The sequence below is a fragment of the Adiantum capillus-veneris genome, chromosome 9 (genome assembly GCF_014529385.1).
Source record: "Adiantum capillus-veneris isolate H3 chromosome 9, ASM1452938v2, whole genome shotgun sequence".
Lineage (NCBI taxonomy): Eukaryota > Viridiplantae > Streptophyta > Polypodiopsida > Polypodiales > Pteridaceae > Adiantum > Adiantum capillus-veneris.
Window position 1 is genome coordinate 100,955,091 of NC_140939.1, and position 72,089 is coordinate 101,027,179.

General features: G+C 42.5%; 2 protein-coding genes across 11 annotated transcripts in view; both read right to left on the bottom strand.

Annotated features, from left to right (window-relative positions):
• Positions 1-1,883, bottom strand: part of LOC147450897 (uncharacterized) — an 11,854-nt gene extending 9,971 nt beyond the window's left edge. Inside the window, exon 1 of the mRNA XM_086520829.1 lies at positions 1,265-1,883. Within this exon, the coding sequence (XP_086376955.1) occupies positions 1,265-1,458 (194 nt within the window). The 5' untranslated portion in view covers positions 1,459-1,883. The remainder of the gene's footprint in view (positions 1-1,264) is intronic.
• An 18,441-nt stretch (positions 1,884-20,324) lies between these two features.
• Positions 20,325-34,804, bottom strand: LOC147450898 (putative boron transporter 2). 10 transcript variants are annotated; one of them, XM_086519884.1, is made up of 15 exons: positions 33,581-34,804; positions 33,176-33,258; positions 32,585-32,777; positions 32,346-32,484; positions 32,096-32,261; positions 31,796-31,962; positions 31,516-31,689; positions 31,164-31,259; positions 30,910-31,047; positions 30,077-30,396; positions 29,564-29,834; positions 29,310-29,439; positions 20,692-20,775; positions 20,444-20,560; positions 20,325-20,356 (listed from the first exon to the last, which is right to left on the bottom strand). In XM_086519884.1, the coding sequence occupies exons 1-15, from the start codon at positions 33,682-33,684 to the stop codon at positions 20,340-20,342; spliced, it is 2,199 nt and encodes a 732-aa protein (XP_086376010.1). In that variant the 5' UTR covers positions 33,685-34,804; the 3' UTR covers positions 20,325-20,339. The 10 variants fall into 10 exon arrangements, with proteins under 10 accessions (XP_086376010.1, XP_086376011.1, XP_086376009.1 ...); XM_086519885.1 differs by having other exon boundaries at positions 20,325-20,347; positions 33,581-34,803; XM_086519883.1 differs by lacking the exon at positions 20,325-20,356 and having other exon boundaries at positions 20,379-20,560.
• Between the last annotated feature and the right edge of the window lie 37,285 nt (positions 34,805-72,089).

The window sequence follows — 72,089 nt, forward strand, 5'->3', positions numbered from 1 at the left end:
TTTCAAAAATAATAAGAAAGTGGTAAAATTGCTAGGTTGAATTAAACTAGTATCAATGTTTGGGAAAGGATTGTCTCAGCTTAGTCGTGAGCCGATTGAAAATCGAGACTAGCTAGCTGCAAACCATGGTAAACAGAAGAAAAATCGATGAAATATGTGAGAAAGTCGTCCAAAAATTTTGCAAATCTCAAACATTTTGCTAGCTTTCCGATTTTCTTCTTAGTGATGAGAAGGAAACTCAGCTAGCAAACCGCTTAATAAAAGAGACTTTCTCAAACATTAACACTAATTGGAATCAAGCTATAGAATGTAAAAAATATAAAGTCATGTGAAGTTGTGAAATGAAAGGTGAAATAAAAAAAACTAATTAATATATGTGAATCCGTCTATAGAATTGATTAGAATTATGCAAGGTCAAGCTTTACTTTAGCATTCTAAAACAATAGAATGCAAAAAAGAAAAACACATGTGTGTATGTGTGTGTGTGTAAAATTTACTAAAATTATGCAAGGTGAAGCTTCACTATAGCATTCTAAAACAATAGAATGCAAAAAAAGTAAAGGTGAAGCTTCACTATAGGATTCTAAAACAATAGAATGCAAGAAAAGTAAAGACATGTTACGATGTGAAATGAAAGGTAAGTTTAGGTAAGTTGCATCATGCACTCAAAACAATGGAAGTCTCCATAACCCAACTCAACACAGCACAACACTAAGGGTTTCTTTTAGAAAGCCAAAAAAATTAAGAAGATGGTTTTTTTGGTAAGCATAAAATGATTTTATGGAGCCCGCTTTGGATTCCTTTCACTCCTTTTATGAGCAAGTAAAAACCATGTTTGAGAAGGAAAATTCTACATAATTTTAAACTTTTCAACTAAAAATCTTGATTTGAGCCAATCTCAAATCCTAAATCCTTCTTGTAAAAATTTGAGATGGCCATTTTTTTTTACGTGAACAGGCTTTGGATAAAGCAAACCTTTTTTCGACAATGGATTACTCTCTTCCAAAACTAAAAATAGATAATTAATTTTGGTAGACGACTTCTTCTTTTTTTTTTCAGAACTCAGAGTATGTGAGTGAGTATTGAATTAAAAATTAAAAAAACACATCATCACAGGCCATGCTCAGCCGAGCCATGGCACCCACCATAACCAAGAGATACATCCAACCGATACATCCAAAAACAAAACCATATCATCACGAGACTAGCCCAAACAAGGGGGTCCAACCCCAACCACAGAAGACCAACATCGAGAGACACATACCATAGCATGCCAAACGGGCGGGGCCCATTGTCCCCATCACCAGAAGATGTCTTGCTGGGAGCCACCATGACGGCGCCGTTGTCATCGAACACCGCATGTCCACCAAGAATCTCCATATATAGCCAAGAAGAGTGAGCCGACACACCAAGCAAACAGAGACATCGCTGTAGAGATCCAAGGCCCCAAGGGCACATCACAAGAGAAACAGCCGATCACCATTCCGAGCACGCTTTAAAAGGGGAGCCATGCTCCATCTATGGCGTTCGCTCACTGTCACAGTCTCTCCTTCACTTGCCACGATCTAGAGAAACTCGAGAGGCGAACACCAAAGCATTATGACCGCCCATTCTCTTCCCCGAGAGGAGGGGTAGGGGCAGTCACTCCCAAGATCTTAAAAAACCATAGGGTGCAGGCGGGAGAGAAGCAGCGCCGCAGGTGGAGCTGCCCGACCCCTCACCCCAAAGAAAGCCATGCTCCTTGGCCTCTCCACTGCAACTCACCCCCTTCTAGCAAGACTCGAATGCCCCCCCGCCCTGCTATAGAACCACCCTCGCCCTACACACCGTATGGCCTTGCAGGTTGCAAGGAGCAAGGCGAGCCTCGCTCTGGAAACCCTAGGGTAGATGACTTCTAGATTGATATCACAAGCATAGAGCCTTTTGCATGTACTTAAAAGTGTGGTCCTTTCCATTCGACCTTTTGCAAGCTCCGAGAGTTGTACCATACTCAAGTGAGACACTTACTTTTGAGGTTTAGGGGTTTTCAACTTTGACAGTCACGTTTTATAGAAAAGGTGGCCTTTTTAAATGATCCTTCAATTAAAGTAGCCAACTATTGATAGTAGTTGAAAGGTCTCATAGAGCCCCTACTTATCGTATAAAGTAGCCAACTACTCCTAGCAGTGATCACCATTGCCACAGTAGTTGAAAGGTCTCAATTTAAAGACTCCCATGTCGCTTTTCTTTCTTTTCTTTTTTTTTCAAAACTCACAATGGTGTGTAAATTACAAAGTCTTGCCATGCTCGTGCCGAGCCATAACATCTCTAAGAGATCATTGATACATCGGCTAATAGGGGGGCCACCCTCGGCCAACATAGGGTCCCAATCTATGAGAGTCAGTTATTGCGGTGCCAATTAGCATGTTTCATTCATTAAAGTCCTTATGTTTCTCGAAGGCTAGGATTGCCCTGCTGCTTTCTTGTATTATCTCCGTGAACTTGGCTATTTCCATGGTGTAGTCGAATATTTGACCGTTCCTAGCCTTCCAGATATGTAGCCATTTCCAAAATTACTTACCCTTTTATTTATAGCTTAATTTTTTTAAGCTTACTTGCATCCACAACCTTTGGTTGCCGAACCTAACTTAAAAAGCATGGTGGATGCGACTAAGCTCCCATCGCACATTGTAAAATCGACTCGAGGTATTCACTAGTGCCATAGAGGAGCATGACCAAGACTTAGTTATGACTTAAAGTGATCGACAACTAAGCTGCATGTGAGCATGCTCTTTTGACATTGCTATAGCATTTAAATACGACTACTTTCTACTCCTAAAAAAGACAAAGTAGGATCAACATCCACCATGTCACTAAATTATTTAGCCTTTTATAAGAGGTACGTTGCCAAAGTAGGGCATGGCAGGGTACTAGATCTTCACACACCTCTAGGCCTACAAGGTATCTGCAAAGGGGAATCGCATCCACTACAGCTGTAAAAGGAGAATGAAGAGATAAAGTAGGTGTATTATTAGAAAACAGGACAATAAAAGGAGCAAAGGAGATGAACAACCCCCCCCCCCCCCCGGCGGGGGGCCTTGGGGGGGGGGCTGAAGAGCACTTGGAACATAAAAGGGCATGTTGGGGGGATAAAGGGATCATCCTACAAAGAGAAGGCAGTTTCCCGCTAATGCATGATGGGTCACAAATGTCCCAAAACATGAAATGGTGCGCTACATAGATTCTTACTTTTAGCTAGATGATCACTTTAAAAGAGTGTCCCTCTAAAGAAGCACAAGTCTACTTTTCTCTTACGGGCACTTTTAGATAAAGAGGGACAGTATCCTTTTTAGTGTCCCCATAAAGTTGCTATGTTCAATGAGTTAGGATTTCTTTATATGCATAAAATCTATCGACGTACATGATTTGGAAACAAAATTAGAGCATCCTTGATTAGGAAACTAATGAAGAGCCTCAAATTCAAGAGAATTCGAGGCCTTGTCCACTCCTCATCGATGGGGAAGGAAATGATGTTAAGGACCTAAGAAAATGGCTCAATTGATGCTTGATCACTTACGATAGATCATAGGCCAGTCTGAGGCCCGATCCTTGGAGGTGGATGAGGCCAGAGCTATTGTGCTTGGGAGTTTTAAAAAAAACGGTTTTCCAATCAGATGCCAACCACTTGGAGAAGGCGTTCACCAAGGAGGAATGGTCTTGCGAGTTGCAAGATTTAGTAGAGAGAAGCCCTTTGATTGGGACGGTTTGACTACTGAGTGTTTCAAAGAATTCGGGATGATCTTAAGTCCTTGATCACGCGAACGGCTAACCAAGCCGTGGCTAATGAACTTCTTGACTTAAGCAGTAAAAGGGGCCTCATCAGACCTATCCCCAAACAAATTTTTTGCTCCCAGCTTAAACCTTGGCGTCCCATTACTATGATGTAGAATTATTGCCAAATCCATATCTCTCAAGCTATCTCCTTTCGTGGATAAGGTCATTACTCTCCACCAGCATGGACTTATCAAGGGAGGGTCAATTTATGATAACATTGTGGTAGCAATAGTCGGCATAGAGTATACAACATTCTCTAAGCAAGAGTGTATTTTGTTGCTACTCGATTTGGATAAAGCTTATGATAGGATCTGTAATAGGACTAATCTTTGAAATTCTTAAAGTCGAAAAGAATGTAGTAGGGCATATCTTCCATTTAGCACGATTTGAAAGATTGTTGAATAATCTATTAAATAGAGCTTATATGAATGAGTTTGAGATATTAAGAGAGAATATATATATATATATATATTTTTAAATAATACACTAAATATATATTTCATAAAGATTAATGAATAACAGATAGTCTGTCTATGAAGAGTATAATAAAAATGTAGTTAAAATTAGAATTTTTATTAATATCAATGTTTTATATTTATGTGTTTTAGCTTAAAATGCATGGGTAGGCTTAAAATAAGTTGAAAAAGTAGTGGAGATCCAAAAATAGAGCTTTTATGAGTCGCGATCTAAAAGTTCCGTTTTTAGCCAAACAGAGACGTTTTTCTCAATTCTGTCCGCTTACTTTGGTAGACCAGACCTATTCCCGTCGTTTTGAGTACCTAGATTGCTCTATTCTGAGTTTGTTTGTAGAAGTTATGATGAAAACAAACAGAAGACAGCAGCAATGTAGTATACACAGGGACATGCAGACATACAACATCATACAGCTCTCCCTGCTATCAACCAAGAAGTGGATTGTTTCTTCATGGTAGAGTATTGTAATTGAAATTATGAAGGTATATAATTATGTTTTTTTACTTTGATTATCATGTTGAATTGGTTGCACGAGTATGTTCTTTTGGCTATTTTGTAGGCGATGCAGAAATCAATGTGTGAAACAGGATCTGTGCAAAGTGTCATGATAGAAATCTAACCTTTACGGATCGCTTAGCGATCACGTTCTTATATTATTCTCGCAGGTATACTTGGTGCGAAAATCGTGCAGGCTTTTCAAGGAAAAGAAGGATAAAAGCACGACGGGTGGTGCGTTTGGGGATCATTCACAGATCTCCTCTTCTCCGAGTGCGAGTGCGAGTGCGAGTGAGACGCTGCATGCAAGCTGACTGAAGCTCGGGGGTGGTCGGGAGGTTCGAGCTCCGTACAACGGAGTGCACCCATATTCAATTGCTCCTCTGTTGTATCAAAAGTCTGCAAAGATTCATCAATACAAAGATCTCTTTCTCTACCTTTTGCTGCCTATCTCTACTATTCCATTCCTGTGACAGGATCACATGGTCATTCATTGAAGATGTCAAAAATCATTGGGATGTAGCGCAAGACGAAGCGGTTAATGATCAGGAAGATGTTTGTCAGTGCACTCGTCAACCTCGGTAGTGCATGTTGTGGAGCATGGTGTGGCTATGCCAAGGCTGCCACCCACGGATAAAGAATGTCTAGGGCTCCTAGCATACGTGTAGTGGCAGCTACCATTGGGGAGGTTCGATCATCTTGGCATGTTTTTATATGAGATTACATGTTTTTCATTCCACCACATGGCTATGGAGCTCAATAACATAGTTGAAGGGCATAGGCATGTAGGGGGATGTATGCCATCTTTGCATGGGTGGAATGGTTTTCTAACATAGGTTGTAGAGCTAATCCACGTAGCTATGGAGGGCATGATAAATGTTGCAGAGGGTAGGAAGGTTCCTCAATGTGCATGGTAAGAATTATGACTTGACCCGAATGAGTACTTTTGGTCAAAACGTTGCTTCACAGAGCTATTGTGGCCATTGAACCTCTCCTCTGGTTATCTTTTAACTCCAAAAGAGAGAAAGAGCGGGCGGAGAGGGAGGGGGGGATGGAGATCAAGTTTGTATTGTGACTTACATAGAATGGGAAAGACGGGTTTTGTCACCCAACGCTCCTTTCGAAAACACCAAAAGTTTTTCTTCTACCTTCCTCATGGTTATCTTTTAACTCGGAAAGAAGAGAGGGGGGCAGGGCGGGGCGGGGGGGGTGTTAGGAGATCAGGTTCGCATGTAGTGGGAAGGTGGGTTTTGTCAAACAATGCTCCTTTGAGAAACACCAAAGTTTTTTCATGTACCTTCCTCATGGTTAGCTTCATATCATCTCGCACTAAAGCCACTACCATGGCTACCTGTTTTGGATGTACATCCTGGAAAAAAATTCTCAAAAAGTTTTTTTTTTTTTGCATACGTGGGAAGTATATAGGTATGTTATAAAAGTTGAAAACTAAAGCTAATCAGGTGTCAACGACTAGTCTTTCTCGGTGGGCATTGCTAAACATATATGTATTTGATATACATATATGATGATCTCCATTGAGCATGCACTAGTGAGAGTACGTCCCCAAAACGAGTTTTTTAGAAACCATTAATTACATTAATTAGTTTAGGAGGGGGGGAAAGAGAGAAGGGTTTGGTTGGGGGGGGGGGGGGGGGGGGGGGGGGGGGGGGGGGGGGTGTGTTTAGTGCTCAAGGGATCCCCTAAGGGCAGCGAAGGCGAATAGCCTAGTGGTTAAGCTTCTCTTTATAGTCTCTACGTGCTGAGGTCAAATCCTAGGCATTAGGAATGCTTTTGAAGCTAATTGGAAATGATGAAGCATCTTGGAAAGATTCTGTGTATTGAAAAGTGAAAGTAGAGCCATTAAGAAAAACATGTAGAGCTAAACTAAACTTAAGGAAGCATTGACAAACTCAAAAAATATAAAAAGCATAAACATGCTATAAAGATTAATAGGCACTACCTACCTGATAATTGTGCACGGGTGTCGTCCAATTGTTCAAGTTGGAGGACAATGTTTGTGTCAAGTTAGATAAAACCAATGTGAATAGTTAAACATTTCATCTTACAATCAGCCGCCACAGATTGAAAATGCTAAATATATAGTGCACATCATGCAGAAATGCCATACAAAATTATGGTGAAGAGTTGGCACTGTGATCTTTCCAAAAATTATAAGAAACAGAAGCCATGCCCTGTCTCGTAGCATTTTTGTGTTGCGCCAAGCAAACGTATAGACATATGGAAATGGGTATAGATAACGGGCCTTGCATTGTTTTTGAGTTGGTGTCGTACTTGTGTAGTTGAAAGGTCCACTGTTGTGAATATATGTTCTTTCTATGACCTCGTATGTGAACAAATTGAACAAGGCCTTAATCCGCTTCTAGGATTCAATGGTACCAAACTCGAGCCTCTTTTGTTTGCTACTTTTCTTTTCTCCAGAATATAGATCGAGGACATCTTTTGCAATTTCTTTCAAACTACTGATGTAAGCTATGATAATCTATCTTGATGACTTAGCACATTAGGCTTACCAAGTAATTATAACAAAAAGCCAATGTTTTTCCTTGTCTGCAGTCTTTAGTCTGCAGTCTTACTTTTACAGGGAAGAACAACATGAATGTTGGTGACCAAATTTTGGCAAAGTACATAGGCCAAAGCTCAACACCAATAGAGAAAGAGGAGGAGAAGGAGGAGAGAGAAAGAGAGATCAAGCCATCATGAACCCTTGATGACAGCCTCCCCTGCTTGTGCACAATGTTTCCCTCGTAATTTGCACCAACCCATAGTCTTTTGCAGTTCCACCATAACTTTGCCTTTGGTAGTCATTGCTTCCACCGTGGTCCATTAAGACTAATTACCGATGTTGCATCGCCACCATCCATCGTCGTTTGATACATTGAAAACACGAATAGCAACAAAGCCCACATGGGTCTTTAGAGATGATCATGAGTCCTTGTTGACCAGATATAAGCAGCCGTTGGTCGCAAACATGCCTTCGTCCCTACCTTTGCATCTAGGTGTTGTTGCCAACTCATTCACGCTCAGTAGTCTTACTAGACGTAGATGCGCCCTCCATCTTATGCCGGTGTGTTCAACTGCAATATCTTCATGTACAACCAATTACTGCAATGAAGACAGAGATAGTGAGAGTTGGAGCAATATTGTCGATCCCAAGGTTGTAGGAGCTAGTATGTTGGCCGCTAGCCTTGCCCGAGCCTTGCACCTGCCATGGGCAATGCCATTGTTAGCTAGCTCAAGGTCTCGAACTCCGCGTGTAAGCCCACTACCCATCATCTGATCAAGGTCTCGTGCTCCCAATCACTGTTGTGAAGACTTGCGTTTCTAATTAAGGTGACACGAGGGAAGGATTGTGTCCGTCGATTTCAAATGTTGCTAATGTCGTTTGGGAGTATGATAATCGATCGAATGGTGCACAAGTGCCCCCACAGCTTTGTAGCTGCCCACAAAACAAGTCATCAACGTCCTGTAATTGCTTCCCTGCGGCTTGATGCTCCTTGCCGTCCTCCTTGCATAGTCTCAGCTTCTCTTACTCTACAAAAGTTATCCCCTTCGTCCTCCTCTACACGTTGCTCGTCGACGGCCCTGTTCTTCTGTTTACTACTGCAGACCTTCTCGGCACATCAGTGGCTCCTCGTCGTCTTGCCTCGTTTGATGATAACTTTCTCCAACTTGTCGGCACAAAATAAGTCGTTGGCATCCTGTAATTTCTCCCCGATGGCCCGATGCTTTTCTTCACCTCTTTTTACATTGCATCGCAACCTTCTCCAATGCCACTGCTTGTCCTCCCTCTCTTTGGTGACCAACTCGGCCTACTCCTTCTATCAGCATCCATCCTTTGGGGCTTTAATTTCTATATGCCAAATTGCTTCTTAGAGATCTTCCCTCATGCACACACCCATCACACCATGTCATGGCAGCCCTCCTTCTCCTTGCTCTCACCCGTTGGCAACCTTTCGACACGATATGCACACCACCTACGATATTGGCCACCTTGCATATCCTCCTTGTGGCGTCCCCTTATCCAGCACGTTTTCCTGCTTTAGGCCAATTGGTGGCTCTCCTCTCCTTCTTCTAGCCCTTTTCTTGATGGCAGCTCAACTGAAACACACTGCGTTGCCTTGGCTTCCCCGCCACTGTGGAACAGCCCAGCTCAGCCAAAAGATGCTTTTTCCTCTGCCTATTGACGTTGCCTGTAGCTTTTCTTTACTTGTCAAGTAGTTACCTATTCGTGTTGGGGTTTTTTTTTTATATATGTTGCATCTCGCATCTCCACGTGGTTGTTTGTGGGCTCAAAGAATCAAAAAACGACCTTTGGCTCACCAAGTAAATAAGCAAATAAGGTCTCTCCACAAGGATTTTTCCTTTGGAGTTAGAAAGGTAAAGCACACGGGAAAAAAATTGCTTTCCTTTTTGTCTCTCTCTCTCTCTCTCTCTCTCTCTCTCTCTCTCTCTCTGTGTGTGTGTGTGTGTGCGCGCGCGCGTGCGCACGTTGCATGTGCTCACTACGTAGGGAGGAGACGTGGCAAATAATTGTCTTGATGTTGATCTCCATATCACAATAGATGTTTTTGGTAGTCACCCGATTTTCTAGAGGAATAGGGCTCAACATTTTTCTAATGCATTCAGTCGTGTGGATATCATTCATCGGGTTGAATGCCCTGGCAATGGGCCTAATGTGAGTAAAGGTTGTGACAATTGCCGACGTGCGTCTTTGTCGGTGTCAACTTTTTGGGTAGTCTGCCATGTTGTCACATGCAAGCAGAGGTGGTTGCGCCTCCGAGGAATGGGGGCAACCCTATGCTTGCTACTCTTGCCTTTGTTATGTGGAAGGTAATCAGTCCGTGCAATGCTGCCCAAGCTATAGCCTACAATGCCATTACAAGCAGTGCCATGGTGGGACGCCTCCGAGGAATGGGGACAACCCTATGCTTGCCACTCTTGCCTTTGTTATGTGGAGGTAATCAGACTATGCAATGCTGCCCAAGCTATAGCCTACAATGCCATTACAAGCAGTGCCATGGCGGGAGAGAAGTGTCAATTTCGGGGCTAGTGGTAGGAGAAGCTCATCATCATGACTTGTTCTATGACAACTATTCATCGGTTTCCCATCGCAGATGGATGGGGGCTCGCTATGGGTAGGTGGGGAAAGGCTCCTTGAGGTGGAGCATGTTTGGATTGCGTCATGTAGCAAAGGGGCCCACTACACTTGCAGCGGTGAGAACTTGGCAGTTCCGATGGCTGTGAACAATTGAAGCCGTAGCCAAAGGTGCGGGTAGAACATGGAGCAACAAAGAGTCACCTTGCTGGGTCGAGGGGGGAACAGGATTTTGGTCGAGGGGGAGCAAAAGCCACAGCCAAAGATGCAGGCAAGACAATCACCACCAAATCAGCTTCATGGTGTGGAACGGCCGTTGTAGTGGCAATCCTCTCTCTCTCTCTCTCTCTCTCTCTCTCTCTCTCTCTATCTCTCTCTCTCTCTCTCTCTCTCTCTCGCTCTCTCTCTCTCTCTCTCTCTCTCTCTCTCTCCCGCATGTGTATGGAGGCACAAGAGACAAATGTTGCTAATCCCATGACAGTTGAGACTCTTGAGTCCGCATCACTCTCTCTCTTTTTTCTTTTGAAGAAAATACCAAGATAATTGTGATAAATTCTTTGAAAAGGTTTACAGATTAAAGTATGTAATATGTAAGCTAAAAACATGTAGCTTCAATAAGCATCAAAATTGTCCTGAAACCGCATCTCTCTCTCTCCCTCTCTCTCTCTCTCTCTCTCTCTCTCTCTCTCAACGGCATGCAAGTGGACTCATTGGTATGTCAAATGTGAATATAATGCATCATTGTACGTCTTATTAGAGCCGGGCCACACCTAGTGCTAGTGGGGGCAAGGTGGAAATTTCATCCCACAAGGTCGCACCAAAATTGGAAATGAGGAACACCTAGTTTTAAGGGAAACATGGGAGGGATTTGAATGGAGAGGAGAGGCCTACAAAACAGGAGAACATCTCCCTTCCTAAAAGATAGCCTAAACTCTTCCATTTTGAAAGTGCTAGTGGGGTTAAACTAAAGCTTAGATATTTAAGGAGAAAAACATGCACTTGGTGTTATTTAGTAAGTGTTAACCCTGCTAGCCCATGGTGTGACTCAGAGCTCTCTCTCTCTCTCTCTCTCTCTCTCTCTCTCTCTCTCTCTCAACGGCATGCACGTGGACTCATTCATATGTCAAATGTGAATATAAGGCATCATTGTACTTCTTGTTAGAGCCAGGTCGCACCTTGTGCTAGTGGGGGCAAGGTGGAAATTTCATCCCACAAGGTTGCACCCAAATTTGAAATGGGAAAAAAAAGGGAACACCTAGTTTTAAGGAAACATAGGAGGGATTTGAATGGAGAGGAGAGGCCTACAAAAGAGGAGAACGTCTCCCTTCCTAAAAGATAACTTAAACCCTTCCATTTTGAAAGTGCTAGTGGGGTTAAACTAAAGCTTAGATAAGGAGAAAAACATGCACTTGGTGTTACTTAGTAAGTACTAACCCTGCTAGCCCATGGTGCGACTCAGCTCTTATGGCACATCTGCACGCCATAGTGCTACCCCTACCAAGATGATGTCATAAACGTTGCCCTCGCACCTCCACTATGCCATTTTTGGCAGAGATAACACTCTATCCCAGCCTTTAGCTTCTTCAAATGAAAAGCCGACAAAAGGATAGCTCTCTTTTTTTTTAAGTCCAAATTTGCTTACGGGCACTTTACCCCGCCAAGCCAACATGCAAAATTGCCCTTATTCTCAAGCAAAAGAAAACAAAACAGCCTTGAAATCTTTAAACCATTTTCAAAAAAAATTCAATATAGCACAACCTTTCAGTTTTAAAAAAATGGTCCACTCAAACTAGTGGATCCCATAAGCTGGGGTCCGCAAGAGCAGGGTTGCTTGCCTTCTTCTAACTTGCGAGACCCCAGAGCAGGGAGGCACATAGGGGGTTTTGAGACAAGGCAAGAGGGAGACGATATGTTGCTATTAGGTGTGTGCCATGGTGATATTGGGTAGCGGGTGATTTGGGATGAGAGGCCAAGCAATGGGGCCCTCTTCGCTTTCACCTCCATTTTTGGCCTCGATCGAGGACGCCCCTTCGATTTTCTTAATTAAGCAACAAGCTCGCATGGTCTAGTGTACAAGCAAGGGTTGTAGCAAGTGGTAGTTGTAGGCCCTCCTCATGGCACGTTGTTTTTCTCAAGTTCTTGGATCATGTTCTCAGTGGTGCTCTTCTTCGATTCTCTGCAAGGGCATATTTTTGTGCCTTTGTTTGTTTAGTTACATTTTTGCTCCTCCATTTGCATTGTGAACATGCAAGAGTTCCCTTGGTCATACCGAAGTGTTCATCCAACTGGGAAATCTCTCTACCCATTTGGAGTATTCTCTTTCGTTAATTTTAGATTGGCACCCTTGTCTGCCAAAATTTAGGGAATTTATAGATTTTTAAGCATGGCCCACATGTTAACTCTTAAAAATGAAAACAACAAAATATCCAAGAATTGGTAAAAGGTCCATTAACCAGGAAATCTCTCTACCCATTTGGGGTGTTAATGTGAGGGTTAGTCCTTGTAGGCATTTAATCCATTTTTGAAAAACTTTAGCTTTCCTTAAAAAAATACACTAATGCCAAAAAATAATATCTTGAAAATTTGACAAGTGCGTGAGCTCAACGGTAAAATCTTTCTTTCTCTCTCTCCCCCTCATAAATGTATATGTGTATGCACACATGCAATGTGATGGTCTCTCTCTCTCTCTCTCTCTCTCTCTCTCTCTCTCTCTCTCTCTCTGTGTCAATAATATGGATAACGACCCCTGTATTTGCATGTCATGCATGTCCTCAAAGCGAGAGAACCCCAAGTCGGCGTTAGACCACTTTTTTCTTTTTCTCAAGCTCTGTAAAGAAATACATACTTCCAAAATTTTCTAAAACATATCAATATTGATCTTGAAAAAAACCTCTTTAAAAGATAAAACCAAATATATCTTCAAAAATTACATTTCTATTAAACAAAAAAATCACTTTTTTTTTTCTATATCTTCAAAAAGTAAATTCGCATTAAGTAACAAAACTTCCACTAAAGTTATCCCCTTTTTTGTTATGTGCAATCAAACTTCAACATTTATTTTATGTGGAATAGAAAGTCTATTTACTTTACATTTGAAAAGCCTCGTTACTTCTTACGTTTTTAAAAGGCTCTCATTTCTTACAATCTTACCCTTTACTTTTGCATTTTAGATTAGATGTTTTGTAAGGTGTTGTTTGAATTGAACCAAGAACTTACACGTGGACGCCCTCTCCTTCCTTGAAAATTTTAAGCTGCATTATAAAAAGTATAGATGGGCAAGAATACAAGCGACTTGTTATGCTTCAACATAGAATGCCATGGCTCATGGAGATTGCCTCCTTATATAGTGTTACAGGTGGATGGTAGATAGATATGTGTGTGTGGCATGTGCGGCATTGACTATGCCAACCCATCACCCATGGCTACCAACCACCAACCATAGTATTAATGGCATGCACAATAAGAGGAAAACTCCAAAACCGCAAGTATTGTTGCCGATATTTAACAAAGAAAAATAGAGAGAGATTTTTTTTTTGCATGCGGTAATAGCGATAGGATCAAACGGAGTAATGGTTTTACGGTAATATGCACGGTAATAACCGCGGCAATATTTCGATGACTATTATCGCACCTATTACCACTATACTACTTTTCCAAAATAAAGAAACTGGGTGGCCAAAGGAGCATTTTCATTTATGACTTGCATAAAACACATGAAATATCAATTAATTTTTGAAATTTTAAAAAAATAAAATAAGCTTTCAAATTACAATTCATACCTTACCTTTATAAATTGAGGCAAAAAAGAATAAATACTTGAATAAATAACAAATAAAGCCAAAATTTTAAATGAGTTTTATATATAAAATATGAGGGTTTTTAGTGCCACGTCCAATTGTGTATATATGCCTAAAGTAAGACCCGTTCGCTAGCTTTAGCTTACTTAGCTTGAGGCTTTAGAATAGAGAATAACTTCCATGAATTGTTTTGTAGTTTGATCAAGAGCCAACTTCCTCAACAAAGTCAGTCCAAAATATTCATCTTGGATCCACAAATGTATGTCCTGCTCAGTATGACTAATACCCCTCAGGGCACATTAGAGAGGTGTTTTGTCCACTGCACTATGTTGCAAGTCACAACAATAATTTTTCCATACAAGAGTAACAATCGTTGAAGCCTCATATGCAGGAACAATGGTCTAGACTCTCAACTCAATTCCAGGAACCCATCTAGAATTAAAATTGTGAGTATTCAAATTTTGAATTTAGTTTTATGTGGGATAAGGTCTACATGCAGTTGTTTTTAAGGTTGAATAAAAAATTTAATTGGTTGCAGCTGCATAAAAATACTATTGCATTCATATGGCAGGTTGTGTGGCAGTTACGAATTGTACAAGGGGGCCATAAAAGAAGTCACTGAGCCAAACCAAAGGGATGCAAATTCATGTGGAGAAGATGTCTCTTACATGCTGAGTACATATTGTAGAGCAGTTCATGTCAAAGGTAGCCATTTTGCGAAGCATTTCAATAACATGGTGGTTGTATATCAATAATGATTGATCTCAATTCCTTTTTTTTTCTTTTTTTTTGTAGAGTACATTTGAGAAGTACACCCTATAGGTATCGATATCGTCCACTCTTATCCAGCATCCGCTTTCTATTTCAAATCCTGTAAGTTTGGATGCAGAAGACACCCTGTTGGATGACCATGCAGTAGAGATGACAATGACATGTGAGGGACACAAGCCAACGGACCTCCACAAGTCCTCAAATTTTGTTATACCGGTTGAGAAGGGACAGGAGGAAGAGGATGTACAAGACTAGTCATAGAGAAGGATTGAGGAGAAGAGTGATCATGCAGAGGGAGAGGTTGACACGGAAGAGATGCATGATAAGGAGAAAAGTGATCATGCAAAGGAAGAGGCTGACAGGAAAGAGATGCATGATGAGGAAGAAGGGCAATCATGGAGAGTGAGAGGTTGATAGGGAAAGGGTTCATGATGAGGAGAAGCACAATGCAAACGTCGAGGAGCCAAAGATGCATCATGACGAGGGAAGGGTTGAGAAGGAAGACGATCATGTTGAGGGAGGAGTTGGGGAAGAAATTCATATCAAAACTCCCACCCCTTAAGAAGATCCCTCCATCATTCCATCGATAGAGCGTAAACATCATCAACAATCAACAATGCATGAGCCTCAAGCAGACCATACCATAGTAGAACCCAATTCATCTGCTATGGATCACTCTACAATGGAGACACAAGAGTCTCAGATTGCAAAAGACTAAGGAGGAAAAGCTCGAGGAGAGCGACACTTGATAGGACAACCTCCACACTAGTCAGACTCAATATGGAACTTTGCTAGACGTTGATATGGTTATTCCGATAATAGCCAATGTAAAAGAATATGAAAGTCATCCTACTATCTAACTACTTATTTGTTTTACAAATCTTTGCAGAGATTGATTATTTTGGACCTCAACAGTAGAGTCATACAATCTAAATGCAGAATACATCAATCTGCGCAATTTTTTAATAGGAAATTGTAGGGTCAATGTACGGCTAGCAGGCACCAAGGAATTTTTGTAGTTTCTTCTTCCAAGGTTCCATGTTGCAATATGATCTTCTATGCATCAAAGAAACATTGACCCCCTCATAGCCATAGTTTGCATTGTATCTGAAATCCAACGTTCAAAATTTAATTTTTTGTAATGCCAAAGGCAGTGTGTTGCCATTGATGGACACTACCACCCTACAAAATCAAATGTATACCTTTATTACAAATCTTTTTCTCAAATCCATGTGCCATTTGATGCTAACAACACTTTGTTGATAGATAACACACCACACAAGGGTTTGCAAAATCCACTGGCACGACTCTCTCCCCTCCCTCAGTTCAAGGACATGAGCATGACTTCTACCCTCCAGGTGTGAAAAAGCTCAACAAATAAACTAATATGACAAAAATTAGAAATGTTCACCAATTTGCTAAGTACAGAGTTTGAAGGGACCTCTACACATCCATATACATCTCCAAAGAGCTTCAGCCACTGTTGTGTATGGGACTGGCCAGTAGTCCACGGAGTTCCAATTGGTAGGTAGAGGGACCTTAACCAACATACCTTTTTTTCTATGGTTGAGCTGGTAGAAGTGGCTGTAGAAGAAAATATCATCATCTGCAAGGCTCTTGCTAGATCTTTCTGAATATTGTAAAACACCATATGATCATGGATTACAGATATGAGTCCTACAATACACTCCGATGGCTCCCATTCCCCTTGTACGAATAAGGATAGACATCTATAAGTTCAATAGCCAAAAGTGAGAGACCATAAAGATCTAAAAATAAAAACAAAAAAAGGAAGGCTAAGAAACCACTCTTACAGTTGCATTGTAGGTGATGCACCATTGAGACATTGCAGCCATTTGTAATCACATCGGAGTGAGTGAAGACGTGCCGAACAAAAACCTCCTTCACAGTCTTCTTACTAACCTCCACTTTGAAACCTAGCACTCCTGCAAAACAAAATAGATTTGTTGTGGAAGATCTTTTCCTCCTTCTTGGGTGCATGAGAACCGAAGAACCTTTGCATATCGTCTGTTCTAACCATTGACTATCTGTAGTGATGGAGTTTGAGATGGAAATAGAGAAAATGTTGTTGCTTGGCCTCATTGGTAGACTCATGGTGAGACTAGCTAGGGAGAGAGTACAGCAACTCCTAGAGCTTTGAAGGTGGTAAGAAGAAGAAGAAGAAGAAGCCACGGTTCTATCTGAGTTGAAGAAGAAACAGAACTTGCTTGTAATGGAGGGAGGATGAGTTTTGAAAAATTTCTTAATGGAGGAATAGCTTCTAGTAGCGAAAGTATGATAGCTTTTAGTAACTATCTTTCAGTACCATTATCAGATTCCGTTTGCATGGGTCCACATATGGATATCGCCAACCCCGTAAAAACAAGATGTTACCTCACAAAGAATTATTTTGGAATGCTTTTTCCTATTTCTTGATTTATTTCAGCTATTTTCTATGTTATGATGTCTTGTTGCTCATTGGACGCGCTTTCTTTTCTCTGCCTTCAATATGGCCCTCTAAAATAGCTCCAAAATATCCTAATGTTTTCCCTCTATCTCTTTCTACCTCTCTCTTTTCCTCTATCTCTCCTCTCTTTCTCTACCTCTCTTTCCCTCTCTCTCTCTCTCTCTCTCTCTCTCTCTCTCCCTCCCTCCCTCCCTCTTTTTCCCTCTTTCTCTCCCTCTCTCTACTCTATCTCTCCTTCTCTTTTCCTCTCTCCCTCTATCTCTCCCTCCCTCTCTATCCCTCTATCTATGTCCCTCTTTCTCCCTCTCTCTATCTCTATCTCTCCCTTGATTTCCCTCTATCTCTCCCTCTCTCTATCTCTTTCCCTTTTTCCCTCTCTTTTCCTCTATCTATCCCTCTCTCCCTTTATCTCTTTCCATCTCTCTCCCCCTCTCTTTCCTTATCTACCTCTCTTTCCCTCTATCTCTTTCCCTCTCCTCTCTTTCCTCTATCTCTCCCTATTTCTCTCTCTCTCTCTCTCTCTCTCTCTCTCTCTCTCTCTCTCTCTTTCTATCTCTATCTCAACCTCTCTCAATCTTTCCCTATTTCTCCCTCTTTCCTCTATATCTCCCTCTTTCTCTCTCTTTTCTGTATCTCCCTATTTCTCTCTCTCTACCCCTCTCTATCTCTACCTCCCACTATCTCCCTCTCTCTCTCTCTCTCTCTCTCTCTCTCTCTCTCTCTCTCTCTCTTTTAAGGTCTTTTGTTTAATGTCTAACTTTTTTTGCCATTTTTATTTTTATTTTTTCTAATTATGCATACTTCAAATACAACGTTTTTTACTCTAATTTAACACTAAGTTAACGTTAAACATACAAAAGAAAGACCCTGTCATTTATTTTCTCTATCTATTTCAACACTAACTTAACATAAACTATGAAATTTGCACTAGCACTACTCTGTCTTTTCCTCTTTCTTCTTTTACTCTTTCCTTAATCACACACCCAAAAAAAAAAGTGAAACAACACCTACAAGCTAAATACACCCTCACATTAGGAGAACTTTGGACTCACTTTCAGGCCTTTTAGTTCTAGAAAGAGAGCGGCACTCGACCAATGAGGAAGAGGCTAATGTTACGTTGAAAATTGGCATTTAGAGAGAAACTGGTTGAGAAAATAAGGAAAAAGAAAAATTTTGTTATTCAAATTACACAATGTCACACTTTCAGAGTGTAAATGCCGTAAACCGTACTAAGTTTGTATCGAAGAAGTTCAAAACTTGCATTGAAGGCTCCATCATGTATCTACATTCCCACCCAAATGTTACTTTGAATAACTCTACTTCCCTCTCAAAAATGTCTTCCCTTTTGCATATTTTTGTTAACTATACTATCTATTCTAGTGCACACCATGACTACCTCTCGAAGGCCTAGCACTACAATTGACTCTGTTACCATTTTTAATAGTTATACTGCAAATGATTAGTCTCGTGGATATCATCTAGAATAACTATCGAGTTGCATACTATTGCAGACGAGGAGGAGAAAGAGAAAGCAACGTAATGATTTTGTGGAGGCTTTCAAGGGTCAAGTTAAAGAGTTTAAAGTGTGTCCACAAAGCAAGCACGTGAAAGAGGTCCTCATACAACATGCAGACTTAAGGTTGCAAACATCTCCTCCTAGTTTTCCATGGCATCGACCCAGTTGTATGGTATTTTGAGCATATATCTCATTCAGTGCATGTTATTTTCGAAGGCTTATGGTTGATATCATGCTTAATATGATGTAGATATTTATCCATCGAACAGGATGAACTGGCAACCCGTTGAGAGCACAGTTGGGATTTTTTATGCTTTCCATACATTTACTGGTGAGCAAATGTATCAAGGAAGATCGCACAAGGAACTTGCAAATAATGGAATATTCTTTCACGATATGTCATATTTGGAAGCCCGAATATCATATGCATGGGGTCGTGTGACTCATTTACCACTTCCATCATTTGACAGTAAGGATTGGTCTTTGCCAGCATCCCAAACTAGTGTGGAAGCTTCAAGAATAGGTTGTTTCAGGATATACAGAAGTCCCTCAACTATTTGATTGCTACAAAGATTGTTAGGCTCACTCTATTTATGCATATTGAAGTGTTTGTAGATTTCTTCTTTGATGAGCAAATAAGAACTACCACAACTATGTTCATTTGCAAATCTGAGAGCTGTTTGAACTTTTTAGATGATAATTGGGATAGAAACAATCTAAGGGTAAAATCTGTATTTTGCAAAAGAAGTCCATAATTTGCAAGTACATTATAAGCTCTCAAAATTTCATAGTGTCATTTTACTATTTTAGATATCTCTTCTTAATGGGCAGCTTATTCCACTCAATGAAGATATAGAGTGAGAATAAACCTTTAGCAATGGAGATCTGCTTTCAAGAGAGCCTACTTACTCTGATGGACACAATGTCAAGTACAATTCTTGCAGCTTAGGGTAGATCTTACATATGAAGACCTGCCAACTACTGCAGAAGTGTATGCATTTAGTCTCAACAATAGAAAGGTACTAGCTAAATGGATAAATTTCACTTTTATTTAATGCCTTAAAGATATAGATACTAACACTTTCTATTTCTCAAATTCCAAGACGCAAGGAGACAACAACATTGTGCAAGGAGTCAATCTCAAATACACTTCACTTGATTGCTTCAACCGGAAGCTAACTCACAAATCATGTGCACACAATGAGTTATAATGCCATGCCATCCAAGATGTACACCCCAAAATGATTAATACAAAGACATTTTGTGCCGTTCAAACATTGTCTCAAAATCACAAACTTTCTATTGTCTCAAGGCTCTATACATTGTAATTTTTCATTCAAAATTTATACAAAGAGGGGATGATTACTGCCCCTCGCCAATGTTGGTACCATTGTTCCCTTGCCCCCTGTGTCGGTTGCTACCACTGCTCCCATGTCCCCTGCCTCGGTAGCTATAACTGCTTGCCTGCCCCTTGCCCCTGTTGTTGCTACCACTGCTCCCTTGCCCTCTCCCTCGATTGCTGCTCCTTCTCCCTCAAGGTACGCTGGTCTTGGGTGCCCTTTCGTGTTGCTCAAATGCATGGGCTTCGTCCATTGCTTCCCGTGCATCTTGAACCTATGAAGATTCACTCTGTTCTCTCTCTTGACGTTGACATGTAACCCAATCCTCTACTTTTGCGGAGTCCGCATAATATTGATTAATTTCTTCTTGCATGTTTCAAACCTCCTCTTGAGTCTGTTAGTACCTCTATGTGATTTCATCAATGCAGGCTTATTCAAACTCCTCAGTCGTGCACTTTTCTCTCTTGATCGACTATGCACCAAAATTATAATATGTTGAATGGCCATTACAAAAATTTTGCGCACATCATAGGGATTGTAGTCATGTAATTCAAGGTCCTATAGATGCTGATAAAAGAAAAGTAAGTAAAGAAGTAACTTCTTTTCATAAATGCATTGCAGCGATACAAGCACTAAAACAACATGCGTACTTACGTTTGGTACATCCAAAATTTGGCTTAGAAGGAGCATAGCATTCATACATGTCCTCAGCCACAGCTGAAATGGGCACGTTGACCCGTCGATGCTCAGTGGAAGCACCTAGATCATGTTCTAACAAAATGTGCTCCACACAACAACAAAAAATTATCGCGGAACTACATACATAAGCACTTGCTCAATAGGGCATTAGAAACAAGCACTACATTCAAAAGCATAAAGATAAGCCTTACGGCTCTACACACCCATGGAATCCCTTGCTTTGCTTGGAGTTTCCGTAGTAGACAACCTTTGCTTCAATGTCGAATAACACCAGAAGCCAATGTTCACTACACAAAAAGAAAACATCAAAACTATCAACGAGTGAGAAATAATAAGACCCTAAATCCAACATAGCTTTGCATACTGACACAAAACTCACCTTTGATTGTATGCAGTGACCAAAAAGCACACTAGATCCCATTTTACTCTATTGAACCATCCCAACAACGTCAAAAATGACATTCCATTGTTCTGAAGCATAGGCGATATAAGCGGATCTATTACATAGATTTTGTACTGCACATTCGTAGGCAAAAGCAAGATAGCGTGCCTGACATGAAAAAGAACTAGCCTTAGAATGGTTATTAGCTATATAGAGATATGTCAGAACAAAGCAAATACAGATCTTTAAATGGTCATATAAGTCCCTAATCGCTTAGTTCTGACCCGGGTCAATACCAAGTGATTAGTGGCCTTAAAAATTTCCAAGCATCTCTATTCGCTTGCTATTGGCCCCAAACTAAGGTCAATACTGAGCGAATAGCAACCTTGTAAATATTTAAGGGTCCCTATTTGCTTATTACTGACCCCAACAACATCACATAACGAACCTTATCCTTACCACATAGCAGCGTGGACGATTGCATCCGTTGTGTTGGCATTGGAAAATTTGCGCATGCAGAGAAAATCTTTTCAATTGAGGTTGATAACGGAGGTCGTCTCTGATCGTCCAGGCAGAGGAATATGTACTCGAAGAGGTGTTGAATTGACAATCATTTGTAGTTCCTCTTTGTTTTCTTTGTTGATCTGCTCTACAATATGCCAGTCTTGCTCTTTGCTAGCTTATTGTTGCTCTACGTTGGCTGGCCCTTGCAAAGAGGTACCTGTCTCTTGCTTTACTTGAGCAGTCTGAATTGGCAGGCTTCTCCCTGGTGGACTCTGGTTGTAGGGTTATGGGATCCTCCCTAGTGGGCTTGGATTCTACCTTTGTGGGTTCCTCTCTCATTGGCTCAAGCTCTAAACCAAGTTTCTCCTCCCTGGTGGGCTCTATCTCTACCTGTGTGCGCTCCTCCATGGCGTGTTATGGCTCCTCCCTCTCGACCCGTGATCGTGTGCGTCTGTTGCTCTCAACCCTTGAAGGCTCTGCCTGTTGTGCACAAGGATGGAGAGGGGGGGGGGGGGGGGGGGGGGGGGGGGGGGGGTGTTTAAGAATATCCAGTGTAATGTTGTCTTGGTTTGTCACTGGCTGAAAAATCCCATTGTAGAGAAAACACTGTCTGTAGAGGGTGTCAGAATCCCTGGGCATAATTGTGACACGATGCGCATGGGCCACAAGGATGTAGCCATCACTAAAAAATCCAATGCAATCTCTTGCAAGTAGAGAAGATCACTGTTGGCCCATCGCATGCCCACTCTCCAATTCTTGCATATTTATCGCACCATTCTTTGAAAGGGAAGCCTTGGAATGTCCGATTGCATGTGCCTTTTGATCCTACGCAGCTCTTGTAGGACGCATCTGTGCACCTTGTATCAGCGTCTTCTTGCTTGAGCATGCAAGGACTCACATGTCGCCCTTCTAGGTGTGGACTTTCCACGAGCCATCTCTACAAATAGCATAACAAAGAAACAACCACATTATGTAATGCTAATGTCATTAACTGGACATTTTCTCTCTCTCTTAAAACTTATGTACATTTGAAATAGAATTTTGATGTTTTATCATCTAAGAAATAAAAATGAAGTAGCAGTAGAAGAAGTATCCTTGCCAAAAATTGTTGGAACAACACTTGAATTTAACGATAAAAGAAGTCGGAATCCTTACCTACAATCATCATGCAAACAAAAAAATCATTAACATTTTTGTTTAATCATGGAATGCAGGTATAGGACGGACCTGACAGTTGTCATCCATGTCCCGCAAGAATGATTGCCATGATAACGATGTGATGAGATTGAAGATGGCTAGTTAGAACATGATGAAGCCACCACATCCACAAATAAACAATTCAATTTCTCTCTTTATTGATTTAAGAACCATGGGTTTAGATTTAGATCAATGTCCTTGTAAAGATCTTTCGGAAGATGGTTTAGAAATATTTTGTATATTTTACTCTATGAAAATTTTTTGTCGTGTTGCCCATTCATCTCTCTCTCTCTCTCTCTCTCTCTCTCTCTCTCTCTCTCTCTCTCTCTCTAATTTTATCAAGCATGATAATTTATGTTAATCAAGTGGGTGTGATTATTTTAATGATAACATATGTATCATTTTTTGGTACAATTCTTCATGAAAAATAACAAATGCATGCTTTGTAATTATTTTTTTACAAAAAAAGAACACAATGCTCAAAATTGCTAGAGGCAATAACGGCGGTTATAACCTCTCTCCCTTCCTAACATCCACCTTCACACATTTTCTTCTGTTGTTCTGAAGAGTTATCGGTGCAAGTAGCGTTATGTGTTGTGCGCAGTGCGAGAGTGCTTTCGCTATTGAAAAATGCTTTGAAGAAGAGCTCTTTTCTTGTGCTCTTTGTTTAGCATCTCTTCACAGTAAGAGAGCTCGTCGCCGCCACTTTGTAAAGTCTTTCAGAATATTAGTCACTCACGTGAAAGCATGTGTAGTATGCGAGGGAAGAGTGAGAGCTTCTTCTATTTCGTACACGATCTTTTCTTCCTTGCGATCCAATATTTGTGACAAAGCAATCACATGCCTTGCGCAACCTAATTTATCCAAATAGCCGTCATTTATGTTTTAATATCATTTTTTGTCAATTTTTTTGAAATGTAAATCATATGTTCAAAAAACATTTCACAAGCAAAACAGAGGGAAATAGCCAAATTTGAATGATTAAGCGCTAAATCTATGGTCGATGATAACTACGATAATATTTGCGAGAATAACCGCAAAAATTTGAATAGTAATATATGTAGTATTTAAACTACAAAAAAAGCTCCTCCCGCCCTCTCTTCTTTGGCCAATCCATTTTGGACTCTCTCTCTCTCTCTCTCTCTCTCTCTCTCTCTCTCTCCAAATCGCGATAAAAGCCACGTTAAACGTTTTCAAATTTTCATAGTGATGTATGTATTGCCTAATATCACAAGGAGTATTCTAAAAGTATTCCTCCAAAATTTGCATCAAGAATGCTCCCCCCAAACAGTTACCTAAGGGACTCCTACCCGAGCTTGTTCACAAAAGACTATGCTTTCTATAATTAAAAATCATGACAAGTGGATATGTATAATGTTTTGTATTTTTTTAATTCCCAATAAAGTGTTATAAGCAACTGGACATATACTATATCAATATATAAGCATACAAGAGCATATGTATCTGTGGGTGTGTGGGTGTGTGTGTTAAGGGGTTGTGGTGGGGGGATGTTGTACATGCATAAATATGTGCAAATAATATATATATATATATATATATATATATATATATATGAAAATAATGTGTGTTTACTTATTTATTTATACTTATATGTATATATACATGTTCTTATGCATACAAGTATGCTTGTTCGTGCTTTTTGATGTAGAAGAATATGAATATAGAACTAGTATATTTAATTTTCCTTAAATACTAATTGGTCTGATTTTAAACTTTTGCAAGGCCCACCATTTGAGTAAAGCCAAATTCTCAAAGGGATTTAAGTCAATCTCTGGGATAACGTAATTACTTGGTATGGTTTAATTTTCAAGTAGTAACTCCCAAAAGCTATGGTTTGGTTTTTTCTTTTAATAGTAGACACTGTTTACAAAGAAGGGGCTTTGCCAAGAGGGCAATAGCCTAGCAATAAAGTGTTTGTATTGGTGCATGAACAATCAATCTTGGTTACAAACATTGTGGAAGTTATTCCCGACACAAAAGGGAAAAGAGTAAAAGAACTTTAGAAATCCTTCCAAAGTGACAACCATCCCTTTCATGTGTGCACAATGCACACATGTACTTTTCGAGCTATGCACCTCCTTCCTTTCGACATCCTCTTTCACATCATAGAGATCATGCTTGTGTTTAAAGAAGGAGATTAATAAACCTCACATTATTTTTCCTACAAGTATCATATAGGATAAATGTGACACTACTTAGTAAGGCCACACGCCTTTTTATTTAAAAGAGGATCTCCATTGTGCAGTCCATGCTATGATCGTTTAAGGCAATAAGACATGAATAGTATCTACTAACATAATATGGCGGAAGGGCTCCCCTTTACACATGTCGCAATCTGCGATCTGAAGGCTAAAGTCCAAAACAAGAAAAAACCCACTTGCACACGATAAAGAGGGAGAGAGGGGGAGAGAACATTCATGGTTCTCGGAGCACTGAATTCTTATAAAGTGGTAGAGCCCTGTTGGTTGACATCATAGATTAATACACCTTGACTCGAGGAGGAATCTTCCACCTAATGAGCTAATTTAGGAGAGATTTTAAGACACTTGGGTTGAACGAGTGACTCTTCCAAAGACAAAGCATCCACACTCCACATGTTTTATACATACATGACAAAATTCCATGCAAGCATACATGTCTTCCTAACAAGACCATCTAAAATTTTGTTTATTTTCCGTCCATCGTCACTTGCATCATGATATACTCAAATATCATAACCCACCAAGCTTGGCCCCCTCATTATGGTACAACACGCTCTGATTATCCTTGTAGATTTTAGCTTCTCACAAGCTTGACTGCATCAAGGCCCAAATGCAATCAAGTGGCAAGCACGTAGAGAGGTGGCCGCATGAATGTGCCTACAAAGACAATCAAGTAGCATATGCTTTGTTGTTGCCAAGAAGTGGCAAGACACATAAGCAAGAGAAAGAGAATCCATTTTGAATTAAGCAATGAAGTCCATGTTTATGTTGATCGCATTCACAAATTAAGATTCTCATGTTTGACTACCCATGCTTCCTTTGCTCTATAAAGCTAGCACTAACATGGACCAACAACCATCGTGACAACAAGGCCATCACCCACAACTTTGCTACCTCGACAACAATCAATGGCAAGCAAGAGCAGTCATATACCATGACTCGGAGGGCTGCAAAACTTGGTACATGGATGTCGTTATGTACACACTACTATCTAGCTCTTATTTGAGGCTGCAAGAAATACGCTTTCATTGTTACCGATTTCAAATACATTATGCTTAAGATATCATGGAATATTCGTCTCAAGTTCAATTGAATCATTCATTTGAATAAAAAGGAGAAAGATTGATATTCTCATAGTCACAATTATATCCTCCTCGCTACCGTGATTGCAATACAACAGCACCCCACAATAACTTTGTCCATCACATATATTTAGACTCTTGTACAGGGCACTGAGGGCCAGCCATACAAGGTCGTCGGTGCAATGTTTACTACATTCCTGATTTGAGGAGACTTGTTCCATTTTTCCACTTAAACTCACGTTGAACATATCTAGCACAAGGATTTTTTGTCCCTGAGAGCCAAAATTTTTAAGGGTTGAAAACTCAAAATTCATCTACTTAAATGAAGGAAGACATGTCTCTCAATGTGTCTGCATGCAAGTGCGCATGCAAGCACCCGCGCAAACCACTCAACTCAGTGAAATCCGTTGATAGAACTGATACACAGGTTTAACTCCACAACCCAAAAAATTGCCATATTTCATACCATTAAGAGAAAATAAGCACATTAGCAAACCCAAGCACATTTTAACTCGACTTCCATCAATTATTAATCAAGGAGAAAAAAAATACAAAATTGAAAGTTCTACAAGTAATCATTGCCCGTGTGTAGTCATGGTATGGGGGAGCCTGAAAAAGACACAAAAACTAGTGAGCTAAGGACTTCCAAATCTGTCCATTTTGGCAATCATCAAACTGCTACACACAAGCAAGCACACCCTAGACACAAATCATGTGTGTGCTGTATACGTGTCTTTTTGAATGTACACATGTCTCTATATGTATGTATGTAGCAAACTAGTGAGGCGATGAGCACCTGCAAGCATCATTCCAAACACACACACAAATACTTGTGCATGCGTGCACAAACACGTGTGGTGTGCATGAGAGTGTGCATGTGTATGAGCACACATGGGTGTACGCGGGCACACAAATACAAGTGTGTGCACACATATGCATGTGTATGTACAACATCCCTAGTTCAGCCGTAATTGTGCTTGTGCATACCCCTAATATGATGCCTGGGTAGGGAAGGGGCACCACAAGGATACACACAATAGAGAAAGTCACAAGTGTTTGCAACCCTACTGTCGGCCTCCTTGGCCTTTGATCTTTGAAGTGTCTTGGGATTGTTCCTACTTCTCTTCTTCTTCTTCTTGAAGATTTTCTCCCTCATCCTAGGAAACTATTGTGCAATAATGTATCCCTTGGTATGAGTCCGTTGGAGCTGGTGACTAGTATTTCATTAGTTGGCCAGCTTCCACCATTGATGGTAGTCTTGTTTTTTATCATGCTTCGAGGCCCCTCCTTCCCAAAAGCTGTAATGAAGTGCTGACTTCTTTGTGTGCAAGGTTGCTAGGGGACTCTTTGCCCTATTTGGGAAAGGTTTCTTCTTCAGTTTTATCCAGTTTGACAATTTAGTCGACATTGGACCTTGTTTGCTTGGTGTTCACACACACACACACAGACCACTTGTTGCTCAGCAGGGGATTCTAGTCTTTAGCATTGCTGAGACTGGCCATCATAGACATCACATCAGACTGGAGTTTCAAGGTGAGGATCCACCTGATTAGCAGGGTGACTGCCCATCGGCAGCCTGTGGTAAGCTCATTCCAAACAAGATCATGTGTTGACTCTCTCTCTTCACTTCTGAGGAGGCAGTACTTTGGAGACTTCAGGGCTTGCCAACAGATCCGGTCTTCCTGCTTACTCCCTTGGGATATAGACCAAGCACTCTACAAATGATCCCAACTGCAGGTCACAGTTGGATTTTTGTCGACGACACGGGAGAGAAGATGAAGAGTATTTTAAAATTGTAGGAAACTATCACGAGAGAGAAGAAGAAGAGAGTTTTAACGTCGTAGGAAACTATCCCAAGAGACCTTAAAGATCTAGCCAACGAGGAGTTGAACTCAAGACCTGTTATTCATGAGAGAGAGAGAGAGAGAGAGAGAGAGAGAGAGAGAGAGAGCTTAACTGTACGATGGCATGCTGCATCCGAATGCTTTGGACCCTATGCTGTGGCTGCCGCTGCTCCTCGCTCTCGCACCTGACGCAACCCCATCCAGCTCCCTGTTGGTGCTGCCACTACTCACCCGCCGACCCCTTGCCGTTGGCGGCTGCGTTTTTCTACCACCCAAGCCAGATTCCATAACCATAGCCTTTGCAGGAAGCTTGCCAATAGGCAAACTCCCAGGTTGATGACTCGTAGCCTATCCAAAAGTAAGCTTGTTCTCTGCAATGGGTTGTCTTGCTAGGAGGATGGAAATGGATAGCTTAGAGACTATTTTAAGGCTTCTTTGGCCTAGAAGGCTCGTATCAGGGTTGTGGATAAATCTCTAATGGGAAAGGTTGAACTCAGGGCTCAATTATAGACATCATACGCCCAGATGAATTCCTAGCACACGGCCCTCTGGATTGGACCCAAGCTGTCTGCCATGTCTAATGTAGAGACACAAAATGGATCTATCTGGTCTGAGCAAGGCTCGCAGTCACAGAGTTTTGGCCACATCTTTCAGAGACTGGGAGCAGTCTTGGTGCTCTTGTAAGTGAGGATAAGGCCCCGTTCAATGAAGGTCAAACCCCCGTCCAAGTTATCCTTCACCCCTCTCTCGTGAAGGATCTCTCTCTCTCTCTCTCTCTCTCTCTCATATCCATGGAGAGACTTAAAAGGGCTTTCTGTATTGTGCTTCCTAGATACCGTTTTGCCTGTGGAAGACCAAATTATATGGTGGCAGCAGGCACACGCACGGTGGTGCATGAGCATAGACCAGAAAGAGGCGCAAGAGAGACAGCAAGCTCCACAAGAGTCTTTGGCAAGAGAAGAGAGGCAAGGAAAATAAGCTTTAGGCGACAGAGACACAGTCAGAAATGCTTCAGTCTACTATGGGTTGGTGCAGGAAACCAAAGTTGGAATTTCACCTTCTTCGCATGTCCTCTCTTCCTCAGCAGTAGTATCTCCCTTTCTCCTACAGGACCTGATGGCATACCCCCTGTTTGTGATATTATGGATAGTTTTGATAGACAAAGAGACCTCAAAAATTTATCCAACGGGTCTTCAACTTAAGACGTTTTCTTTTGACAGAAGTGTGGGGCTTGTACCCATTGTATCACATTAAGGCAAGATACACGTAAGTGGGGCTAAATCAGTAAGACCACTGTTCTGATCGGTTAGACCTCATGGATCCACTTCCTGTACCTGGTGGATTGCCTCTTCATCTGTCCAATACAGGTAAGAAAATCTATGATGATCAGTAAGACCTTTGTCCCAACTCGTCAGACCTTATGGCTCAATGCATGTTTGTAGAGTGACCGAGAAGCGGGACTAATCAGAGCAACCATTGTTCTGATTGCTAAGGACCTCATGGTGCAGTGCGTGTGCACGTTAGACTATAGAGACAGACCAGGAGAGAGAGAGAGAGAGAGAGAGAGAGAGAGAGAGAGAGAGCACTTACTCGAAGAGGACAACTTGAGAGGGCTCCGGCGTCGCTTCATCTCACCCCGGCTGGGAGTCATGATCTCATCAAACACTTCACCATCGTTGGTCTGAGCTGCAGGTTTTCCTAAGCCCTGTACATCAGCCTCCTGCACAAACACCATAGCCACTCTTTGTCTCAGGCTGTGAAGCATGTTAGAAAGTAGATGCGATCAGGCAATCAAACTAGCTCAGTAAAATGTAGCACCAATGTGGAAGGTACTTCCTGCTTACCATCCTTGCAACTTCGTAAGAGAGAGCAGGAGCCTCCTCATACTGTGCCGCATCTAGTTCCTGCAGATGCTGGCCCTTGAAGAACTTGGGAAGTACATATTGTCGCACAGGGACGAGAAGCATGATCAACAAAGGAAACAAAACCCCTGCTATTGGGATCCAAGTGATGCTAAAGCAAGAGATTAAGTAGAAAAACTGCAACAATGTGAAGACTACAATAGTCTTGAAAGGTACAGTTTCGATGAAGGATGCATGGGCACCTTCCAGAACCCTGTAAATAAACAAGCAATTGACAATAAGTTAGGATGCCACGTTTGTCAGCTTTGCGACAAAATGCAGAGTTTGCAATGTAGGGGAAAGCGTGCAAACGATGCATTGTAGATAACGAGCAGTTCAGTGCCACAAGAGGGTGTAATCTAGATATCATCCATAAAGGCCCCCTTACACACCCCACACACAACAACACTAATTCAAACTTGAAAGAAAGTTTTGCAGTTAGCACAAGCTACATACTTATAGCGTCGGCTCGGAGCAGTAAAAAGTAGCAGTAGCCTTTCCCAGAACTGATTACCAGGCAAGCTCTCAATGGCCATAACTGCAAAGTAACCCCACAGAACAGATGTCGGAATCAGCTTCAAGCCCGGCATCGCCCCTACACACGCCCCAACCATCAAAGACTGCAACAGATTGCTAAGGCGTTGCTCTTTAACTTCCACTGGTAGGAGCTCATCGACGTCTTTCTCAGGATCAAATATGCTTTCATCCACAGGTGCATCAAATCTTCCATTGCTTGAAGCTGCTTGGATTGTGCTGCTTTTCATTTCTTTCAATGCCTGAAAGTGGAATAATGACAAGGTAACTGTTTTAACAAGCCTAAGTAGGTAGCCTCAGGAATTCCATGCCAAGAAGATGCGTCTAAAGGCATTACTATCACACATATACCGAGATGAATCCAGGAAAAGTCCACGCATAAAACAGACCACATTCATACACAAGAAGAAATATACCTAGATAAATCCAAGATAATAATACCAAAATGTGCACAGAGGATTTTTAACAGACTATAATGACCTTCATAGGAATTTAATTGTTTTGTTGGGGGTAAAACCCACCCAGAAGGGTCTAGCAAACAAGCTTTAATCTCCAGAACACACATCCACCAAATGTACGCCTATAGTTTATCAAAATAGGTATTATTCACTTTGAAGTCATCTTGAACACGAAAAGTTCCAATTCAAGCTGGCAATCATCAAGGTCGTGCATTCTCCAACAAACATGAGAGATTCTTCAAGTGAAACACAAAAATATATGCATGCACGTGAAGAGTTTAAGAGGTATGTATATACCAGGGCAGATGGTTGTTGGTACACAAGTGGGGTCTGCATTTGTTGAAAGGCCTCTTGCATGTTGCCATAGAGCTGTCCTAGTGAGGCATTTTCTTGGATGCTTCTTTTCGCTGTCTTGACTAGTTTGTTGCGAACCAACTGGAGCATTTAAAACTTCCTTGTTAAGCCCCCTCAAATGATAGTACAGGGAGCTGCTCCTTCGTTTCTAAAGAGTACAAGAAAGGACAATCAATAAAGTCCATAGTGATACTTACTTCGTTCTTTAGCGTTGCTAAACTCTTTGTGTGCATCGGCGACTGAGGTATGACACCATTGGCTGGAGGGATTCCGATCAATCCACAAATCAACACCTGACACGTGATAAATGGTAGGTATTGAGTATAACCCAATAGCACATGATAAATGGTAGGTATCAACACCTGACACATGATAAATGGTAGGTATTGAGTATAACCCAATAGCACTCCCTACTCTTTGGCAACTCTATTCAGGTTCCATTGCTACAACACCGCATTAGCGAGCATAAACTGCTCATCTAAGAACACAGATGCTCATATGCTCCCTCTCTAGACAACTTGCAGAGGAGTATCAAGTGTAGAATAGAACCAGTCCGGATAAGAGCAGCAAATCGTAATGAAACGAAGAAGGCTTGCGCAAATTAAATTCCTCCTGTTGAGCGAGCTGAGAAGCAACACTGTGGTCGAAGTAGTACAGCACAGCAATCATTGTTGCAGGAATGAAGGCAATAAATATGTAGAGCACTGGCACCTCGAGCATTTCCTGCCACAATAAGACGACATATTGTCACTACTAATATGTTTGACCCTATACAGATATCACTCCTGACAAGGAGGGCGCCTCCATATATACTCATTTGGACACCTACCTTGATTACTGTCCAGTTTTGGGCTGCACCAGGGGACCATGGGTTTGGGCTGAAAAGGCGTCGAGGGATGCCAGTAGGCACATGCCCTGTGGGTGCATAGGATATTCCAGTCCAGACAAGTACCATGATTGGCAGACCATAATCTGCTATTAGTGCTCTTAGCCAACCTGATAAAAACAAAAAACCAAGCTTATCATTACAAGACCCCTTTGCCCCTTAGTATAAGCTTGCATTTGTAATGACAAATAGCCTTTCAATTTACATGAAGCAAGCCAAAACACAGACAGCACATATGCATGCCTGCTCCGTAGCGCCATGCGCGAGCCTGCCTGCTTCTTAATCCTGTGAGGAGAAGTCCAAAGGAAAGAACTAGACCAAACATCCCATTTGCAAAACGCCAAGCAGGCTGGAACTCTGGACGAGTCAGATCATCTCTTTCAGGTATTCTGAATTCCTCAATGGCTCCCTTCGCAAATCAAGGAAACAACTTTAGTGGCTTCCTTTCACATGTTAAGAAGAGTCTGAAGTGCTAAACTTGAGCAACACTTACCTTGATAGCTTGCTGCATGAACAGCATGGCAATAAGCATCCCAAAAAGTTCTCCCGCCACTCGGGTAAATCGGTTGATTATGGAGCAAGCCCCTAGTATGGAGAGCAGGAGCAGAAGGAATGCCGTCCACACACATACCCTGTCACAAGTAAGGTACTCATTTGTGATTGAGAGACATCAACCGGCATGTCAAAGTTGTAAGTGCTAATGCATGTAGGACATGATACATCTCCACTCACCATCCACTCCAAGCTAAGAACAGCTTTGGTCCAACCTCACTTTTGTCCTTCACAAAGTTGTACATGAAAGTGTACATGATGACAGTGGGTTCTGCCACGCCAAGGACTAGTAACGGTTGGCCCCCAAGGAATGAATGAAGAATACCACATAAGGATGTGGACGCAAGCGTCTGAACCGCCGTCAATATGCCATCTATCCATCAAGGCAAAGTTCAGTCAATGATTAAAACATTAAGATCAATGTGCATTCAACATCAAGCATAATTTGTTGGAAAATCTTTGTACAACACTTAAAGAGTAGACAAATGCATTGTAATCAAGGGGTGTAAAAAGTAAACAAGCCCGGACATGATGCGGACCTAATCTGCATGTGATTGATCTTTCATGTCTGTAAATCCTCAATAATTCTACCTCTCTTTACATGAATGTGTACAACACATAAAGTGTAGACAAATGCATTGTAATCAAGGGGTGTAAAAAGTAAACAAGTCCGGCCATGATGCGGACCTAATCTGCACGTGATTGATCTTTCATGTCTGTAAATCCTTTACATACATAATCAACAAATAAGAGAAGTTGAGAAACTCTTACTAGTATCCCTGTCCAGTTGCTCTCCAAAGGAGATAACAGGAATGGCAGATGCAAAAAATATATATGTTGTTGGAGCAAAGATTCTGCATCAAATAGATTAAGAATCAATCAGACTAAATTCGGGTAACAAGTCCCAAGGCTACTTCACAATATAGCATACTATCCTGCCTTTGCAGATAAATCCCATTCACAAAGTGCAAAGCATGAATAATCAATGATGATAGACACATGAGATTTGATCCATTCAGATAAGAAGGCTCCATGAGATACAGCATGGTGTTCAGCTTTGCGGATATACCCCTCCCACAAAGTGCAAAACATAAACATTACACAATGGCAGACTCATGAGATTCACTACAATAAGACTTCAAGAACATTCAAACTGAAACAGGTGAGACACCAAACCTGAAGCCTGAGTTGAATCCTCCTGCCCAATCTTCCTTGTAGCACTTCAAGCGCCCCTTGAGATCATTCTTGATACCCCGAAATGGAACAAATGTTTCTTCCATGACAAAAAAACAGAAAAAAGCTTTGCAAACAACCGATGAAATGAAGGATTGTAAACCCCAAGAATTGAAAGGGGAAAATGATGTGATTTCACATCATTTTAGGTCATGGTTAGTGAGTGGCAAAAAATGCGTTAGTTATGTTTTGATGGAAGTCGAGTATTTCTGTAACAGATCCTACATGTTGTATCCTTTATTATACACAACCTCAAGTGATAAGCTCTACTTGTTTAGCCAGTGATTTACATATTGACCAAGGCGGGCTATTATTAATCAAGCTGGAAAAAATGCGACGAGGCTGACCCGAGCTATCATGCATGAAGGCAGTGAATTCTGCATTAAGTGCCCTAATAAATGGAAAAACCAGCTCAAGTGGCTGTTTCCTGCCAAAAGTAAGCTTTTCTGTGTTAAGCCTTACATGGCTTTTCTCTAGTACCTGGCAAAGTTACATTATTGGGTATGGCAATGTCAGAGAGTGCAGAGCTTCTGCTGAAGAGAAAACTGCGCAAACTTACATGACTAGTGAGAGAGTTTTGCTCTCGATGAGTTTTAGGACAAGAGAGAAAAGCAGGATCACACTCTCCGAGCTTTACATGATTGTGATCTTAGAAGGTGGCTACACTGCTGAAAATGGAGAAATGCAGAAAGATAATAGCTTGGCTACTATCTTTACATGATCGCATGGGAAGCTGACGCAAATATAGCTTCAGGCAGAAAGGCGAGAGATTACCGACCCTTCTTTTACATGATGGCTTGCAGGGAGTGTGCAAAAACGAAGGAAAATAACCAATGCAACTCAGAAAACAGGGGCCGCCGTTGGTCTTACATGGCTGTGGCGAATATGCAAATGACGAAGATGAAGAAGAAGAAGAAGCTTATCTGCAGAACAAAATCAAAGATCCCCCTTATTGAGAGCTTGCATGCAGGAATCAGAACTTGTGCACTAGTTGCGCGTGCATCAGAATATGCTCACTGGAAGACGAGCTCAAAGTGCATTCTCTGGCAACAAATAGAAAAATGCGTGTGTAGGTTTCCGAGTGTGTGTGTGTGCGCGCGCGCGCGCGCGTGTAGTTCAGGTGTATAGTGTGAGTGTGTGTGTGTGTGTACGTAGTGCAGCGTCGCCTAGGTCTTTGTGCGTGAAGCTTTGATGCCTTTTAGAAGGTGCTTTGCCGGGGTGTTTCCTTTGTCTTGTTTAAAACTTGACGTTAGAGAAAAAGCGTGAGCTGAGCTGGAGGGCAATATTGGAGCGAGGTGTGGGCGTGTCATACGGTTTGTGTATGTGTGTGCGCGCTAGGACTACCTAGAGAGAGAGAGAGACACACAGAGGAGCACAACAAGCTCGCTGGCTGGGTAAGGCCCAATTGTACTTAGGCCTCTGTCACACACGGGTGCCCGGACCGGCCAGAATTGGTATGCGTTGTCCGTCACACACAATCAAATACATTTTATATATCTCATTTAAAGTTTCAGTATGCCCATGCGAGTGCCGGAGCTTTCAAACATGTCTCTGTCACTCGCGCATTTTGACAAAGTGGTGTCCATACTTGGGCTGAGGGGTAACCTCGAACTACTTTTTGCCTCTCCGGACAAGTCTCACAACGTATCAATTGTCGTCAACTTGACATCACACACGTTGGTGCAACCAAAGTCGGTACGAGTTAGAAAATGGTCTATGCCAAGCAAAGGTTGCAGGCAGGTGCAATGCAGAAGGCTAGAGCAGGTACCAAGGACATGGGCAGCCAAAGGATAGCGGAAATGTATGTCTAAAGCGGTTTTTTAGGCCAAAAGAGTTGAAGGATGGTCCAGATGGGATGGCCAATGAAGGTGTACAAAGTGCCAAGTCAGTGCTCTGGAATGTAGTGTTTGATGTGCTCTAGAAGCTGGTCCAAACGGGTCGTCAAACGGAGCCCCGGTGCTCAAGATATTGCAGTTCAAAGTTAGTGTGTGTAGCAGATCCCCGACGAGCAGGGTAGCTGGGACAGGTGGCCCAGGCTGGTGTGAGTGGATAGATGTGTAGAGCACGAATTATGGAGCATGCATGTCTTCTTGGATTGCGAATTGGAGCTCAGGATAGTAAGTTAGGATCAGTTGAAGATTTTCCAAGGGCCAGGTTTGAGCCTACTTGCCCACATTGAAGGATGTGCCATCTCGCATTTTCTAGGTCTCGACAAGGTTCAAGCATATAAAGCATGCCGTGTGGAGTCAGCAGGAAGTCACGGCTCATGATTCGGAGCCTCGAGCACCGAGTTACGGTATGGCCAATCCTGAGGAGTTGAGGGTGTAGTATTTGCATATGATTTTTTTCAAGTTTTGGCGGCCTCAGATAGTGGGCTTGAAGAAGTCAAAAGTCGATGGAGATTGCGTAGAACGGAGCCGGGGATACGGGCTTGTGACATGGCTTCGTAGCTCCGAGATTGGATTTGTGAGTAGAGAATGGGAGTGAAGCCAAGTTGGCACCCCAAGAGAGGGCTCTCTCGCATAAAGTGGATTTTTTTGAAGGCCTTGGAAGGCTAATGGAGCTGGGCGCGTCACGTGTCGGGCGACTTAATCCCACATGCAAGAGGTGGAGCCGGAAATGTGGGGTATTTAGCCTAGCCAGTGGGCTCATTAAGGGATGTGAAGCGTGAGGTGAGCTGTGGCAATGGCGTGCGCCAGTGGGCGTTGTGGATGGCGGGCTTGCCTGCGCAGTGGCACTAAGGTGGTGACGCCGACAGTTTTGGGGCAGCCATGGTGGCGCGCGCTGGTGGCAGGAACTGTAGCCGACTGATGATGTGGCGAGGATGTGGCAAGCGCCCATGCCCGCGTTCGTTGGGGCCCAACTTTTTTTGAAGGGGAATCCCCCCCCCCCCCCCCCCCCAATAGCGACATCGCTAATGCCATGGGGTAGGGGAGGTTTCATGTGAGCAAGAAAGAGAGAGGAGAGCCGGGAGAAGCACCAAGGGAGCAATCCCGCGGTGGGCAGTGGCCAGGAGAGAGAGAGAAAGAGCCCGAAGGCCACAATGTGTACAAGGCAAGGGCAAGGCTCATTCCCATGGCGCCCGAGCCGAGGTAAGGCAAGCAAAGACTGGACAAGACAAGAGCAAGGGCGAGTAAAGGCAAAGGCAAAGTGGAAGCTGGACCAAATGAAGAGAGAGAAATAGAGAAAGAGGGCTGGTGGGAGCCGGGTAAAGGTGGTCAAGGGGGAAATCAAGGAGCAGTGCAAGATAGCCCCCCCAAAGGGGTAAAAAATGAAGAAAAAGGAAAAAAAAATAAAAAAGTACATAGGGGCAATAGCGACATCGCTAATGCCCCCCCCCCCCCCCCCCCCAAGTGCAAAAGAGAGAGGAATTGAGCAGATGAAGCAAGGCGGCTATCCCCTTCCAAAAGATGCTAAAATTGAGATGCTAGATGTTCAAATGTGAGGGCAATTTCCAAAGTTGCCCCCCCCCTATAAAAGTCAAATTTTCATCAAATTAGGGGTTTTTGTCTGGGCTTTTTTTGTGCCGTTTGAAGCTTGCAAAGTGGAACTCTCTGACAGAGGAGTGTGCCTGTCAAAGCCCTTTGTATTTTCTCGTGAAAATGGCCATGGTTGTCATAATAATCAATATCTAATTCTCCTAAATGATTTTCTCATATTAAACTGATCATTTAATGTGGGGAAGGCCAGGGGAGAAAAAGCTAGAATATTGGTTAAGCTAGCAGACCGGCCACAGTAGGGATCCAAAGGAGGGAAAATAGGGATCCAAAGGGGGGGCCATCTGCAAAAGAGCCATGTGCAACAATGGGCTAAAAAGACCCTAAGGTTCAGCCCATTAAGACTTCCAAAATGCTAAGGTTCCAAAATTCAAAGGTTGTGTCCAATGGTCAACCCTAGGGAAAATTGGATGCTTTGTGTGTGCCCTAAAAGTCTTTGCACATCCCTACATGGGAGGGGGCGAGCCCTAAAGGTAGGGGATGAGAGAGAAAGCCACACACACACACACAGGCTCCCTTTACACAAAGGGATTGAGGGACACATGTCAGCTCCCTAGGCCAGATGCCCACAAGGTGTGCCCAATTTCTATTGGATGACCCTTGAAGTGGACCAATGAAAATTAAGCTAGAGTAAATCTAGTTTAATTAATTTAAAAACATTTAATAAAAGAAACCAATGAGAATTAAGTCTCCTAGAAGACTATTGGGCAGTCTCCCAAGGGGTCCAATGAGCATTCAGGAGCCCCATGGCTTGCCTGATTCCTATTGGCCAGGAGGCAAAGGGGTCCAATGAGAGTTTAGTTTAATTATTTAATTACCTAAAGCTCTCACAAAAGGGGAAAGGGGGACACATGTCAGAAGGCTATCACTTATGCTGCTTAATTGTAATTGGCTTGACTTGGGGAGGGCCAATGAGGCTTCAGGAAGAGCATTTAGCAAGAGGGCTCGCCCAAGAGAGAGGGGGGGCTGATTTTTGCAAGGCATTATCACACACACACACTCACACAAGCTCATGTGTGAAGAAAGAGAAGACTGTCTCTTCCCAAGCTTTAATGGAGAACTCATCACCTACTCCAAGCTTGTGAGATAGAAGCCTACATCAACACTCTCTTGGCATGTGGATGCAAATCCAACCAAGAGCCAAGCTTCAATGCATGCTCATCTCCTCTACGAAGCTAATTGCTAAGCTAAGCTATGCTACATATGAGTGATTATGTGAGGAGATGTACATATTTCTCGTAAGATACTCCTTCTTCCTCTCAATCTACTCTCATACCCTGCTAGCTCTCACCATCTTCGAAGGTGTGTGAGGTCTTGGGTCTGAGAAAGGGGATAATTCAAGTTGTGTTTGTTAAGTGTTTTGCTTAGTGCATGAAGTTTCCATCTTCATTGCACTAGCTAGTCTTGAAGGAACACAAAGAATTGTATTGTACAATGTCTCTCTTGATGGGAGAAACCATAATACAAAGCCTTTTGGAGGGGGGACCGGCTCCATGAAAATCCGGTCCTCAACTGTTGTCAATAGCTTAATTGCTCTCTCTTTTGAAAGTATTGTCGATGCTATCTAACTAGGTGTTATGCTTTTTGTTCCTCTCTCCACCCAAGCACTCTTGTAATTCTCATTAGGAATCTACTCTAATGAAATGCCCACTATGTTCATGCTAATTTCCGCTACGCATAAGTTATTAGGCCATTAAATGTTACATTGGTATCAGAGCTCAAGGTTTCTCTTTTCTTGCTCAAGAAGGGAGGTCCTCAAGCTAGCTACAAATGGTTGGTATTATTAATTGCCTGTGAGTAAGTAGAATAGGGATTTTTTAGCCTTGCAGTGCGCCTGCCTTCGTGCAGTTAACGGGGCATCACCGTCGAGAGCTATGGTCTTAATAGTGGAATCCTACGGGGCTTGCCTACGGCTTAACCACTATTGAGCTATTAGAAGCTTGACAGGAGTCGGTGTTGTTTTGGTGTCGAAAGACCCTCTCTTCTATTCCTTGCAATTAATGGTATTCGAGCCGCGAGTATAGTAGCTCGAGTGCTTTTTCTAAAGGGGTAAAGAGGAGTAGCAACTAGGGCTTGAAGTGCCAAAGTACACCTAAAAAGTTTACACCTAAAAGTTGTTAGAATGGCTGACAATAGTAAAGAGAGTGAAATTAATGTTGATAACTTTTATTCTGCTCATGAGCAAGCTACTAATGATGCTTCAATGCTTGTTAACTATCTTGTTTCTAAGCTTCAACAAGCCATGGGCAATCCATCTCTCCAAAGTGAAGTGCAACGGCAGCTCCGTGCTCACGGGATTCTCCAAGCTCATCACCATGACGAGAGAACACCTAGGAAGCCTCCTTGTGAGACTACCAAAAGAGGTCTCTCTCCGATTCGGGAAGAAGAAGAGAATCCATATGAAGGGCTCAAGAATTTACTTCTTGATGATGCATCTCCTTCCCAAAGGAGAACTCAAGAGCCTCCACCGAAGGAACCTTCTTCAAATTCTTCACCCTCTGAAGAAAGTGATGGTGCAACCTTTGAACCATAAAAAAGAAGAGGCCATAGGAAATCATATGCCGCATGGAAGAGGTCGTCCAAGTTGAAGAAATTCAAAGAGGGAGGGAAGAGCATCTCTTTCCTTACCTATGATGGTACCTTTGGTGCTACGGACAAAGTCTTGGCCTTTATCCAGCAATTCGATGCGGCGTTTGGAGATGAGGGCTTCACGGAGTCCTCTAAGCTACGCCATGTAGCTATGCACTTTCAAAAGTCCGCCAGACAATGGTGGTCTAGCCTACGAGCCAATGGTGAAGCTCTACGAACATGGAAGGCTTTAAGAGCTTCCATTATGAAGCAATTTTTGGCCACCAATGCCAAAGACAAAGTACTCACCGAATGGCGAAGCTTAAAGCTCTCTCCCAATGAATCCATCCACAAATATGTAGACAAATTTTGGGACCTACAACTCAAAGCCACTGTCTTCAAAAGGTTGGATTTTGGAGAGCAAAAGCAACAATTTTGTGCGGGCTTAACCGAAGAAATGGCGGAGTATGTCAACTCCCAAAGACCACGTACCATATCAGCGGTTATACACCACACTATGGTCGCCTCTCGAATCAATTTCCAAACGGGGGCAAAAAGAAATAATAAGCCCCCGAAAAACAAGGGTTCCAATGAGCCTAAGGGGAAGGACAATGTCCAAAAGTCTCATAAGGGCAACTCCAACAAAGCTAAAGAGAAGGGAGTTTACAAAGGTAAGAATAAACTCTCTCCCGAAGAGCTTGAGCGTTATCGTAAGGATAACCGGTGTTTCAAGTGCGGCGAACAAGGGCATGCGTACCGTGCTTGTCCCCAAAAGAACAACCGCCAAGATCCTCCTAGAGCTTCCTTGGTTGAAATCCAAGAGGAGGAGACTCACCAAACTCACCACAAAGGATCTCCTCTATGCCATGCTTGGGGAAAGGTAAGAGAACATGATGCTTTTATTCTCTTTGACCCTGGTTCTACTCACAATTTTATATCTATAGAGTTGGCCACCAAGCTAGGAATACAATCCTACGAGATGGGAGATGTCCTACCCGCAGACAGTGCCTTCAAGGGGCAAGAAGCTTTAGTCACTCCCATAATTGGGAAATTGAGGCTTCATGTCCAAGGCTATGTGGACAAAGAGGACTTCTTTATCTCTCCTCTCAAGCATGAGGATGTAATCCTAGGGGCACCATGGTTTGACCGCCTGGCTGCCGATGTTCAATTTCCTGAAAGGAGAATCTCCTTTAAGTTCAGGGAAAAAGACATGTATATAGATGCTAAGGAAATGGGTAACACCATTCCCATTGTACATACACCAGCTTTCAATAAGTCAATAAAGAGCTCTATTTCCGTGTACATGATTTTTGTTAAAGACTCTCAAAATGAACCTAATGCTTTAGCAAAAGAAAATAAAAGCAACCAAAAGGAATTAGAGTTATCCAATTTTCTCAGGGGGTTTCAAGATGTTTTTATTGACGACATCCCTTGTGAGCTACCTCCTAAACGAGGTAATGATGACCATGCAATTGAACTTCTTCCAGGAAGTTCACTGCCTAATAAACCTCCTTATAGAGTTTCTCAAGCTCAACAAGAGGAGATTATGCGGCAAGTGCATGAGTTAGTTGAGAAGGGCACGGTTAGGCCTAGCTCATCTCCATTTTTCTCACCTGTGCTATTAGTGCAAAAGAAAGACGGCACATATCGTATGTGTGTCGACTATAGAGCACTAAATAGGATCACTATCAAGAATAGGTTTCCCGTTCCACGGGTAGAACACCTATTTGATAAGCTACAAGGATCGACCTACTTCAGTAGGGTTGACCTAAAGAGTGGCTATCATCAAATAAGGATAGTTGATCAAGACATTGTAAAGACCGCGTTTCGCACTACATTTGGTCTTTACGAATACACTGTCATGCCTTTTGGCTTGACCAATGCACCAGCCACATTCAACATCTTGATGGAGAAGCTGTTCCGGCCTCATCGAACCTTCACTGGAGTGTTCTTTGATGATATTATCATCTACTCTAATTCATTGGAGGAACACAAGCAACACCTCGAGGTAATATTTCAAGTTTTAAAAGAGAATAAACTTTATGTTAATCGAAAGAAAAGTGAATTTTTCTTGCAAGAGATTCAGTATTTAGGTCACATTATCTGTGAAGATGGCATCCAAATGGATCCATCCAAGTTAGAGGTAATAAAAGGATGGCATAAACCAAGGAATCTTCATGAACTAAGAAGCTTTATAGGTATGTGCGCATACTATAGACGCTTCATAGAAAAGTTATCACAAATTGCGGGACCATTACATGACCTAACAAAGAAAAGCGTTAGGTATACATGGTCTGCTAAGGAGAACAATGCTTTTGAAAAGCATATCTCTCAACCTGTGCTTACACTACCGGATCTCTCAAAACCATTTGAGGTCCAATGTGATACTTGAGGTGATTGCCTTGGAGCTGCTTTGCTCCAAGAAGGGCACGCCATAGGCTATGAGAGTCGAAGGCTCGACCCTGTTGAGCAAGCTCTAGGCATATACGAAAAAGAACTCCTTGCAATTCTACATGCCTTAGACTCATGGAAGCACTATTTATTGGGGACTCCTTTCATTCTGCGAACGGATCACAAAAGTCTTAAGTACTTCATGACGCAGACCAAGCTCTCCGACAAACAAATGAGGTGGGCAAATTTTCTTTCGCAATTTCATTTTCATATTGCTCACATTGCTAGCAAGCATAATCAAGTAGCCGATGCACTCTCAAGACGGCCGAGAGTGAATGCGGTTTCCATAGCAACTCACAATGATCTATCTTCAATGATAGATGAGCATGCTATTGATCCCGATTTTAGAGATGTCATTTCAGCCCTTACATTAGGGAAGAAAGAAGAACCATTTACTTTACAAGATGGTTATCTTGTCTATGGCAATAGACTATGCGTTACTAACTCACTACGTGAGAAAGTAATGTATGAATCTCATGCTCCCCCGTATGCGGGGCATAGAGGGATTCAGTTTACCTTAAAGGGAATTGAAACATATTTCTATTGGCCTACCATGAAAGTGAACATACAAGAGTATGTTTCCAAATGTGTGGTATGTCAAAAGACAAAATTTGATAGAGGGAAGCAACCTGGATTGCTTCAACCCTTGCCAATCCCTAATTCACCATGGGAGAGCATATCCATGGATTTTATCTTTGGATTGCCTAAGTCTATCCATGGGAATACGGGAATATGGACGATAGTAGACAGGTTCAGTAAACAAGCTCATTTTATACCTGTCAAAAAGACTATCAAAGCCCATCAAATGGCAACCCTCTTCATTTCACAAATTTTCAAATACCATGGCTTGCCAATGTCCATAGTGTCGGATAGAGATCCTAGAATGACCAGTAATTTCTGGAAGGGTCTCTTTGAGAATTTAGGGACAAGGCTAAATTTCTCTTCGCCCTATCATCCACAAACGGATTGCCAAAGTGAAATAGCTAACCTAACAATTCTCGATCTACTAAAAGCCTATGTAACGAAAGTAGATCAAAGATCCCAATGGGAGAAGTACTTACTCTTAGTGGAGTATGCTTACAATAACATTGTACATACTTCCACAGGAAAAGCACCTTCTGAGGTAATTGAGGGAAGATCAAAAAGTCCCTTGCTAATTAAGGTACATGGGAAGATCTTCGCTGCAGATGAGTATAGCCGAGACCTACAAGAATCTTTCCAAAAGATTAAGGATGCTATCTCTATCTCACAGCAAAGGCAAAAGGCTGCTGCTGACAAGCACAGAAGAGCCCAAGCCTTTAAAGAAAACGATTGGGTCTTGTTAAAGTTTCCCAAGGCTCGATTAAGGCACACAACGGGCAAGAATCCTACGGGTCACCAAAAGTACTATGCTAAACTAGCAAAAAGGTACTATGGTCCCTTTCAGATTCTTAGGCCAATCAATGAGATGGCCTATCAACTCAAGTTGCCCAATCATCGGCTCATACACAATGCTTTTCATGTGAGCCTATTAAAGCCTTACAAAGGAGAGCCACCTCAAGAACCAACTATTGAAGACCCACCGGAGATCGAGGACCAAGAAGAGGTGCTGCAGCCCGAGTCCATTCTCCGACATGAAGACAAGGTACTAAGAGGCGGTAAGACTATCCGACGATATCTTATTAAGTTTAAGAATTATCCTTTTGAAGATGCTAGATGGATGCAAGGCATACAATTAAAGGATAACCTAAACCTTGTCAATGCTTACAATGCTTCCCAAGAGTAAGCAAATGTACAAAATGTTAAAAATGAACAAAATTTTTGTCTTATGAGACTCTCTTTTTCTTTATTTGTGCACAAAAATGAAGTAGTATGCATGCTTAGATCAAGTTTGCGGAGACGACGTCTCCCAAACACCAAGTAGAGCTTGTCACTCTACTATGGAAGATTGATAGGACTAATGTGCAGACATGCTTGCGGCAGCCTCAGGCTCTTAAGCGCCAAATGGACTAGTCATCCATTGTGGAATGATGTCGTAGGGTAACATAGGGATCCTCTATCCGCTAAGAAAAGGACTCATGAACATGCTTTATCTTCTCTACACCATAGTCGAGGACGACTATGATTTCAAGAGAGAGTTAATGTCATAATAATCAATATCTAATTCTCCTAAATGATTTTCTCATATTAAACTGATCATTTAATGTGGGGAAGGCCAGGGGAGAAAAAGCTAGAATATTGGTTAAGCTAGCAGACCGGCCACAGTAGGGATCCAAAGGAGGGAAAATAGGGATCCAAAGGGGGGGCCATCTGCAAAAGAGCCATGTGCAACAATGGGCTAAAAAGACCCTAAGGTTCAGCCCATTAAGACTTCCAAAATGCTAAGGTTCCAAAATTCAAAGGTTGTGTCCAATGGTCAACCCTAGGGAAAATTGGATGCTTTGTGTGTGCCCTAAAAGTCTTTGCACATCCCTACATGGGAGGGGGCGAGCCCTAAAGGTAGGGGATGAGAGAGAAAGCCACACACACACACAGGCTCCCTTTACACAAAGGGAATGAGGGACACATGTCAGCTCCCTAGGCCAGATGCCCACAAGGTGTGCCCAATTTCTATTGGATGACCCTTGAAGTGGACCAATGAAAATTAAGCTAGAGTAAATCTAGTTTAATTAATTTAAAAACATTTAATAAAAGAAACCAATGAGAATTAAGTCTCCTAAAAGACTATTGGGCAGTCTCCCAAGGGGTCCAATGAGCATTCAGGAGCCCCATGGCTTGCCTGATTCCTATTGGCCAGGAGGCAAAGGGGTCCAATGAGAGTTTAGTTTAATTATTTAATTACCTAAAGCTCTCACAAAAGGGGAAAGGGGGACACATGTCAGAAGGCTATCACTTATGCTGCTTAATTGTAATTGGCTTGACTTGGGGAGGGCCAATGAGGCTTCAGGAAGAGCATTTAGCAAGAGGGCTCGCCCAAGAGAGAGAGGGGGCTGATTTTTGCAAGGCATTATCACACACACACACACTCACACAAGCTCATGTGTGAAGAAAGAGAAGACTGTCTCTTCCCAAGCTTTAATGGAGAACTCATCACCTACTCCAAGCTTGTGAGATAGAAGCCTACATCAACACTCTCTTGGCATGTGGATGCAAATCCAACCAAGAGCCAAGCTTCAATGCATGCTCATCTCCTCTAGGAAGCTAATTACTAAGCTAAGCTATGCTACATATGAGTGATTATGTGAGGAGATGTACATCTTTCTCGTAAGATACTCCTTCTTCCTCTCAATCTACTCTCATACCCTGCTAGCTCTCACCATCTTCGAAGGTGTGTGAGGTCTTGGGTCTGAGAAAGGGGATAATTCAAGTTGTGTTTGTTAAGTGTTTTGCTTAGTGCATGAAGTTTCCATCTTCATTGCACTAGCTAGTCTTGAAGGAACACAAAGAATTGTATTGTACAATGTCTCTCTTGATGGGAGAAACCATAATACAAAGCCTTTTGGAGGGGGGACCGGCTCCATGAAAATCCGGTCCTTAAGTGTTGTCAATAGCTTAATTGCTCTCTCTTTTGAAAGTATTGTCGATGCTATCTAACTAGGTGTTATGCTTTTTGTTGCTCTCTCCACCCAAGCACTCTTGTAATTCTCATTAGGAATCTACTCTAATGAAATGCCCATTATGTTCATGCTAATTTCCGCTACACATAAGTTATTAGGCCATTAAATGTTATAATGGTGATGGTGTTGCTAGCCTGTGTACATGCTTGGTGAAGTGCAATCGAGCCATTGTTGCCCGTCTTGTCGTTGTTTCCCCTTCCCCCCTTCTCTTTCTCATGCTCTGGTGTTTTCCCTCGGTGCCGGTTGTGTGGATGTGTGTGCCCCCCCGGATCGACGGTGATTTGTGTGAGAGAGTGAGATTGAGTGGCTGTGAGCATGTGTAAGGGTGTAAACATACCGTGGCAGTAGGTGTGCGTTGTGTAGTGGATTTGTGGAGTGTGTAAGCAGTGGAAATTGAGCAGACGGTGGTCTGCTAGTGTAAAGTGTGTTTTCGAAGGTGTTTTTTGAGAGGATAAGGGTGATGTGGATACCCTGAGCTATAGAGAGGCCCTTGTGTTTGTGCTGGGTGTGTTCCTCATTCCCCCTCTCCATCTTCTGGTGCCTCCACCGAGGAGTGTGCTGATGCTCCTAGTTGATGTCGAAGTAGTGATTTTGGTGATGCCAAAGGTGTGGCCTTTGAAGAGCAGGTGCTGCTAGTGATGGCTTGGACGGGATTTCCCATTTTCACTGGGGTTGAAGATGTGGAAACCTGGCTTCAAAATTATGGATTGTTCGTGTTGGAAAGTAGTCTATCGAGAGAAGATGGTGCGGTACAGGTGTTCCCTCTCCTGGTTCGTGGTAAAGCGAGGCTATGGTTCGATAGCCTGCGTGATGAAGACAAGGTAGATTGTGAAGCCCTGGAGGCGGCTTTTCAAAGAAGATATGTTGCGGATACGCAGCTGGATGAAGTAAAGCGGAAGCTCGACGGATTGAAGCAAAGCTTGGAGGATGATTTTCAAGCGTTCGAGTGGGAGTTCGAAGCCCTTTGGGGGAAATTGATCAAGGTAACTGCGGCAAAAAATGCCAGTTTTTTGAAGTTGAGTAAATTCATGGATTGCCTGCATGAGGAAGTGCGAGATAAGGTGGAGATAGATGGCTCGATGTCGTATGAGGAGGCGGTAGCTCTAGCGAAAGGGCGGACCAAAAAGATTTTGAAGAAGCGCGAGGCTAGGGTGCAGTGATGCCAAATCAGGGTGATGCGGTGGTAGCCGAGCCACATGTGGTGCAAAGGGAGGTGCAAGTGTGAGAATAACCAAGGGTTCTTTGGCTACAGAGAGATAGGGTGGTTCCTATGCCGAAGATGTCGGCTAGAGCGGCTCCAATGGTGGAGGAAGTGCAAGTGATTCCATAGTGGACAAAGGATGTGCTATCAAGTTCGAATGCGGTTGTTGAAGCTCCATTGGAGTGTGGCAAAGACCAAAGAGTGCGGTTTGCAGACGAGGTCGAAGCGGTGAAGCTAGAGAAGAATCCTGAGCTTGAAACGGAAGAGGAGGTTGAGTTGAGTGACAATAGCTCTATGGATGTAGACACTAGTTGGGAGACGGAGTCGTCTCAATCCAGGAATGATGAGTTCGACCTCTTACATGTGAGTGGAGAGGCAGTGAAAGTGTACAAGGGGCAGCATGAAGTGCAAGTCGAGGTGCCTAATGAAGACCAACTAGAGTAGTTTAGGCGTACGAGTGATGGTGTGCAGGTAAAGCTAGTGTGCAGTGTCGTGCTAATGGCCGCGTTGGTGAAGGTAGCTATGGAGTATGCCATAGTGGTGCAACAGGTGCAAAATTTTGCCAAAAGACGTAAAGCAGTCGTGCCGGTGGAAGAGGACGAGGGTGATGCAATAGAGAACGAGTTTCTCTCTTCCTTGGCAGAACTTGATGATGCAGTGGTAGAAGAGCAGGTAGTTGCAGTCGACAAGCAAATGGTGCTTATCAACCTTGAAGGGCCAGTTGAAGAGGAGGAGCTCGACGATGCTGGAATTGAGTGCATGGCGGGTGAGAAAGGCAATGCGGAGTCAAAGTTAGAGGTGCTTCCTATGCAGTCAGTGCCCTCTATAGGTAACGCGGATTCCAAGGCAGTGTCCAAGCTTTCTAAGGAGGTCTCTGAATGGTGGTTGAAAGGAATGGTGATCAAAGTAATTGTGCAGTATGCTGTTGAGAAGGTGCAAGATCTGCTAGATGAGGATCTAGCTTTACATGGTTGGGAGGACGGGTTAAGTATGTCAAGTATGCTAGGTCTACTTGGTGCGAGCGTGGTGCAAGTATGTTTTTGGATGGTGAGCACAATGGTGATCTAGTTGGTGTTCTTGGAGGTGCTTGGATGCGAGTGGGCAGTTTGTCGACCTGGAGTGGTAGAAGGATGCTAATGGCAGTTTGGCTATGTAGTTGGTTATGTCCCTTGGGGTGGCTCTATGCAAAGATGTTACAGATGGATGGAAGAGACAAATGGAAGGTGTTTGACCCTGGCGGTTGATGATAGATAAAGCAGGGGTTTGGGCAACCCACATGAGCAACAACAGCGGGTGAAAGATGCCAGTTTATGTACATATATTAGGAGCTTTGTGGTGTACAGAGAGTTTTTTTTTTGGTGTGCAGTTTTTTAGTGCAATAAGTCCATGTGTGGTTGAACGTAAATGTTCAACGAGAGGGTGGGCAATGATAGTGCAGCCAAAGTCGGTCCGAGCTAGAAAATGGTCTATTCCAAGCAAAGGTTGCAGGCAAGTGCAGTGCAGAAGGCTAGAGCATGTACTAAGGACCTGGGCAACCAAAGGATAGCGGAAATGTATGTCTAAAGCGGTTTTTTAGGCCAAAAGAGTTGAGGGATCGTCCAAATGGGATGGCTGATGAAGGTGTACAAAGTGCCAAATTAGTGCTCTGGAATGTAGTGTTTGATGTGCTGTAGAAGCTGGTCTAGACGGCTTGTCAAACGGAGCCCCAATGCTCAAGATATTGCTGTCAGAATAATCAATATCTAATTCTCCTAAATGATTTTCTCATGTTAAACTGATCATTTAATATGGGGAAGTGCCAGGGGAGAAAAAGCTAGAATATTGGTTAAGCTAGCAGACCGGCCACAGTAGGGATCCAAAGGAGGGAAAATAGGGATCCAAAGGGCGGGCCATCTGCAAAAGAGCCATGTGCAACAATGGGCTAAAAATACCCTAAGGTTCAGCCCATTAAGACTTACAAAATGCTAAGGTTCCAAAATTCAAAGGTTGTGTCCAAAGGTCAACCCTAGGGGAAATTGGATGCTTTGTGTGCGACCAAAAAGTCTTTTTCAAATCCCTACATAGGAGGGGGCGAGCCTTGGGAGTAGGGGATGAGAGAGAAAGTCACACACACACACACACACACACACACACACACAGGCTCCCTTTACACAAAGGGAATTAGGGACACATGTCAGCTCCCTAGCCCAAATGCCCACAAGGTGTGCCCAATTCCTATTGGATGGCCTTGGAGGTGGACCAATGAGAATTAGGCTAGAGTAAATCTAGTTTAATTAATTTAAAAACACTTAATAAAAGAACCAATAGAATTAAGTCTCCTAGAAGACTATTGGACAGTCTCGCAAGGGGTCCAATGAGCATTCAGGAGCCCAATAGCTTGCCTGATTCCTATTGGCCAGGAGGCAAAGGGGTCCAATGAGAGTTTAGTTTAATTATTAAATTACCTAAAGCTCTCACAAAAGGGGAAAGGAGGACACATGTCAGAAGGCTATCACTTATGTTGCTTAATAGTCATTGGCTTGACTTGGGGAGGGCCAATGAGGGTTGAGCAAGAGCAAATAGCAAGAGGGCTCGCCCAAGAGAGAGAGGGGGGGCTGATTTTTACAAGGCATTATCACACACACACTCACACAATCTCATGTGTGAAGAAAGAGAAGACTATCTCTTCCCAAGCTTTAATGGAGAGCTCATCACCTACTCCAAGCTTGTGAGATAGAAGCCTATATCGACACACTCTTGGCATGTGGATGCAAATCCAACCAACATCCAAGCTTCAATGCATGCTCATCTCCTCTACCATGCTAATTACTAAGCTAAGCTATGTTAATATGAGTGATTATGTGAGGAGATGTACATCTTTCTCGTAAGATACTCCTTCCTCTCAATCTATTCTCATACCCTGCTATCTCTCACCATCTTCGAAGGTGTGTGAGGTCTTGGGTCTGAGACCGGGGATAATTTAAGTTGTGTTTGCTAAGTGTTTTGCTTAGTGCATGAAGCTTTCATCTTCATTCCACTAGCTAGTCTTGAAGGAACACAAAGAATTGTATTGTACAATGTCTCTCTTGATGGGAGAAACCATAATACAAAGCCTTTTGGAGGGGGGACCAGCTCCATGCAAATCCGGTCCTCAACTGTTGTCAATTGCTTAATTTCTCTCTCTTTTGAAAGTATTGTTCATGCTATCTAACTAGGTGGTATGCTTTTTGTTGCTCTCTCCACCCAAGCACTCTTGTAATTCTCATTAGGAATATATTCTAATGAAATGCCCACTATGTTCATGCTAATTTCTGCTACACACAAGTTATTAGGCCATTAAATGTTACATTGGTATCAGAGGACAAGGTTTCTCTTTTCTTGCTCAAGAAGGGAGGTCCTCAAGCTAGCTACAAATGGTTGGTATTATTAATTGCCTGTGAGTAAGTAGAATAGGGATTTTTTAGCCTTGCAGTGCGCCTGCCTTCGTGCAGTTAGCGGGGCATCACTGTCGAGAGCTATGGTCTTAATAGTGGAGTCCTACGGGTCTTGCCTACGGCTTAACCACTATTGAGCTATTAGAAGATTGACAGGAGCCGGTGCTGTTTTGGTGTCGAAAGACCCTCTCTTCTATTCCTTGCAATTAATGGTATTCGAGCCGCGGGTACAGTAGCTTGAGTGCTTTTTCTAAAGGGGTAAAGAGGAGTAGCAACAAGGGCTTGAAGTGCCAAAGTACATATAAAAAGCTTACACCTAAAAGTTTTTAGAATGGCTGACAATAGTAAAGAGAGTGAAATTAATGTTGATAACTTTGATTTTGCTCATAAGCAAGCTACTAATGATGCTTCAATGCTTGTTAACTATCTTGTTTCTAGGCTTCAACAAGCCATGGGCAATCCATCTCTCCAAAGTGAAGTGTGACGGCAGCTCCGTGCTCACGGGATTCTCCAAGCTCATCACCATCATGAGAGAACACCTAGGAAGCCTCCTTGTGAGACTCCCAAAAGAGGTCTCTCTCCGATTCGGGAAGAAGAAGAGAATCCATATGAAGGGCTCAAGAATTTACTTCTTGATGATGCATCTCCTTCCCAAAGGAGAACTCAAGAGCCTCCATCGAAGGACCGAGAAAGAAGTGAGTCTGGGCCGCCACCTCAGCGGAGATGGCTCCACGAAGACGGCGGGCTAAACGCTCTCCATCACCACCAAAGCGGAGAAGACCATCACACTCTTCTCCACGCCGTAATTCAAAGAGGGATGATAAAAAGCAAGAGAAGAAAAAGGCGAGAAAGAGGACACCCTCTTCTCCATCTTCTTCATCCTCTTCCTCTTATGAAAGTGATGGTGAAGACAACGAAGATCAAGACAAGAAATAGGCTAGAAAGAGGTCACCCTCTTCTCCACCTTCTTCAAATTCTTCACCTTCTGAAGAAAGTGATGGTGCAACCTTTGAACCATCAAAAAGAAGAGGCCATAGGAAATCCTATGCCGAATGGAAGAGGTCGTCCAAGTTGAAGAAATTCAAAGAGGGAGGGAAGAGCATCTCTTTCCTTACCTATGATGGTACCTTTGGTGCTACGGACAAAGTCTTGGCCTTTATCCAACAGTTCGATGCGGCATTTGGAGATGAGGGCTTCACGGAGTCCTCTAAGCTATGCCATGTAGCTATGCACTTTCAAAAGTCCGCCAGACAATGGTGGTCTAGCCTACGAGCCAACGGTGAAGCTCCACGAACATGGAAAGCTTTAAGAGCTTCCATTATGAAGCAGTTTTTGGCCACCGATGCCAAAGACAAAGTACTCACCGAATGGGGAAGACTAAAGCTCTCTCCCTATGAATCCATCCACAAATATGTAGACAAGTTTTGGGACTTACAACTCAAAGCCACTGTCTTCAAAAAGTGGGATTTTGGAGAGCAAAAGCAACAATTTTGTGCGGGCTTAACTGAAGAAATGGTGGAGTATGTCAACTCCCAAAGGCCACGTACCATATCGACGGTAATACACCATATGGTGGCCTCTCGAATCAATTTCCAAACGGGGGCTAAAAGAAATAATAAGCCCACGGAAAACAAGGGTTCCAATGAGCCTAAGGGGAAGGACAATGTACAAAAGTCTCCTAAGGGCAACTCCAACAAAGCTAAAGAGAAGGAAGTTTACAAAGGTAAGAACAAACTCTCTCTTGAAGATCTTGAGCGTTATCCCAAGGATAATCAGTGTTTCAAGTGCGGCGAACAAGGGCATACGTACCGCGCTTGTCCCCAAAAGAACAACCGCCAAGATCCTCCTAGAGCTTCCTTGGTTGAAATCCAAGAGGAGGAGACTCACCAAACTCACCACAAAGGATCTCCTCTATGCCATGCTTGGGGAAAGGTAAGAGAACATGATGCTTTTATTCTCTTTGACCCTGGTTCTACTCACAATTTTATATCTATAGAGTTGGCCACCATGCTAGGCATACAAGCCTATGAGATGGGAGATGTCCTACCCGCAGACAGTGCTTTCAAGGAGCAAGAAGCTTCAGTCACTCCCTTAATCGAGAAATTGAGGCTTCATGTTCAAAGCTATGTGGACAAAGAGGACTTCTTTATCTCTCCTCTCAAGCATGAGGATATAATCCTAGGGGTACCATGGTTTGACTGCCTGGCTACCGATGTTAAATTTCCTGAAAGGAGAATCTCCTTTAAGTTCAGGGAAAAAGACATGTATATAGCTGCTAAGGAAATGGGTAACACTATTCCCATTGTACATACACCAGCTTTCAACAAGTCAATAAAGAGCTCTATTTCCGTGTACATGATTTTTGTTAAAGATTCTCAAAATGAACCTAATGCTTTAGCAAAAGAAAATAAAAGCAACCAAAAGGAATTAGAGTTATCCAATTTTCTCAAGGGGTTTCAAGATGTTTTTATTGACGACATCCCTTGTGAGCTACCTCCTAAATGAGGTAATGATGACCATGCAATTGAACTTCTTTCACGAAGTTCACCGCCTAATAAACCTCCTTCTAGAGTTTCTCAAGCTCAACAAGAGGAGATTATGCGGCAAGTGCATGAGTTAGTTGAGAAGGGCATGGTTAGGCCTAGCTCATCTCCCTTTCGCTCACCTGTGCTATTAGTGCAAAAGAAAGACGGCACATATCGTATGTGTGTCGACTATAGAGCGCTAAATAGGATCACTATCAAGAATAGGTTTCCCGTTCCATGAGTAGAAGACCTATTTGATAAGCTCCAAGGATCGACCTACTTCAGTAGGATTGACCTTAAAAGTGGCTATCATCAAATAAGGATAGTTGATCAAGACATTGTAAAGACCGCATTTCGCACCACATTTGGTCTTTACGAATACATTGTCATGCCTTGTGGCTTAACCAATGCACCAGCCACATTCAACCGCTTGATGGAGAAGCTGTTCCGGCCTCATCGAACCTTCACTGGAGTGTTCTTTGATGATATTATCATCTACTCTAATTCATTAGACGAACACAAGCAACACCTCCGGGTAATATTTCAAGTTTTAAGAGAGAATAAGCTTTATGTTAATCGAAAGAAAAGTGAATTTTTCTTGCAAGAGATTCAGTATTTAGGTCACATTATCTGTGAAGATGGCATCCAAATGGATCCATCAAAGTTAGATGTAATAAAAGGATGGCCTAAACCAAGGAATCTTCATGAACTAAGAAGCTTTATAGGTATGTGTGCATACTATAGACGCTTCATAGAAAAGTTCTCACAAATTGCGGGGCCATTACATGTAAAAATGAACAAAGTTTTTTTTGTCTTATAAGACTCTCTTTTTCTTTATTGTGCACAAAAATTAAGTAGTATGCATGCTTAGATCAAGTTTGTGGAGACGACGTCTCCCAAACACCAAGTAGAGCTTGTCACTCTACAATGGAAGATTGATAGGACTAATGTGCACACATGCTTGCGGCAGCCTCAAGCTCTCAAGCGCCAAATGGACTAGTCATCCATTGTGGAATGATGTCGTAGGGTAACATAGGGATCCTCTACCCGCTAAGAAAAGGACTGATGAATATCCTTTATCTTCTCTACACCATAGTCGAGGACGACTATGATTTCAAGAGAGAGGTAATGTCAGAATAATCAATATCTAATTCTCCTAAATGATTTTCTCATGTTAAACTGATCATTTAATATGGGGAAGTGCCAGGGGAGAAAAAGCTAGAATATTGGTTAAGCTAGCAGACCGGCCACAGTAGGGATCCAAAGGAGGGAAAATAGGGATCCAAAGGGGGGGCCATCTGCAAAAGAGCCATGTGCAACAATGGGCTAAAAAGACCTTAAGGTTCAGTCCATTAAGACTTCCAAAATGCTAAGGTTCCAAAATTCAAAGGTTGTGTCAAAAGGTCAACCCTAGGGGAAATTGGATGCTTTGTGTGTGACCAAAAAGTCTTTTTCAAATCCCTACATAGGAGGGGGCGAGCCTTGGGAGTAGGGGATGAGAGAGAAAGTCACACACACACACACATACACAGGCTCCCTTTACACAAAGGGAATGAGGGACACATGTCAGCTCCCTAGGCCAGATGCCGACAAGGTGTGCCCAATTTCTATTGGATGACCCTTGAAGTGGACCAATGAAAATTAAGCTAGAGTAAATCTAGTTTAATTACTTTAAAAACATTTAATTAAAGAAACCAATGAGAATTAAGTCTCCTAGAAGACTATTGGGCAGTCTCCCAAGGGTTCCAATGAGCATTCAGGAGCCCCATGGCTTGCCTGATTCCTATTGGCCAGCAAAGGGGTCCAATGAGAGTTTAGTTTAATTATTTAATTACCTAAAGCTCTCACAAAAGGGGAAAGGGGGACACATGTCAGAAGGCTATCACTTATGCTGCTTAATTGTAATTGGCTTGACTTGGGGAGGGCCAATGAGGCTTCAGGAAGAGCATTTAGCAAGAGGGCTCGCCCAAGAGAGAGAGGGGGCTGATTTTTGCAAGGCATTATCACACACACACACACTCACACAAGCTCATGTGTGAAGAAAGAGAAGACTGTCTTTTCCCAAGCTTTAATGGAGAACTCATCACCTACTCCAAGCTTGTGAGATAGAAGCCTACATCAACACTCTCTTGGCATGTGGATGCAAATCCAACCAAGAGCCAAGCTTCAATGCATGCTCATCTCCTCTACGAAGCTAATTACTAAGCTAAGTTATGCTACATATGAGTGATTATGTGAGGAGATGTACATCTTTCTCGTAAGATACTCCTTCTTCCTCTCAATCTACTCTCATACCCTGCTAGCTCTCACCATCTTCGAAGGTGTGTGAGGTCTTGGGTCTGAGAAAGGGGATAATTCAAGTTGTGTTTGTTAAGTGTTTTGCTTAGTGCATGAATTTTCCATCTTCATTGCACTAGCTAGTCTTGAAGGAACACAAAGAATTGTATTGTAAAATGTCTCTCTTGATGGGAGAAACCATAATACAAAGCCTTTTGGAGGGGGGACCGGCTCCATGAAAATCCGGTCCTCAACTGTTGTCAATAGCTTAATTGCTCTCTCTTTTGAAAGTATTGTCGATGCTATCTAACTAGGTGTTATGCTTTTTGTTGCTCTCTCCACCCAAGCACTCTTGTAATTCTCATTAGGAATCTACTCTAATGAAATGCCCACTATGTTCATGCTAATTTCCGCTACACATAAGTTATTAGGCCATTAAATGTTACATTGGTATCAGAGCTCAAGGTTTCTCTTTTCTTGCTCAAGAAGGGAGGTCCTCAAGCTAGCTACAAATGGTTGGTATTATTAATTGCCTGTGAGTAAGTAGAATAGGGATTTTTCAGCCTTACAGTGCGCCTGCCTTCGTGCAGTTAACGGGGCATCACCGTCGAGAGCTATGGTCTTAATAGTGGAGTCCTACGGGGCTTGCCTACGGCTTAACCACTATTGAGCTATTAGAAGCGTGACAGGAGCCGGTGTTGTTTTGGTGTCGAAAGACCCTCTCTTCTATTCCTTGCAATTAATGGTATTCGAGCCGCGAGTACAGTAGCTCGAGTGCTTTTTCTAAAGGGGTAAAGAGGAGTAGCAACTAGGGCTTGAAGTGCCAAAGTACACCTAAAAAGTTTACACCTAAAAGTTGTTAGAATGGCTGACAATAGTAAAGAGAGTGAAATTAATGTTGATAACTTTGATTTTGCTCATGAGCAAGCTACTAATGATGCTTCAATGCTTGTTAACTCTCACCATCTTCGAAGGTGTGTGAGGTCTTGGGTCTGAGAAATGGGATAATTCAAGTTGTGTTTGTTAAGTGTTTTGCTTAGTGCATGAATTTTCCATCTTCATTGCACTAGCTAGTCTTGAAGGAACACAAAGAATTGTATTGTACAATGTCTCTCTTGATGGGAGAAACCATAATACAAAGCCTTTTGGAGGGGGGATCGGCTCCATGCAAATTCGGTCCTCAACTGTTGTCAATTGCTTAATTTCTCTCTCTTTTGAAAGTATTGTTCATGCTATCTAACTAGGTGTTATGCTTTTTGTTGCTCTCTCCACCCAAGCACTCTTGTAATTCTCATTAGGAATCTATTCTAATGAAATGCCCACTATGTTCATGCTAATTTCCGCTACACACAAGTTATTAGGCCATTAAATGTTACAATTGCAGTTCAAAGTTAGAGTGTGTAGCAGATCCTCGACGGGCAGGGGAGATGTGGACAGGTGGCCCAGGCTGGTGTGAGTGGATAGATGTGTAGAGCGCAAATTATGGAGCATGCATGTCTTCTCGGATTGTGAATCGGAGCTCAAAATAGTAAGTTAGGATGAATTGAAGATTTTTCGAGGGCCAGGTTTGAGCCTACTTGTCCGCATTGAAGGATGTGCCGTCTGGCATTTTCTAGGCCTCGACAGGGTTCAAGCATATAAAGCATGCCGTGTGGAGTCAGCAGGAAGTCACGACTCGTGATTCCGAGCCTTGAGAACCGAGTTACGGTATGGCCAAGCCTGAGCAGTTGAGGGTGTAGTATTTGCAGATGATTTTTTTTTAGTTTTGGCGGCCTTGGATAGTCGGCTCGAAGAAGTCAAAAGTCGATGGAGATTGCGTACAACAGAGTCGGGGATACGGGCTTGTGACATGGCTTCGTAACTCCGGGATTGGATTTGTGAGTAGAGAATGGGAGTGGAGCCAAGTTGGCACCCCAAGAGAGGGCTCTCTCTCATAAAGTGGATTTTTTTGAAGGCCTTAGAAGGCTAATGGAGCTGGGCGCGTCACATTGACGAAGGAAATTTGGAATGGCGGCCTCTACACCAAAACAAACTCCATTGCGCCACAAGGGAAATGAGATAAGGGCACCACCTAGTCTTGGAAGCGTGGACTAGGACCGCTACACAAAGAAAAAGAGAGAGAGAGAGAGAGAGAGAGAGAGAGAGAGAGAGAGAGAGAGAGAGAGAGAGAGAGAGAGAGATCACTATGAATGAAGCATTAACCTTAGTGTGTGTACAAGGAATGGATGACTTCAAACACTCCCAACACAAATAGTCATGTAGATTACCAAACAACCACTCAAGGATTAGCCAAGATCACATCAAGTACTCTCACACACATATAAAAGATTTCTCTTAATTAACATAAGTAAGAGGAGGAGAGGTTACTAGCATGAAACAATTTGCACTCTAGAATGTGTAAGAATAGAGTGAATGAATGAGCTTATGGGCTCATGGTGAGTGATACAAAGACTCAATGGGGCTGAGGGAGGCTTAAAATTACAAAGGGGAAGGCCTCTTTATATAGGAAAGAGAGTGATTAGGAGTGAGGTTAAGATCCAAGTGTAATTTGTACAAATGAAGATTGATTAGGGACATTCAACCAATGAAGAAGCTCCTTCCAAGTGATTTGTTGACCAATTAGCTCCATCATCACTTGTGTTGTCTTCACTCCTTTCTCCATAGCTTGAGTCCAAGAGCTTCCTTATTTTAAAATGTAAAGAATCTACATAAAATCAATACATATCTAGTAATAATAGAAAGGGGTTGAATGAGAACTTATGAATAACAACAAGATTAAGCATGACTTGAGAGATGATTAGAAGAGGAATTTTGATGGGTTTTTGAGCTTGAGAGAGAGGAGGAAGGAGAGGAGGGTGAGAAGACTAATGGCTGATTTTTAGAGAAGGTCTCAATGTGGAAAAGGAAGGGTGTGTGTGTGTAAAGGTAGAGGGGGTGGTCTCCACCACAGTTGAAAAAACTGGCGTCCGCCATTTTGGCCATATCTCCTAGACCGTAGATGCAAAAATTATAAAAAAAATATGGCCAGAATCTCCAGCACATCAGCTACAACTTTGATGAAGAAAACTTTTCTTGGATCGGAGTGGAAGTATTTTTTAAAAATTCAGCAAAAGCATGTGTCTGGTTCCTTCCTTTACCAAGTCTTCCACTTGGGTCCCATTTGTTTGAATCATCATATGGCTCCAAAGCCATGATGATATGAGCCACTCATGACCCTTGAATCATGGGTACATGGCTCCACAACCACATCATATCTTTTCTTTTCACATTTACATATTTTTCCTTCCCTTTACCACTAGGTTCTCCCTCTACCTTTCACCTCCGGTGAACTAGTCAAGAAAAATTCCTATCAAATCATTTTTTCTTAATTTTTCCAAGAGGTTGTTCTCACTCTTTCTTTTATTTTGAACCTCTAGAAGCAAGGAAAACCAACAAAATATGATAAACAAAAATTTGTGATAGGCTCGGATCATAGCCCCCCCAAACCTGGCTAGGGGTATTTATGCCTCTAGCCTACTTTCTTTGATCTTGAGCTGACCTTATCCTGATGTGATAAGGCTTTAGACGCCATCCATTTGTCTTGGTCTTGTGCACTTTACCATCAATGTCTTGAAGTCTGTAAGAGCCATTTTTGAACTTTTTGGTGACCAAGAACGGGCCTTCCCATCGGAAAAGAAACTTTCCATCCTTACGAGTGTCGAAGCGATTGTCATATCGAAGCACCAGAGATCCCTTTTTGATGTCTTTGGATGCTAGCTTTTTGTTAAACTTTTCTCTGTGCTTCTCTGCTTCTTGAGAATAGTGGTTGATGGCTTCTTCACGATCCAATTGCAGCCTCTCTAGATCCATGATCCTTTGATGTACTTTCTCCTTTTGAGAGCCTACCTGGCTACCCAATATTCGAAGACTTGTTAACTTCACTTCAATGGGCAAAAGCGCCTCCTTTCCATAAACCAAATGAAAGGGTGTGTACCCTAATGTGGTTTTGAAGGAGGTTCTATAGGCCCATAGAGCTCCATTCAGGTGTTTGTCCCAATCTTGGCGCCTGGCATGTACCTGTTTGGTGAGAATTTTGCAAATGATTCCATTTACCTTTTCCACCAAACCATTGCACTGAGGGTAGTAAGGAGTAGAGTGTTGATGCTGAATATTTAGCTTCTTCATGAGTTCTCCTACCAAGTCTGCTCTAAACCCTGGTCCTCTATCAGATAGTATTTCAAGAGGGGTGCCAAACCGGCAACAGATGTGGTCAAAGATGAACTGACTCACATCCTTAGCAGTAATTCTATTGGTCGGCATAGCCTCAACCCATCTAGTCATGTAGTCTACTCCCATGATGATGTACTCTTTACCTGACTGAGTGCGTGGTAGAGGCCCTATGGCATCAATTCCCCACTTCTCAAAGGGCCCATATACCTTTATTGGGTTCTGAGGTTCAGCTATGAGCCGTCGTGGTCCTGCTTTCTGACATTCATCACATGTTTGACACCAGTATTTGACATCACGATGAAGACTTGGCCAAGTAAACCCAGCTTGTAGAACCTTTCTACTAGTGACGTCGTGTACAAAGTGTCCTCCGCACATATCATCGTGACAAGCTTTTAAAATCTCTTCAATTTCACTCTTCAAAGGCACTCTCCTAAGCACACCATCCTTACCAAGACAATACAAGTCATCATTTACTATGCGATACTTGGTAGCCTTCCTAGCTAACCATCGCCTTTCCCCTGCACTCAAGTGTTTAGGAGCCTCTCCTTGCTCCAGAATGTGCATAATATCTTCCAAGTCCTCCTTGCCTTGCTGAAGTGGAAGTTTGATGGCCACTGCTCCCACTATTGACTCATTTAACTTTGATGATGCTAGGTGGTCTGCATCCTTGTTCTGGTCTCTTGGCACATGATGTACTTGTGCCTCCCTAAATCTCCTCATAAGAGCTTTGGCTTCTCTCATTTTAGTAGAGAGACGGGCATTTTTGCAAGCCCATGTACCTTGCATTTGCCTTACCAAAAGCATGGAGTCACCAAAAGCGTTTAATCTCTTAATTGAATTATCGAGGCACCAACAAAGGCCATGAATTAGAGCATGATATTCTGCTTCATTGTTGGAGTGGACATCTTCTAGAGTGATCCCTTCACCATGGATCCTCTCTCCCAATGGAGATAAGACCACGATGCCTGCAGCTGCCTTATCCTTGGTTCTCTTGTATGCTCCATCAAAGTAGAGGCTATAAGCATTGACCAAAGCCTCTGGAGCTGGAGGTGGTGGAAGTTCCTTTCTCTTCAAATGGAAAACTTTTTCATAGCACTTGTTTGTTAAAATGTCAGCTAAGCATGCTCGAGTTGTTCTTTCAACCTGTATTGTATAATCAAACTCTTGAAGTCGCACCACCCACTTTGCTATTTTGTCAGAGATTTCCATATGTTGTAGTGCATAGGGAAACATATCCTCCACAGTGATAATTACAAACCTCTTCGGCAGCAAGTATGGCCGAAATTTGGTTACCGCAAACATGAGAGCTAACACTAGCTGTTCCATCAGGGTGTAGGCCTTCTCTGTGTTTTCCATGAGGCGGCTAGCAAAATACACAGGCCTCATAAAGGATGTTTTTGGATCTTTTTGTAGGAGGGCAGCACCAATGGCCTCTTCTCCCACACTAGGGTTTACAAAGAATGTTTCTTCCCAACAAGGTTGGAGGATTACAGGGAGTGACCCTAACATTTTTTTAATCTCTCTAAAATGCCCATCACTTTCTTCACTCCAAACAAGCGTCTCTTGACGAGTCAGCTGTTGTAGAGGAAATATCACTTGGGAGAGTAAGTGTATGAATCTACTCAAATATCTTAGCTTTTGCAAGAAAGAGATTAATTGTTTGATGGAAGTTGGGGAAGGTAGATTTAGCAATGTTTCTATCTTTTCAGGATCTACCTCGATTCCATCAATGGACACTACATCCCTAATAGTGTAACCTTGCTTTCCCCAATGTGACATTTGTCCTTGTTTAGTTGTCCACCCAGCTTAGCTAAACGAGTAAATCCTTCATCAATCTTGCCGAGATGCATACTTTTGGAGCTGTAAATACAAAAGTCATCTATGAAAACCCTTATGGACTTACCAAAGTAAGGTTGGAAGACCATGTTCATGAATCGTTGAAAGGTGGCTGGAGCGTTGGTGAGACCAAAAGGCATGACTCGAAATGCAAAACATCCCCATGGTGTGATGAAAGTAGTCTTTTTCTGGTCCTCCTCTGCAATGCGTATTTGAAAGTAGCCAGAGTAGCCATCACACACTGTGTATCTCATGGCCTGCTACTTCATTTAGAATCTCATCTTGAAACGGGAGAGGGAAGTGGTCCCTCTTTGTTGCAGCATTTAGTGGCTTGTAATCCACGCACACTCGCCATTTACCATTCTTCTTTGGCCTCACCACTACTGGGGAGACCCATTCTGAATCTTCTACTGGGTATATGAAACCTGGTTCTAAGAGTCTCTTCACCTCAGACAACAATGCATTTTGTTGCACAACTCCTAATCTTCTTAGTTTTTGTACTACTGGCTTGCTCCCTTCTTTTAGATGGATATGATGCTTCACTGCAGTGACACCTATAATGTGAGTGTAATCAGAAATAAACAATGATGCATGCTTCTTGAGAACATTTACATAACCCTCCTTTTCTTCTTCCTTTATATCCTTGGATAACATCTCCTCTAGGCTGGCATCCCACACATTCTCCATTTGGATCCTTGGGTTGTCTTCTGATGAGGTAGTTTCCTTTATGGTGACGCCCATGACTTCGAGACTGCTATCACTCTCTTCACTTGAACTCTCTTCCTCGTCCATGGATGAGGAGCATCCACTTGAGCTCCACTCATCAGCTGACGTCTCTAGTTCAAGGTTCTCTTGTCGCCCATTCTTTAGGTTATAAACCACCTTCCGACTATGGCCACCCATGCGAGGCCTCAACTCCAAGTCTCCTGTTGCCCAATCTTGCCTAGCTCCTATACCCATGAGCCAAGGTCGTCCTAAAATAAGGGGGTATCCTTCTCCCTTTACTGGCATCACATAAGCATCAACCTCTGTGGTGATTCCAAAAACAGAAACTCTCAAAGCTTTCACTACACCCACACAAGTGACAGAGACATTATTGGCCATTTTTGCCCTGAAGTTTGATGATTCCATTACCTCTAAACCCAATTGATGCATTAGCTTTTCTGTCATGACACAAACCTCTGCTCCACTGTCAATGTAAGTTTTTGGAATCCGTTGTCCCTTGATTTGAGCCTCCACCAAAGGCACTATGTCCTTGAGACCATATGCTTTGATTACACTTACTAGCTTACTTCGCTTTGCCCTCGTGTTCACCATTTTTGACCATTGTCGTCGAAGCTTTGGGGAGATATGAAGTAGTTGTGGCCAAGTAATCTTTGGTCCTTGAGAACTCACATCAGCTGTCAAGTCATAAGGTTGTGTCCGAGATCCCATAGGGAAATCAGAGATGTCAATTTGAGACCTAGTACGGGTCTTTCTCTTCTTGGCTTCATCTTTAGTTGCCCGAGATGTACTTGCTTCATTGCTTGCATCCTTGCTTGTTTCTTTACCTACTTCATCTTGGACACGCACACGTTTGATAGGCATTGTAGCCACTTCATCTATCTTCATCTTCCCTTTAGCTATTTCTTCCTGGTTGCTTCTGCCCTTGAGGACCTCCTCCATCCTTATGATGCTCACATTTGGTTGAGTAGCAGGGGCTTGAGCTTGAGCACGAGGTGGCTGCAAAATTTGAGGTTGCGGTTGCTCTTGTGCTTGAGCTCTAGCACGGGGAGGACTTACTTGTTGTCGAGGACCTCTGACAGGGTAGTCATATCTTCTGGGATGAGGGCAATTATACATGCCGTGGCCATTTTCCCCACAATTGTAACACAACATTTCCCTTGCTTGACGTCGCATTGGTGGCCGATTCCCACCATTTCCCTCAATAGGCCTTCTTGCACCCTGCACAAGATTTACTCTCAACCCCTCTAGCTGGTTTGTGAGATTGTTTATTTGTTGGAGCATATCTTCTTGTTGACCTCTATTGAGGTCTGGTGCATTAGGCACATTTGGAGGTATGTGAGAAGCTTCCATAGTTGTGATATTGCCTCCCAAAGCTAGCTGGCCAGCTTGGGCTTGAGCTGTAGTCGACTGATGATGTGGCAGGCACCCATGCCCGCGCCTTTTGGGGCCCAACTTTTTTGGAAGGGAACCCCCCCCCCCCCCCCCCCCCAATAGCGACATCGGTAATGCCATGGGGTAGGGGAGGTTTCATGTGAGCAAGAAAGAGAGAGGAGAGCCGTGAGAAGTGCCCATGGAGCAATCCCGCAGGCAATGGCCTGGAGAGAGAGAGAAAGAGCCCGAGGGCCACAATGTGTACAAGGCAAGGGCAAGGCTCATTCCCAGGGCGCCCGAGCCGAGGTAAGGCAAGCAAAGATTGGACAAGACAAGAGCAAGAGCGAGTAAAGGCAACGGCAAAGTGGAAGCTGGACCAAATGAAGAGAGAGAAATAGAGAAAGAGGGCTGGTAGGAGCCGGGTAAAGGTGGTCAAGGGGGAAATCAAGGAGAAGTGCAAGATAGCCCCCCCAAAGGGGTAAAAAATGAAGGAAAAAGGAAAAAAATAAAAAAGTACCTAGGGGCAATAGCAACATCGTTAATGCCCCCCCCCCCAAGTGCAAAAGAGAGAGGAATTGAGCAGATGAAGCAAGGCGGCTACCCCTTCCAAAAGATGCTAAAATTGAGATGCCAGATGTTCAAATGTGAGGGCAGTTTCCAAAATTGAAGACCCCCCTATAAAAGTCAAATTTTCATCAAATTAGGGGGCTTTTTTTGTGCCGTTTGAAGCCTGCAAAGTGGACTCTCTGACAGAAGAGTGTGCCTATCAAAGCCCTTTGTACTTTCTCGTGAAAATGGCCATGGTGATGGCGTTGTTAGCCTGTGTACATGCTTGGTGAAGTGAAATCGAGCCAGTGTTGCGCGTCTTGTCGTTGTTTCCCTTTCCCCCCTTCTCTTTCTCCTGCTCTGGTGTTTTCCCTCGGTGCCAGTTGTGTGGATGTGTGTGCCCCCCCGGACCGACGGTGATTTGTGTGAGAGAGCAAGATTGAGTGGTTGTGAGTGTGTGTAAGGGTGGAAACAGACCGTGGTAGTAGGTGTGCGTTGTGTGTAGTGGATTTGCGGAGTGTGTAAGCGGTGGAAATTGAGAAGACAATGGTATGCTAGTGTAAAGTGTGTTTTCGAAGGTGTTTTCCGAGAGGATAGGGGTGTTGTGGATACCCTTAGCTATAGAGAGGCCCTTGTGTTTGTGCCGGGTGTGTTCCCCCATTCCCCCTCTCCAACGTCTAGATCTCTCTCTCTCTCTCTCTCTCTCTCCCCCCCCCCCCGCTTTATTAAGCTGACTCGTAAAGGGGTCTCTCTCTCTCTCTCTCTCTCTCTCTCTCTCTCTCTCTCTCTCCACACACACACACACACACACGTATATATATATTATATATATATACTCTCTATCTGTCTAATGAACCCCAAGGTCTCCACTCTTGACTCATCAAAGGTAGAAGTTAAACCTTACTTGTCTGACGGGTAGTGTCTCCCAGATTCATTTAGGCTCAATTCATACGAGGGTAGCGGAAGATCCTTCTCTTTCTTCTACCTCCGTTCTCACAATTCACAAGGGTGGGCAGCTTTACAAAGTGACGAGTATGACCATTCAATGTGAGCAACAAGGACTAGGCGCAACATTGAGTGCTTGTCTTTCGCACTCAAAAAGAGCTTCTCTTCTTAGGGGAGTGTTTCCGTTGGTAATAGCAGGTCTGAAATATCTAGGGCGTTCACTTTTTGAAATGTGTATCACATCACATGAGTTAATTGGAGAGAATTATTAATAAACCAGAATGTAAAATTTTAAGTTACATTAGAGGGGGTGGGGGGTTTTAAATAGGCCCGCAGTGGTATCTAGCTTATGAATCGGGGTTTCTCTATCAATGCAATGATCTTGCCGATTGGTGACCCCACCATTCAACTTCCATAGGGTCAAACCTTTATGACCCCCCCCCCCCCCCCCCCCCCCCCCCCCCTCTCTCTCTCTCGGGGTAGCCGTGCTTTACAATGAAGAGTTGCATCATATCACACAGAGGGATGATCATGCACTTGCCACTTGCCACATTTGTTATGACAGAGCAAGATGTTGAAGGTGTGGCTACATATTTGTGTTATGGCTATAGAGAAGCAGAGACATATTTAAGCTTGGTTGAGGATTTCATGCCCATTTCATGCAAGATGTTATGTATGGGAAAGTTGGCTCGATTGGTATGGAAAGCCTTGAAGATGTGGTCATGAAAGATGTTACAGATGTAGAATCATGTATGGAGCTTATGGAGGTAAAGAGTTTGTGGTTGAAGATTTGCAAGAAGAATAGGTATGCTCAAGTGAGTAAGAAGAAAAAACACATGCGGTGATTTTTGAGGTCTTTGAAAGAGGTATGTGTTTCATGGTTGTTGAATCTGCTTATAAAAGTAGAGGTGCATTGGGGCAATGCATCGAGTAGCTGTGCATTGGGTGATGCATCAAGTATATGAGTTTTTTGAGAAGTCTTCTTGTCTAGAAACCTCTCTGTCATGTGGTTGGAAGGGAGGATTAGATGTTGGTGTTCAATGGGACGATCTAGTGATGTTGTGGTTAAAGCAAACCGGATGCAAGAAGATACTTGGAGAGGTGAAAGAGTACTATATGTATTTTATGTGAATCATTGGTACTTTTCTTGAATGAAGCAATATAAGAGGTTGCCAAAAATGACTGGTCATGCCCAAAGCTATTTGTTTGATCCTAGAGGTTGTCTTTATTGCTTGTAGGAAGTAGGAGTATAGTATGCCCTGGGAGATTGGACTTTTGATTTAGGTGGTCGTGCACAAGTGATGCAAGGGGGTGTCTAGGCCATCTAACTACAATTTTTTATTTGTTATTAAGAATATTGTTAATATAATTGATAGGTTTATTTGCAAGGTTGAATAATGGTTTTTAGCTTTATCAGTAGATGTTGTTGTGGTTGGGCATGAATGCTCAACTAGGGGGTGGGCAATAATGGTGTAACCAGAGCATGTCAAGACTAGGGAAGACCAAAATTAGATGCATGTATGTAGGATATGTGAGGGTGTTGTGCTTAGACAAGAGTTGGATACAGGTTAGAAGGGTGCCACTACAACTTTGGAATTTGTCCTTTGATTGGTTCACATGGCCGCTCGACTTGGAAACTTTGAGAGGGTGGTGCCCTTTGCTTGGCAATTTTCCAACTGACCCCTTACTTGAGTTGGGGGAGCACTAGCGATATCGCTAGTGCCCCTTGGGCATGTACAATGCTCTTCATTTTCACTCTCTCCCTCTTGACTCACCTTGGAACTCACCCCTCCCTTTCCCTTGCACTAGCGAGGTCGCTAGTGTGTGTGTGTGTGTGTGGGGGGGGGGGGGGGGGTTGTTATTTTTATCCCTTCACTTTAACAAAAGAGATCTCTAAGGTCCATGAGAATGAACCCTTAAGGGCGGGATCTCAACACTACAATAGCCACAGGTCATTCACAACCACCACGTGGCACCAACGGGCCACCATCTACCACTATCCATGCCAGAGGTCGCTCGAGAGTGCCACCCTGTGGGGCAGAGAGAGTAGGAGAGGAAGAGGAGCCACAAGGGCTCTCTCTCTCATCCCTTTGGTGCTCAACGAGGGGGAAACAATTTTATATATACCACGAAGATCACAGGAATGCGTCCGCATGTGGGCTTTTAGAGGGCGCCACGTGGTAGCCTATGGGGACTCCCCTCCTTTAACCTTCCAAGGCGATCAAAGTGGCACACAAGTGGTCCCAGACAAAACTTTGACTAGCCATATCTTGCCCATCTAAGCTCTGATTGAGGATCCAGAAAGACTGACATGCCCCGCAACTTGAGCACTTTGAATCTATGCGTTGACTTCAGCTTTGACCATCCACCTGCACTTGCCTTGTTTGTTGGGGATTGGCAAAGCTTTCTATATTTAGAGTACCAAAACTTTCACCCTGCATCTCCATTTGAGGAGCAATCTGGACCGACTCACACAATTCTAGCTCCTTGGACACCGTAACCTGCCAACTTGCTTGGCCCACCATGGAGCCTAATTGTCCAAGTAAGTAGTCCTTCTACGAGTAGTGAGGGAGCTTTGGATCCACAATATGCAGGGGAAAGTGGTATGCAAATAACATTTGGCCTTTCCTCAGTATGGCCACCCTAGAGGCTCAGAGAGGAGCATGTGGTGTAGATGTAGGTGGTGCAAGTGATAGCTTTGGTTTACCAAGATTTTGGCCCAGCAATTGGTGTGGAAATTGCACAAGAGAGTGACATATCGACTTGGAGTGCCTAGACAAGACTCCATGATGTTATATATATAACACCAATACTCATGGAACAAAGGTCTATGTTTACAATGGTAAATACTTAAGGATGGGCAACCCCCATCATTGGTGTAGGGGTCAACCAACCTGAATAACAATATGTGACTACACAAAACATACAATAGTACTTGACTTAAAGGTGCCATCACGGTTGCACACATTAAAACCAACATCAACCAGCGGTGTGAAGTGACATGGGAGAGTGAAATAGTTTGAAAACTAGAAAATTGATAGTGTGTAGATTAGATAGAAAAAATAGAGAATTAGTATTGATATAAGACAATTATAGCTCACGTCATAACCTCTTGACCACCCTCAAGCTATCTCTCTCTCAATCATGCCTCAGTCTCAATCACAATCCCAATCTCTCACACACTTGCAATCACAATCGCGATCACATTCAGAATCACAATAACAATCACACAGCCTCTTCTAATAATGAGAGAGATTGTCTCCCAGAATGGGTGGTTGAAAAGTGGCTATTTTTGTAGCCAAACTTATGTCTTTTGCAAAATAGGGCAAAAGTAGGGTCGAAAAGAGTTGTCTTGCACATGAACACAAAAATGACACTAAAAATATCCCGTACATATATATATGTTTAGTCCTAATTTTTTGGCCATTTTCAATAGTCCCTAGCTCCCAAACGGTTCCCAAAAGTTATATATATATATTTTAAAGTCCTAAATTTTTGGCTATTTTCAACGGCCCCTAGCTCCCAAACGGCTGCCCGGGACCGTCTTAGATGAAATTGTCCATCTCGTTGTGCTCTTTGATAGTTGTGTGATGCAAACAGGGAACATCTTGCTCGAATTCTCCAAAAATTAACCTTGCAAGTTGGTAATTTCTACAACAACAATTTAGAGCATCGTTTTCTTACTTTTTCCTTAATCTAAAGGCTAAAACAAGCATGAAAATGATGGAATCTAAAAATACTCAAAGAACCAACATTTGTCCTTGTGCTTAGGACTATGTTTTCTACGTACAAAACTTTTCCAAATTTCAACGTTAACACCCTCAAAAGTGGTTCTCAAAGTGTGCCCCGGGTCAAAATTTAAAACTGAAGGAAAACGGTTAAAATAAACTCCTAGATTGTGGAAAACTTCAAAATGACCAAATTTTCCTTCAAACAAAAGCTATTGCTAAAACTTTGAAAATAGGACCTATTTCATTCTCCCCTTATCAATGATTGTGATTGCGACTATGTGTGTAACTGGGATTGTGATTGAGAGAGACGTGATTGAGAGCGAGATATATTTATCGAGGGTGGTCAGGAGGTTATGACATAAGCTATGCTCCTTCTATAATTATCTTACATCAATAAACATCTATGTAATTTGCGCACTCTATCAATTTCTTATTTTTCAAACTATCTTGCTCTCTCGTGTTGCATCATAGGCTGTCAGTATAGCCAAGCCAGCAATGGTGGAAGCTCCCATTGTGCATAACTAGCACGACACATGCTGAGCTAGTGGAGGTATGGTAGGGGGTTTGGAGAGAGGCTTTGATTGAGGTCAAGGCAACAAGAATGGCGGTAGTATGAAAAACCAAGGTTGGTATTATTGCAATGATCCTAATCACGTAATCAATGAGTGTCCATTGCCATGAGAGCACAAAGCAACAAGTAGGTTGCAATTGCCCAAACAGTGCAACAAACACCCTTGATTACAAACAATCCCTTGGTAGGGGTATACGCAGTTTTCATTGTGGAATTAGATGATCTTGGACCTCTTTTATCGGTTTTAGCATTAACTTGAAGCAGAGCAGTTTTCGAAGGTGGACTAGTTCTACCCAAGGTTAGGAAGGCTAGTATTCAGCTATAGCCAAGTGGCTACATTGAACAATGTAGGAGAAAGTCATTGAGATGGTCAAAGACACTCAAAATGTAGGCAAGATAGGAAAACCAAAGCAACCTCAAGTGCATTCGACACATCATATTTTCCACAAGTGGCAACCAAAGTAGGTATTTGTTGATGGTGTTCTAACAAGTATCCAAGAAAGCTATTCAAAAACTAATAAGGTACACAAGAAATAGGCTCGGCCTGAGACATATATGTGCACATGGAGCAATAGGTTCAATCAACAATTGGAGCACAAGCAGTGCCAGTAAAAGCTATGGAGGGTAGTAGTTCAAAGTGTAGAGTGCACTTCTAGTCTAAGTTTCATTTATACATGTATACTTATTTGTATGTATAGAAGGAAAATAAATGCATATTTCTATATTATACATATGTAATTTCTATTTATCCTACCTAAATCACTTCCAAATGTGAGTCGCACTCTACACAAGTCAATCGATCACTATTTTACCTACCTAAATCACCTCCAATGTGAGTCAAGCTCTACACGTGACATGTAATTTCTATTTACCCTAGTTAAACCACTTCCAAATGTGAGTTAAACTCTATATAAGGCAAGTGTTTACTATTATACCTAGCTAAATCACGTCTAGTGTTAGCACTGCTCTACACTTGGAAAACAACCACAATCTAAGTCTACCTAAATTACTGTTAAATGTGAGTACAACTCTACACAAAGAAGTAACTACTAATTTAAGTTTGAACTTTTTTTTATTGCTAAAATAAACTTTATTTCTAGTTAATAGCTCAATGAACAAAAAGATTTTCTTTTTGTTTTTGGGGTTTTAGAGTTTACCTTTTTAGGTGAACTCAAGGCAAACTTTTCAGTAAAGATGCCCACAATGGTAAAGGGCTTGCAGAGAATGACTCTATACAGAACATTTTATTTTGATCAAATTGCTAAGAAATTATGCAAAATGGTAATTTTGTTGATGGCGACCATGGTAACTTACAGATGTGTCAACTGATGGTGACGAGGACAAGATAGTTACATGGAAATAGTATGACTAATAAACATATACAAGGCTTAGAGGTGGTACATTTTGGAGGCCGTAGCTCATGTGTGGTGTTTAATGGAGTCTGACTTTCCTTAACATTCTTGTGGTGGCGATCATGGTACACATTGCGAGCACCATTTTTACATCATTGATTGATCGCTTCTACATTGTGTAGTTTGTGCATCATTGTTTCCAAACATATGTTAGTTTTATTGGTTGTACCCATGGCATCATAGTAGCAACATCCCTTGCATTTGGAGCTTCTTTGATCTTGGGCATGAGAAGGAGAATATGATGGTGATTAGTGTTGACCTACTAGAAAATATGCTATGCTAGAGAGAGATGTAATTTTGGTCTTTTTTTTGGATAGGTTGAACCATTAAACTTCAATTTCCTAATTACCTTCCAATATTTTTACAAGCTATGTTTCATCAATGAATTAAAATAACTAGCTTCATCACAAGCAATGCATAAATAGCATGGCAGTAAAGTATTCATGCTCAAGTGTGTAAGCTTCCATACATATCTTTTTTTCCTATGCAATACTCACATATTCTGAGTTAATTTATTTATAACAAAATGAATCACATCACAACTATGCCCTCATAAGCCATGGACAATTGACAACTAAACATGGAGTCACCCTTATAACCATGCTTATCTTGCCCTCTTCAACTGATTTTTTTCAAATAGTTGGGGTAGGGTGGTGGAATAACACCTAAATTTGGATAGTGCTTTGAAGATAACTGTTTAAAAATATCTTTAATTTTCTAAACTTTTATGTGGTTTCTTAAGCATTATCGTACGACGAAGAATGTTGATTAATGTATGCCAATGTTATTAATCAACTTTATCAACCAAAGTCATGGCACAAAGACACTTGTTTTAAGTTTACTTCCATATCTTTTTGAACCTCTAGAAAGGGCTAAGTTTACTACACTGTCTCAATATTATCGTAGAAAATGCCAAATATCTTCGTTTCTTTACAGATTGTGAGCCACTTTCTCATCGGTTTGACCTCAAAAATCAATGCCAAGAAAATATTTTCTCTTTAGTGTATGGAAGAATCTTTGAGTGTATGTGACTCAATAGTTGTTAATCCAAGGGTGTAGACAAAGCCTTTGTCTTTATGGGCACTAGTGCTGATAAAGAACTTTTGCAAAACGGAAAGAAAACCTTAACTACATATATGAGCAATGTCAAATTCAATCCCTTTAGCACTCACTAATCATTGGCAAGATCCCTAGTACTTCTACAAAGAAGAGTGGATTTCTTTACTCGTTTGCTTGAGAGAAAAGTTCACAACGCCATTTATGTTGCAATTGAAATTGTAGTGCCCTCCTTTTGCTTTATCAAGTAAAGTGAATGCAAAATGTCCCTCTTAAACTTTCAAGGAACAATATAGGACTACTCTTTACATATAAAAGGATGTCTTGAGCATTAATGCTTTTGAGATAGTTACACATCAAATCATCTTCCCAATTGATAATCACCACTTGGTAACCTTGTGCATGTTATTTACAGGGTTATCCACCCATACATGACATACGACTTCTTGGTGTCCATCTATCACGTTTACAAGTTTTACCTTTTTGTGATTAGAAACTAGTTCTCGTTAATGGGCAACATA

Excerpts from the sequence above, each read along its gene's own strand:
- LOC147450898 (XM_086519883.1), bottom strand. The coding sequence starts at position 33,684 with ATGGAAGAAACATTTGTTCCATTTCGGGGTATCAAGAATGATCTCAAG. Across the intron at positions 32,485-32,584 it reads TTCTTAGCTTGGAGTGGATG|GGTATGTGTGTGGACGGCAT; the intron begins GTGAGTGGAGAT and ends TACTTGTGACAG. Across the intron at positions 32,262-32,345 it reads TCATGCAGCAAGCTATCAAG|GGAGCCATTGAGGAATTCAG; the intron begins GTAAGTGTTGCT and ends TGATTTGCGAAG.